The sequence below is a fragment of the Phacochoerus africanus genome, chromosome 6 (assembly GCF_016906955.1).
Source record: "Phacochoerus africanus isolate WHEZ1 chromosome 6, ROS_Pafr_v1, whole genome shotgun sequence".
Lineage (NCBI taxonomy): Eukaryota > Metazoa > Chordata > Mammalia > Artiodactyla > Suidae > Phacochoerus > Phacochoerus africanus.
Window position 1 is genome coordinate 46,146,762 of NC_062549.1, and position 72,089 is coordinate 46,218,850.

The 72,089-nt window shown below is 39.0% G+C and overlaps 1 pseudogene; it reads right to left on the reverse strand.

Moving 5' to 3' along the window:
- Positions 1–33,806: 33,806 nt before the first annotated feature.
- On the reverse strand, positions 33,807–41,603 carry LOC125128657 (protein-arginine deiminase type-6-like; annotated as a pseudogene).
- Positions 41,604–72,089: the final 30,486 nt, after the last annotated feature.

Below are 72,089 nucleotides of genomic sequence, written 5' to 3' on the forward strand. Positions count from 1 at the left end.
TCAAAGATGTGGTGTCAATAAAGTATTTTGAGGTGGGGTGCAACAGTGTCCCAGAGGAAGGCCTGGGGTTGCTCAAGGAAGGAGCATAAAGTCTGGTGACCTAGTGAAGTCATGAGATAAGTTTTATACATGGAAACTAGAAATAAACACACAGTGTATAATGGAAGCCACGTTTCTCACTGTAATAGGAAGGAGTTACAAATATGGAAAGCAGAAAAACTAGAATGAACCCTTTGGCATTGGATTAGCACTCAAGTCTAATCTATATGAAAATATAGATATAAACATATATTTATATATAAGTATGTATATATACATATACTGTATATGCATAGAGATCTTTTGTCTATCTCTGTTCACTGAGAGGGTCTGGGAGCAATGGTACTCCAATAACAATAACTAGTACCCAGATATTGGTTTCAAAATACCATTCTCTACTAGAAGGGACCAGAGTTCCTTGGACAAATGGATAATCCTAGCTGGGACAAGGAAAATACAACTGATCCAGGAGCTGTCTTTTTGTGCTAAAGAAAAGAAAGTCACCTCAAACAAACAAACGGACAAACAAACCAGGAGCCAGTTGAAAGGACTCCTGCTGGCCAAATCTGGGACAATTTGAGCACCAACATAAATAATGATGAAAAGCAAGTCATAACCCATTAATGAAATAGGAATATATGAATCAATTCTGAAAAAATTAATAAATGTGAAAAGAGAAAAAACTCAACTTCATAGCAGAATACCAACTAATAAATCTAGAAAATAGGATAGAAAATCACCATACAGCAATTGCCATACGTAAAGTGTAGAAATCTGGCTGACATAACCTTTAATCAAGTGCATGTCATAGAAATACACCCCCTATGTGGTGGCCATGGAAGTGCCCCCTGAGATCTTCAAGAGAACACGCTGGCTGACACTTTCAGCTACCATCTCTATGAGTGCTGAGACAGAAGATGAATGAATTCCTGTTTGTGTTCTTTGCTTAGTTTTCTAGTATGGTGCTTATCTTTTTGACATTGATATGTAATTTCAGTACCTTAACCCTTTGATATATGTATAAGAATTATTTTTCACAATGTATTTTCATTTTATTTTTCTTTGATTTATATATATATACAATTTTTATATGTAAGCCTCATATTAACCACAAAGCAAAAACCTATAGTAAGTACACAAAAGATAAAAAACAAAGGACTATAAGCATACCACCACAGAAAGTCACCAAAACACAAAGGAAGAGAGCAAAAGAAGAAGAAAGGAACAGAGAGGAACTACAAAAACAGCTAGAAAACAATAACAAAATGGAAATAAAAGCATATACCTATCAATAAATTAATTTAAATATAAATGTACTAAATTCTCCAGTCAAAAGATAGAGTGTGGCTGAATAGATTAAAAAAAGAGACCCACCTACATGCCACCTATAAGAGATACATTTTAGATATAAGGACATATACAGACTTGAGGTGAAGGAATAGAAAAAATTATTCCATAAAAATGGAAACAAAAAGAAATCTGTAATGGCTATATTTATATCAGATGAAATAGACTTTAGAACAAACACTGTAACAAGAGACAAAAGGAGGATAAAGGGGTTAATAAAGGCGTTAATCCAACAAGAAACTATAACATTTAAAATATTTATGCACCCAAATATGAGCATATAAATAAATAAAGCAAATATTAACAGACCTAAAAGGAGAAATAGACAGTAATACAATAATGGTATGAGACTTTAATACTCCTATTTACACCAATGCATAAATCATCCAACAGAAAATCAATAAGGAAACATCAGCCAAACAAATGACACATAAACCAATTGGGCTTAGCATACATTTACAAAAGATTCTATCCAAAAGCAAGTCTTCTCAAGTGCACATCTTCTCAAGTGCACAGTCTTCTCAAGTGCACCTGGAACATTTTCCAAGAAACATCATGTATCTTGGCTACAAAACAATCTTAATAAATTTAAGGGCATTGAAGTAATATCAGGCATCTTTTCTAACCATAATGGTAGAAACTAGGAAACTGGAGAATAAACACACTATGGAATAAAACAAATAGGTCAAAAAAGAAGTCAAAAGAGAAATCAAAAACTGCTTTGAGACAAATGAAAACGGAAGTGTAACATACCAAAATTTATGGGATGCAGCAAAAGCACTTCAAAGAATGACATTCATAGAGATAAATGCCTACCTCGAGAAGTTAAAAAGTCTCAAATAAACAACTAATTTTACACCTTATAGTGTAGAGAAAGAACAACAAAACCCAAAGTTAGTAGAAGGAAGGAAATAGTAGAAATTAGAGTCAAAATAAATGAAAGAAAATAAAACTAAGAACTGATTCTTTGAAAAAAATTAAGAAAATTGACAAATTTTTAGCTAGATTCACTAAGAATAAAAGGGGTTTCAAATAAAATCAGATATGAAAAAGGAGATATTATAACTGATACCACAGAAACAGGGACTAATAAGAGATTAATATGAACAATTATACACCCCAAACTGGACAACCTACAAAAAATAGATAAATTCCTAGAAATATACAACCAACAAAGACTGAATTGTGAAGAAACAAAAAATATAAACAGACTGAATTACTAGCAAGGGAATTTGATCAGTAATCTGAAACTTCCCAACAAGTAAAAGTGAAGGACCAGATGGCTTCACTGGTGAAATTCTACCATATATTCTAAGAAGAATTAATACCAATTCTCCTGAAACACTTCCAAAGAATAGAAGAGAGAGGAACTCTTCCAAACATATTTTACAAGGCCAGCATAACCTGATACCAAAACCAGACTAGTTTCACACACACACACACACACATACACACATACAAATTATAAACCATCCATGATGAACATAGATGTAAAAATACTCAACAGGGGAGTTCCCATTGTGGCACAGCGGAAACGAATCTGACTAGGAACCATGAGGTTGTGGGTTGGTCCCTGGCCTCACTCAGTGTTTAGGGATCCAGTGTGCCATGAACCATGGTGTAGGTCGCAGACACAGCTTGGATCTGGTGTTGCTGTAGCTCTGGCATAGGCCGGTGGCTACAGCTCAGATTAAACCCCTAGCCTGGGAACCTCCGTATGCCACAGGTGAGGCCCTATAAGAGGACAAAAGACCAAAAAAAAAAAAAATCAACAAAATATCAGCAAATCAAATTTAACAATACATTAAATGAAGCATACGCCATGATCAAGTGGAATTTATTCTAGGGATGCAAAGATGGTTCATCATCTGCAAATCAATCATTGTGATACACCACATTAATAAAGTGAAGGATAAAAATAATATGATCATCTTAATAGATGCAAAAAAAATTTGACAAAATTCAACATTAATGTATAAAAACTCTCAGCAAAGCAGGTATAGAGGAAATATACCTCAATTTGATAAAGGCCATTTATGCCCACAGATAACATCACACTCAACAGTAAAAAGCTGAAAGCTTTTTTTATAAGATCAAGTTAAGGATCTTGGAATCCTTAACTTACCATGTTTATCTAAAATAGTATTGAAAGTCCTAGCCAGAAGAATTAGGCAAGAAAAAAGAAAGGGGTTTTCCTAGGGCTTTTTATTTGTTTGTTTGTTTTTTGGCTACCCTCTGTAGCATGTGGAAGTTCCAGGGCAAGGGATCAAACCTGTGCTTCAGCAGCAACTCACTCCACTGCAGTGAAAACTCGGTATCCTTAACCCACTGCACCTCAAGGGAACTCTTCCTAGTTATTTTAAATAGCAGATACGCATTATTTATAATATCAAAAATGCATCTGTTCACAATTAAAATTTCCCAAGTTCTAAAATGTCTGAGGCATCTACAATAAAATGAAATTTATTTTTTAAAAAGTGGGGATTTATTTTAGTTGTATAGACACAGATATTTAGAAATGAAGGGGAAAGAAATCAATTATCCTGAAAATATCATTCCGTAAAACAGTGTTTTAACACTGCAAACATTCTTTATGGAACCAGGAATCCATATTAACTTAAAGAGTTCCAAACAATCAAAAGTATTATGTTTATCTAATGATTTCTGAGTAGGTATAAATGGGATGTATTAGTGATTTTCATAGATTATGTTAATGATTTTAATATAGTATATGTTTATAATAAAATAAAAATTATTTACCATCTTTTCCTCTGATATTTGATATTATGTAATTCTATAAAGAGATTCCTTCTAGCAAATTCTTCAGAGGTGGAAATATAGAGAACTCAAACTAATTCTCAACAGGTTTCAGATATGGATTATATATTCTAGTGGGAAATAAAGTACAAATTAAATATGCCTTCTGCCACAGAATACATCAATTGACTAAAAGAGATGCTAATTATGCAAATGAGAGAATCTGAAAATCAAATTCTATTTAACATCTCCTTTCATGGTAACTATTTAGTTTAATTCACATATTATGGCTCTTTTCAAGGTAAGAAAAATTGCTTCTTGACTTCATGAAGTTCACATTGAATTTAATAAAATTTTCTAGTAATAATACTTATGCAAAACCCATATTATCTTAAATTCTTATTTTGTTTTGTCTTTTTGCTATTTCTTGGGCCACTCCCGGCATATGAAGGTTCCCAGGCTAGGGGTTGAATCGGAGCTGTAGCCTCTAGCCTACGCCAGAGCCACAGCAATGCGGGATCTGAGCCGCATCTGCAATCTACATCACAGCTCACGGCAACTCTCGATCATTAACCCACTGAGCAAGGGCAGGGACCGAACCTGCAACCTCATGGTTCCTAGTCGGATTCGTTAACCACCGCGCCACGATGGGAACTCCCATATTATTTTAAATTCTTAATGTTCAAAATAAAAGTTTTAAATAATACTTATGCAAGACCCATATTATCTTAAATTCTTAATGGTCAAAATAAAAGTTTTAAATAATATTTTCTTTAAAGTAGAAAATAGGTTCATTTCAGAAGTGGGAATCTGTGTTTTAAATTCTGTCAGACCCTGTTTGCCCATTAAATTTGATTATATATCTGGAATTATTCTTTGTAAAAATGTAAGCCACAGTCTAGGTTAGCTGTGACATTACTCTTAGGAGTGGACCATGAAAATTTACATAGTAACAATGCAGTGTTTTCTTTAGTGACCCATCAATCTCCTGGAATTTTGTGTACCTCTTTATTCCATATGATCTGACTTACTCATATTCACATAGTCCCTGAGTTTCAGTACAAGGTAACAGCTAACTTTTTCGAGCACATACTGTGTGTCAAACATAATTCTAAGCATTTTCAGGACTGATGTAACCCTGTGGAGTAGAAATGATTAGCCCCCTTTGCAGAAGAGGAAACTGAAAGGCAGAGGACTCTTGTGGCTAGGGAGGGCTTGAGAACAATTGAATCCAGAGATGAGTTTAGGACCATTATGGTAAACTGACTTCTCATTTTCAAGAGTAGACCTTCTCAATCATGAATGAATTATGAATATGTTCAGATGTGGATCCTCTCAGCCCTTGAGATTGATGGACAGGACCTGGAGCCCAGAACACATGTCTGTTCCCATGTGTGTAAGCAGCCTAGTTTATTTACATCAGTGCACTACACAAAGATGGTTGTTTTCTACATGTGCCATAGTGTGAAAAAGTTTCACAGGCACACTTCCCTAGACCAAGGAAAGCATTTAGAGATAAACATATTAACATTTTTCCTAATTTGTAACTGACATTAAATTTTCGGAGTCAGGAATCCTCTGACAACGGATAACATATACCTTAAATAATTCTACACTATGTTGCTTTGCTATTAATTTCTTTTATTAACATTTTCTTATGCATCATATTAATTCTTAACTGTACATTAGGCAGCATTTATCCTGTCTAGTATTAACTATGAAGTCTTAATATCATTAAAATGGAATTTGAATTATTCTTGATAAATCATTTTTTACTGTTCGTATGGACTGCCTACTTCTTAATTTATCTGAATTGGCAAATATTTTCTCTTGAATGCTGAAGTAGCACAAAACAAATAAGGGTGAATAAAGTTAAAAAAGAGAATTTAAAAAAACAATTTAAGATGGGGGGCCAGCATGGCCAGACATTCCTTTCTTGCCCCACCCCCAGGCACAGGAATGCTTTTTAAAGGAATGATGCTTAGAGGTTAAATATATACATAACGAATAGGAATGTTGTCTTAATGAGTAGAGACTTGGGTTGTTTAGGAGCCCTTGCATACAATTGAAATGAATTGTGAGGCTTCATATCACTTCAATGCCAGGATGAAATAAAGACAGAATAGTTTAGAATCCCTGGGCACCTTAGCAACAGCACAGGGAAACCCTCCTGGCAATCCCAACTGGCTTAATACATAAGCATTTGCACTCAAGTGTTTTCATTATGTTTAAAATGATTTGTTCACAATGCATTAATCATGTAAACTCATCTGGAAGTGCGGTTTGTGGTTTTCCAGATTTTACCTCAATAGCCAGAGAATTATTGCCCAGTCACACCTGTTGGCTCTGGGTTACTACCTTGGTGAGGGACCTCCTTGGAGCTTTGACTATTTGTCATCTGATCTGGGTATGTGATTACACATGAAATAACAGGTTGGGGGAAGGAAAGGCAGCTGCAAAGTTGTAAGCCTCACTGGTTTAATAATAATGGGCCATTGTCAAGGAAAGAATTACCAAGAAGAGGAGCTGGTTGGGTGTGTTTCAGGTGGAGAGGACAGTGAATTCTTTGGGGAACATATAGGTCTGAAGGAACTGGGAGGAGATCCAAGTGGAGGTTTCATGAAAGTAATTGAAAATGCTTGCAAAATTGAGACTGAAGTTTTGATTTGGAAGTCATCTCACAACCCTAGGGAGTGAAAGAGACTTTCTCTCCAGGAAGAAAGGAAAAAGAGGAACTAAAGGGCCACATCACATTGCCTGGATAACCACCTTCACATAAGGAGAAAGGTGGGTAAAAAAGGACATAAGTTGCCTTGGTCTCCTTGACATCCCTGAACCCACCAAGCATAGCCCCCTGAGGGCAAGGGACAGAGAACGCTCTTCCCACAGGAGCAGAGATGTGTCCTTTGTGCCCCCATGAAAATTGTTTCCGATGCTGCATTTAGACATCTTTTTAGTATGTTGTCTCACCTGATGCATAATATACATTCAGTGAATGAATGAATGAGATGAAATCACGTTCAGGACCACATTTCTTGACCAAGAAATCAAGATCTTGGAGTTCTCCTAATTTGGTCAGACATGTTATTTCAAGGAAAATATAACCGAGTGCTCATTGTGTGCCAGGCATTCATAGAACAAAAGCCAGACATTTAAAATAGAGTCAAGATGACTCTCCATTTCTTGGCTTCTAAGTGCTGGTCTCATCTTTAGGCAGGTTTTTCTTAAGTGGCAGCAAAGTCAACACTCACTCCACTGAAATGATTCTCTCTTTGCTGGAGTCATTTGCTACCTCTGTGAAACTAGGGCAGCCAGGGCCCCTGATGGATTACCCAAGCCGGAGGGAGGGATAGTTTTGAGAGCAGAGTAGGAAATAAAGGCAAAAATTAAAAGTCCATTCTTGAAATCATAAGAGAGGCCATGAAGTGGCACAGTGATTTGAAACAACAGTTGGGGATGGAGGGGGAAAACATAAATTCACTCCCCCCCACATCTTATTGTTAAAATTACACTTTTCTATCAGAGGGAAGGATGGCTGCTGGTCCCTGAGATTGCCTTTGTTTTGTGTTTGAGATTCTGTACATAAAGGAGAGTTGAAAAGGCATCAGCTGACAAAAGAAAAAGCCACTTGTCAATGTTAGAACATTTGGCCCTTGTGTTTTTATTATTAAACCTTGCTTTCGGTTTGATATGAAAATGTTAATCTAATATAAAAGTTTTACGTTCACTTTAAAAACTCTCTAAAGTCCTATATATAAGGTTGTAAATAGAGCATGGATTTTGTAAATAAACTCAGGTTTAAAACCTGCTATACTCCCTTACTATTTGTGTGAAGCCCAGAGAGATGACTTAAGCTTTTGTGTCTCATTCTCTTCAATACCTACCTTAAGGGTGTGAACTGGAAATTGGCACTTGTCATCATTTCCCATCTGCTTCTACATAGGTTGAATCATGAGCCACTGTGTTTGCTGACCCTCAATACCCCTTGGAAAGAGCTCAGGGTGGAGATCAGGAATGAGGCACTCTGTGCTCTGGGAAAGCTGTCAAAACAGGTCTTCAGACAGATAATTTTAAGGGAAGATTTTATGAGCCCAATTCTTACATCTCCTCATATGTAGAAAAGCACTAAAATCTTTCATGGTGACATCTGCTCCTTGTGACTAGTAGTAACCTTCACCATGAAGATCAGCAGCAAACTTCTGTAAAAGGTGTGTGTGGCTGCCAGTGAGCCCTGAGGGAACTCAGGAAAGAAACAAAGAATGTCTGTCATCTAGCAGCCATCAGACTTCAGCCACTCCTCATAGTGAACCCTGAGGAAACTCAGGCTATAATAACACAGGATACTGGCCCTAAGATTGCTGAGGTGCATATCAAAAGAATGATTTCAGTGAGCCCAGAACTTTGCATCTTCCCATACACAAAAAATTGCTAAATTCCTTAACTTGAGATATCTTTTTTTTTAAATGTACATAAGTAATAATCTTTTGTTCCTACTACCTGCCCTTTTTTGCAAAACTCCTATATATCCTAGCTCCCCTCAGGCCTCCTTAGAGCAGTTTTCTCAGTGTTACCTAAACTCAGTGTTACCTCCTGGGCTTAAATTCTCATTTTGCCCCAAAGAAAACTCAACTCTCAACTTTTAGGTTGTGTGTTTTTTTAAAGGGGACAAGGTTAACTAAGAGAGTGCATGAAAAGAATTTAGCACATTGTCCAGTGCAACAGTCAGTACAGATAGGTATTATTGGAATTATTGTTGTGGCTTAAGAATTTTTTACTGTAGTAAAATATACAAAAAACATACAATTTGAAACACATGTTAAGTATGCAGTTAAGTGGCATGAAATGCATTCATGTTATTGTACAACCATTACCAAAACCTCTGGATTTTTTTCATTTTCCCAACCTGAAACTCTATACCCATTAAACAAAAATTCTCCATCTCTCTCTCTCAACCAAGATACTGATACTTACCATACTTTCTGTCTCTCCAAGTTTGCCTATTCTAGGTACCTCATGTTACTGGAATCATACATTTTTCTTGTGTCTGGCTTAAGATTTTTTAATAACAAAAACTAAATCCAGATTTTTAGTCATTAATTCCTGGGGCTTCTGCACTACATAGGCCCCAATAGATAAACCTAAATTACATCATCGTATTGATAGTGTCTCCTAATTATAGGTACAATATTAGCAGGCAAGACAATGTGGGATTTAGATCCCCAATCTGTTTTCATGGCATCACAGAAGTAGAATATTTTTAGTGACTATAGAATCTGAAAAAAATTTCTCAAAGGTAGCACCAGTAACGTGGGTGTTTTATCTGTGTATGAGGATACAAGTTTTCAGCTTGAATATCATAGCTATTTAATGATTGACCTCAGGATGCCTGTCTCAAAGTGACCGCAAATTGTGCAGTCAGTAAGTAAAATTGATGGCAATAAGGCGTAAGTATTTATTATTCAACAACTATGAAGACCTAAATAAGATTGTTCAGAAAAAGCCCTATTTAAAAAGTTATCTCTCAGTTATGTAGTAATTACACAAGCTGTTTCTTTTTATCACATGAACCCAATAGCTGTTTTGTGCCTGGCAAATCTACATCCCTTTGATTCTGCATAATCATGCCAATTCCTGGACAAAAAGCAAAAACTGTTCAACCTGTAGCCATAAATGACCAAGAAAGTTATCTCTGTAGCAATAAATCCCCTACATGAAAACTCTTAGGGTTTTTACTTCTTTACTTCAATGACTTTTCAATGCAGATACAGCCATTATCAGTCAAGTGGAATATTGATCAAGTGGAAATCTGGGAGCAGACTCTTTTTCAGTAGCTCACCTCTTTAGAACTTGTTCTTTCTAATGTTCATAATCCAGATTATGATAATCATCACTACAAACAACAAATGCTTCCTCTGACTGTAATTTCTACTCTCTTTGTATAATTTGGACAAGCAAATTTATAATCTCTAAACCCTGGTGTTTCATATATAAAATATGCAGATAAAGAAAGCTTGTGAAAATGCCCAGCATGGTATGTGATAGGTAGTAAGGAATACAGGCAAATCTTAGAATTAGGAAAGAATCATGTGATTATGTATTCTGTATTTTGTCAGCTCTCTTTTTCCTGGAAGTTATTTCTCATTTCTCTCCTAACAGCCATCTCACAGTATTTGGAACTGAAATTTTCACCTCCTTTGCCCTTCCACTGGCAGGGGCTGTCTGTCCTAACATAAGCTAAGACTACTAGCTGGAAATCACTGCCCTTGCAGTTGATTATGTTTATAACATCCATATTCTTTGTCTTTAGGCTTTGCAAAAAGCAAGTTTCATAATCTGTTTCTAGTTTTTAATTTAAATGAAATGACATTGATTCAGGCTTTAAAAGGACACTGTGATAAGCAAGAGAGATGAAATTTCTGAAAGAACAAAAGGAAAAAAAATGTTTGTATTTTATCCTAATGCTGGGTTCTTTGTCAGAAAACATAACGCTATATTCTTTGTATACTTCAGTTTCTTTGAATAGTTAGATTGGTATTCATCGAGTACTTACAGCAGCCCAGGCACTGTGTTAAGCACTTCACATATATTATTTCACTTAATTCATCCATCAATCCTAGGAGGAAGGTGTCACTCATAACCATTTTGTAGATATGAAAATAAAAGAAAGGTTAAGTAGCTTGCCTAATTTCACATGGAGCTGAGTCAAAACCAGGCTGACTTAAGAACCACATGGTCTGGGCACCATGCCAGGGTCTTCAGTGGTGTATTCAAATGCAAGTACTCAATCCAGAAATGACAGACTGTTTTATTCCCTTAAACTAGGAAAACTCTGGGGGGCTTTAAATGATGGTCTTTTCTATAGAACATTTTTTCCTCTTATCCTCTTTTTTTTCTCTTATTAAAGTCCTTATGCTTAATTTTTTAATACTAAAATCTATATGTTCTCTGTTGTAGTAAGAAACATAAGCCTTCAAGAGGGCCCTACAACTTTATAAATTTGGAACTTCTTGTCAAGTATGTGGCAACATAACACACTGAATCTATTCAAGAATAAATGGGAGTTTCAGAGTTCCCATCATGGCTCAGTGAAAATGAATCCAACTAGTATCCATGAGGATGCTGGTTCAATCCCTGGCCTTGTTCAGTGGGTTGGAGACCCATCATTGCTGTGACCTGTGGTGTAGGTTGCAGACACAGCTCAGATCTTGCATTGCTGTGGCTGTGGTATAGGCTGGCAGCTACAGCTCCAATTTGACCCCTAGCCTGGGAACCTCTATATGCCACTCATGTGGCCCTAAACACACACACACACACACACACACACACACACACACACACACACACACACACACAAGGAGTTCCTGCTGTGGTGCAATGGGATCAGTGGTGTTTTGGGTGCACTGGGATGCAGGTTTGATCTCTAACCTGGCACAGTGGGTTAAAGACTGGTGTTGCTGCAGCAGTGCCTTATGTCACACTGTGGCTGGAATCTGATCCCTGGCCCAGGAGCTCCATACACTGTGGGGTGGCCAAAAAAAAAAAAGAAAAAAAAAGTTGTAACCTCAGGGATTCTTGTGGTTGGAATTTTTATTTTGTAATCAAAATAGTAAGAACACAATTAATTTTCTACTAAAGTGTGACTGTAAATTAAGAATGCTCCCCATGCAATATTGTATTTCTTCAAGTATGAAATATACAGTCCCACATTCAGAATTTGATATGTATATGAAAAAAAATAAGGACTCAGAAGATTTTGTGTGTTATAACAATTGTCTCCAGAATGGGTCCATAATCGAGTCCTTTGGGAAAGCTCTAATCTCACTTTTGAATTTTGACTTAGAATTTTGACTTTTATTTTTAATTTCTATTTTGTATGTACTTAATATAATGTATATAAAGATTTTATGCATATAATGTGTATCTACATATAATTTATTTGAAATTATGTACTACTATTATATACATAACATGCAATACATTATATGTTTACATATATTCATTATTTTTATTCTGTATATTCATACACTTTTGCTCATATATATTTACAACATACATGCTAAAAACATATTTCCGATGAAATGAGTGATCAAAAAAAGTCTGGAGAGCATGGTATAGAGATCTTTTGAAATTATAAAATATTACTAAGTATAATAAAATAGACAGTTAAAATTCCTGCATTTCTGATATATAATATGTACTTATTTTTGTAATCCAATCAGAAACATTTTAAAAGATATAGTGTTTTCATCAGTGTTAAATTATAATTAAATATACCAAGTGATAAAGTTAAAAGGCCATTTGTAGGCTATGCCATGTTCATACAAAGTATGATGATGATTAAAATTTATAACAATATTCTTAGGCTTTGCAAAATTCTTCATTATCTTTTAGTGTAAATTGTCTTAGTTTTCTCTAGTCTAAAAGTAAAATTATGTAGTGCCAGTCATTGGTAAGCGATTTTTTTCAAGGTATTTTCTTATACTTTCAGTGACTCCAATGTCCTTGAAGTGACATACAAGATTTTCTAGTATCCTGAGATGTCAAGTTCTACCTCATTAATCAACATTACTCTTCTCCAAGTCTATGCCAAGTTCACTTCCCTTTACCAGTTTTCTTGCCTTTTGGCATTTGCAGAATCCATTCCTCCTTTATGAGAGAAACACTTCCCTACTCTTTGCCTGGCTAACTTCTTCCCATCATTTCAGTCTCAGCTAAGATAGTTTTCCTTCCCCCAAGTTGATATTACTTGCCTCTTCTATGTGTTCCATGGTGTCCTGTGCTCTTCTCTCCTTTAACATTTATCACATTGCATGTTTAGATGTCTGTCTTCCAATCCTAAATTTGTAATACTCACTTTACATTTATGGCAGATTAGACTATTTGGTCTCAATACCTTGGATCCAAGTCTAGATGGAGAAATAATGGCACGTGACTGAAACTCTCCTACTTGGGTGGTGCAGAAGTTTCTCTAGCCCTTAAGTGGCACTGCATACCTTCACTGGTCAGCTCATTTATACCTTGTGAACTATATATTAAATGCTTTGATATCTTACTTAAATCAGTCCCCCACTCTTTTTCCTTTTTTCCCTTGTCCTTTCTTCTTTTTGTTATACTGACATTTTAGTCCTGCTAATATTTCTGATTTTATTCCATATACCTACTGTCTATAGGAAATTAACCTTGCTCCTCTAGGCAGTGTCAACAAACTTTATGCACTGATCCACAATGGCCTGCTGAGAAATGCTGCTGGCAGGGGCAAGGGAAAGCACTAGCAGCATGGGAAAGGACCAAGCTGATTTTAGATGAGACAAAATTTAGTAGATATTTGACTCTTAATCAACAATCAGTCTTTTAATGCAAATTTTTCCTAACTTGGGAAAAAAGGAATAGGTTTTTCTTTCTCAGTCCCTAGTCTTTTCTTTTCTTTTTTAATCACAAATGCATTTTCTCTTTTACATCCACTTATTCTAAGTCAAGGGTATGAGATATTATGCTGTCAGCAAAATTATATTTGGTTATGAAGGCAAAAACATTGCTGAATTATTTGAAATTCAATCTCATTCATGCTATAATCCAAATTTGAACTTCCCTGACTTTGATTGCAATAGATTGTTTTATAATCACTCATCAGCCATTTTTTCTGGATTATGAACTCAGATCTGTATTGTTTGTGTTAGTTGATTTGGAAAGTACTTTTAAGTTTTCATTATGTTGAGTATTCATTGGATCGGAATTGTAGATTTACTCTTCTCCTCTCTCCCAGTGCTAACTTAAGCAAAATAGACAAATGGTCTTAAAGCAGGTGCCATTCTCAAGATTTATTTTTACAATAGCTTTCTTTTGCCTCTAGTAAAATTGTTGGCTTTAAGGATTGTGCCTTAAATCCCTTCTCATGAAGGGACAATGTAGTCAGTTAGATTTAAGTTTGAATAAGTCACTTTTTGGGGATTACTGATGGGAGGGGGAAGTAAGGCACTATTTTCTATTTTCCCTACCTTAGGGAAGTTTTTGCTGCCTGCCAGCCTCTCCCATGAGCAACTTACTGACTGAAGAGTACAGATCATTCAGGAAAATTAATTCCAATACAAATGGAAGGGGAAAAAAGTGCCTTACACAGCAGATTAATTTGTCGGTTTATTAGTGCCCAAAGCTTTCTTTTAGATTTTTGATAAATAGGCACAATTATTCTAACTAGCTGTAGTTAAAGTGTAAAGCTCCTGTTTAAGGATATTATTTGGCTTTTAATGGCTGAATACATGAAGAAGTAAATATTCTGAGGCTCACATTATTAGTTATCCCAGTCATAGTCAATAATTTACTATAATTAAGGGTAGAAATGATTGATCAAGAGACCATGGATATGTAGAATCATGTTTTGCAAATAATAATAAAGACTAGGCTGAGTTAGATTTGCATTTTAATGAGTCATTTTTTAACAACTACAGTGACTTATCTGGCTTGAGGAATGAATTTACATAAGTGACTTTTATTGGGTTTTTGTGTTTGTTTTTGCCCACACTCATACCATGTGAAAAATCCTGGGATAGAACCTGTGCCACAGCAGTGACAATGCTAGATCCTTAACCCTGTGAGTCACCAGGGAAAACCATAAGAGACTTAAAATGTTGAACTAGTTACTTAAAAATATATATACATATATATTTTAAAGGATATATACAAATATATATGTATACATATATCCCTAAAAATCTTTTTTTTCTTTTTGAAAGATATGGAGAATCCAGAAAATACAAATAAACAAAAAGAAGTTTTACCCAAAGTCTAATTACCCAGAGACAACTATGTTAATACTGTGTGTATAAAACTAAGCTTAGAAAAGTATACAAATATTGCATATAGAATACTTATTTGTGAAAAATGATAGAAAAAGGCAAAGTTTCCTGAGTTCTTGGTTGTTTTGTTATGATTTTGACTTTTGATTGTACATTTCCTGGCCTTTAATACAGAAATCTTACAGAAATATATATATATACATATATATATAAATTAAAGACTTTTTAATAGAGAAAAATACATATTTACACCACCCAAACTCAGTACAATTTTAACAAAACAGTGCTTAGGAAAGCCTCAAGTTATAGTGCAAACCCAATTGGTAGGTTAAGAATCAAGTGAGAAACAAACTTTAAAATATTTTGTTCGAGTTCTGTGAAAAATGTCCTTGGTAATTTGATAGGGATTGCATTGAATCTGTAGACTGCCTTAGGTAGTATAGTCATTTTGATAATATTAACACTTGCAATCCACGAGCATGGTATATCTTTCCATGTATTTGTGTCATCTTTGATTTCTTTCATCAGTGGCTTATACTTTTCAGAGTACAGGTCTTTTGTCTCCTTAGATAGGTTTACTCCTAGGTATTTTATTTTTTGGTTGCGATGGTAAACGGGATTGCTCCCTTAATTTCTCTTTCTGATCTTTCATTGTTAGTATATAGAAATGCTGTCAATTTCTGTGTATTAATTTTGTATCCTGCGACCTTGCCAAATTCGTGGATGAGCTCTAACAATTTTCTGGTAGAGTCTTTAGGATTCTCTAGGTATAGTATCATGTCATCTGTAAATAGTGATAGTTTTACTTCTTCCTTTCCAATTTGGATTCCTTTTATCTCTTTTACTTCTCTGATTGCTGTGGCTAGGACTTCCAAAACTATGTTGAAGAGTAGTGGCAAGAAGGGACATCCTTGTATTGTTCCTGATCTCAGCGGGTATTCTTTTGGCTTTTCACAATTGAGGATGATGTTTGCTGTGGGTTTGTCATATATGGCCTTTATTATGTTGAAGTAGGTTCCCTCTATGCCCACTTTCTGAAGGGTTTTTATGAGAAATGGGTGTTTCATTTTGTCAAAGGCTTTTTCTGTATCTATTGAGGGGATCATATGGTTTTTATTCTTCAGTTTGTTAATGTGGTGTATCACACTGATTTTTCACAGAACTCGAACAAAATATTTTAAAGTTTGTTTGGAAGCACTAAAGACCCAGAACAGCCAAAGAAGACATACTAAAAAAGAAAAATGGAGTGGGAAGAATCAGCCTCCTGGACTTCAGACTGTACTACAAAGCAACAATCATCAAAACCATATGGCACTGCCACAAAGACAGAAATATAGATCAGTGGAACGGGATAGAAAGTCCAGAATTAAACCCACGCACCTATAGCCAACTAATCTATGACAAAGGAGGCAAGAATATACAATAGAGAAAGGACAGCTTGCTCAATAAGTGGTGCTGGGAAAACTGGACAGCCACATGGAAAAGAATGAAATTAGAACACTCCCTAACGCCATACACAAAAATAAACTCCAAATGGATTAAAGACCTAGATATAGGACCAGACACTATCAAACTCCTAGAGGAAAACATAGGCCAAACACTCTCTGACATAAATGACAGCAACATCTTCTCAGATCCACCTATCAGAGTATTGACAATAAAAACAAAAATAAACAAATGGGACATAATCAAACTACAAAGTTTCTGCACAGCAAAGGAAACCCTAAACAAAATGAAAAGACAACCCACGGAATGGGAGAAAATCTTTGCAAGTGAATCAACTGACAAGGGATTAATCTCCAAAATTTATAAACACCTTCTTCAGCTCCATACCAAAAAAACAAACAACACCATCAAAAAATGGGCAGAAGATCTAAACAGACAGTTCTCCAAAGAAGACATGCAGATGGCCAAAAAACACATGAAAAGTTGTTCAACATCACTCAGTATTAGAGAAATGCAAATCAAAACCACTCTGAGGTACCACCTTACACCGGCCAGAATGGCCATCATCCAAAAGTCTACAAACAATAAGTGCTGGAAAGGGTGTGGAGAAAAAGGAACTCTAGTACACTGTTGGTGGGATTGTAAATTGGTGAAACCACTATGGAAAGCAGTATGGAGATTCCTCAGAACACTAAAAATAGAACTACCATTGATCCAGCAATCCCACTCCTGGGCATCTATCCAGAGAAAACCATGACTTGCAAAGACACATGTACTCCAGTGTTCATTGCAGCACTATTTTCAATAGCCAAGACATGGAAACAACCTAAATGTCCATCAACAGAGGAGTGGATCAAGAAGATGTGGTACCTATACAGAAGGGAATATCAGCCATTAAAATGAGATACCAGCATTTTTAGCAACATGGATGGACCTAGAAATTATCATGCTAAGTGAAGTCAGCCATACAATGAGACACCAACATCAAATGCTTTCACTGACATGTGGAGTCTGAAAAAAGGACACAGTGACCTTCTTTGCAGAACAAATGCTGACTCACAGACATTGAAAAACTTATGGTCTCCAGAGGAGACAGTTTGGTGGGTGGGGGCATGTGCTTGGGTTGTAGGATGGAAATCCTATGAAATTGGATTGTGATGATCATTATACAACTACAGATGTGATAAATTCATTTGAGTAATATAAAAAATTAAATTAAAAAAAAAGAATCAACTGAGAGTTCCCAATGTGACTCACCAGTAAGAAACTGGACTAATATCCATGAGGATGCAGGTTTAATCCCTGGCCTTGCTTAGTGGGTTAAGGATCCAGTGTTGCTGTCAGCTGTGGTGTAGATGAGGCCCTGTCTGGCGTTGCCGTGGCTGTGGTGTAGGCCAGTGGCTACATCTCCGATTTAATTCCTAGCCTGGAAACTTCCATTTGTTTCGAGTGTGGCCCTAAAATGACAAAAAGAAAAAAGAAAAAAGATTCAAGTTTTGGGGTGCTCACAAGTGTCAGGAAAAGTCGTCTGTTTCTCTGAGGTCAGTTCCTGAAGATGCCCTATTAGCAAATCTTTGGTGTTTAACAGCTGATGTTTGAGCAATTTATAACCTAATATAATAGTACATACATAACCATGTTTATGATGGTTTATACATGGCTTAGGAAATTGGGGGTTTGGGGGTTTACAAGACACATTATAAGATGCACTTGAATGATGAAATATAGGCACCTGCTTAATTTCTTTTGCAGATTTTCAGGACTGTATTATTAATGTTAGTAACATATTAACATTAATGAGCAGGTGTTAACATTAATTATATAGGTGTGTGAGGTGCCTTTGTATGTAATTGTGCATGCATAAACAATTTCGGGAAGCATGTACATAAAATTGTTATCATTGACTGTCTCTGGGAAAGGGACTATATCACTGGTACAGGAACGCCAGTTTTAAACCATGTGCATATGTTAGCTATCAAAAATGAATTTATATAAGTATAATCAAATGTAACGTGCCTTTAGGAATTCCTGTTGTGGCACAGTTGGTTATGAACTCAACTAGTGTCCATGAGGATGCAGGTTCAATCCCTGGCCTCACTCAGTAGATTGAGGATCCAGCATCTATGAGCTATGATGTATGTCACAGACATGGCTCGGATCCGGAGTTGCTGTGACTGTGGCTGTGGCTGGCAGCTGAAGCTCCTATTTGACCCCTAGCCTGGGAACTTCCATATTCCCCAGGTGCAGTCCTAAAAAGCAAATAAATAAATAAATAAATAAATAAATAAATAAATAAATACATAAAAATTCCTTCTTTAAATAATGACTAATTTAATTTATTTACAGTAAAAGTAACCATGATTTAAGACCAGTGATTCAAAGTCTCTATCAGAGTAATTGTGTAATTATTTACTGGGGCTACTGAGATACATGGAGATGTTCACATCTACAGTAGACTTAGACTGGTGGTCTTGAAATTCTAGTCAGGTATCCAGTGGTCCCTTTAAGAAGCCACTAGGCAAGACGTGGCATGTCTCCCGTAAGAGGACTTTGGGGAGAGATAGACAGAGAGAAAGCGAGGGAGAGAGAAAGAAAGAAAAAAAGAGGAAGGAGCAGAGAAGAAAAAAAAATTGATCTGAGCACTTCTCACATTTCTGTTTCTTTTTGTTGACTATTTCGTCTGAGTCACAATCCATTTACAGTCAGCCCTCTAAATCTTCAAAGTTCTGCATCCCTGGATTCAACCAACTGTGGTTAGAAAACATTCAGGGAAAAAAATTCTAGAAATTTACAAAAAGAAAAACTTGAATTTTCTGTGTGCTCGAAACTATTTACACAGCATTTGCATTGTACTGTTAAGTAATATAAGTAACCTAGAGATAAAATACATGGGAGGCTGTGCATAAATGCAAATGTTACATGCCATTATGTATAAGGGACTTAAGCATCCTTGGATTTTGGTATTAAGTGTTGTGAAACCAATCCGTGTGGTTATAGACAGACAATTGTACAACTTCTTTTTTGCTATTTCTTGGGCTGCTCCCACGGCACATGGAGGTTCCCACGCTAGGGGTCGAATCGGAGCTGTAGCCACCAGCCTACGCCAGAGCCACAGCAACGCAGGATCCGAACCGCGTCTGCAACCCACACCCAGCTCACGGCAACGATGGATCGTTAACCCACTGAGCAAGGGCAGGGACCGAACCCGCAACCTCATGGTTCCTAGTCGGATTCGTTAACCACTGCGCCACAACGGGAACTCCTAATTGTACAACTTTTGGTAACTTCTGATCAGCTCCAATTGTTTTTTCTTTCCTATCAATTTTATTAAGATATGGTTTTCATATAGCACTGTTTATGTTTAAGGTGTACAGCATAATAATTTGACTATATACATCATGATTATCACAATAACAGTGAACACCATCATTTTATACAGGTACAAAATAAAAGATTTTCCTTGTGGTGAGAACTCTTAGGATTTACTCGCAACACCTTTCATGTATAACATAGAGCAATGTTAATTATATCCATCATGTTGTACATTACATCTCCAGGACTTAGTTATCTTATAGCTGTAAGTTTGTACCTTTTGACTGTCTTCATTCAATTCCCCCTTCCCTCATTCCTCTCTTCTGGTAACTACAAATCTGATCTCTTATTCTATGGGTTTGTTTTTTGAAGTAAAATGGACCTATAATACTACATTAGTTCCTGGTGTACAATATAGCTATTCAATATTTCTATACATTACAAAATGATAAATATGATAAGTCTAGTTACCACCTGTCACCGTAATATATTATTAATATCATATTATTATCATTTAATAATATAAAGATGTTATTATTATTGACTATATTTCCCATGCTGTACATTTCATCACCATGGCTCATTTATTTTCTTACTAGAAGTTTGTACCTCTTAATCTCCCTGAACTATTTCTTTTCTCTTCACACCCCTCTCCCTGGCAACTACCTGTTTGTTCTCTGTATCTATGTGTCTATTTCTATTTTGTTATGTTTATTTATTTGATTTGTTTTCTAGATTACACAATAAGTGAAATCATATGGCATTTGTCTTTCTCTGACTTATTTTACTTAGCATAATATCCCCTAGATGCATTCACTTTGTTCCAAATGACAAGATTTCTTTCTGTTTTCATGAAAGGGTACTATTCCATTATACACACACACACACACACAGAGACAGACCCCACAACTTCTTTTTCCATTCTTCTATGGATGTGCACTTGGGCTGGTTCTATATTCTGGGTATTATAAATAATGGTACAGTGACCATAGGGGTGCATATATTTTTTGAACTAGTTTTTGTTTTATTTGGATAAATACCCAGGAGGGTAATTGCTGGATAATCTGGTAGTTCTATTTCTAATTTTTTGAGGAATCTCCATATTGTTTTCCATAGTGGCTGCACCAATTTACATTCCCATCAACAGTGCACAAGTGTTCCCTTTTCTCTACCCAGGCATTTCTTAATGATCTTCCAGATGCTACTTGAGCTGCCAAATGAAATCCTGCCTATAGGAACAAAGAGTGAATTTCCTTCCTATTCACCGATTTTTGGAATGACTCTGTGTAATCCTACTCCTAGATTTGTCTAGCTTTAGCTCAGTGTATAAACAATGTTAGGTTATGAGAGAAACTCTCAGTCCCTGCCCACCTGGAGATTTTTGTAGGCACTGTTCTAATTGCTCTGACTTATGCCAGAGAAGTCCAAAGCCAGGTTTCCTTTCCCATGTGCATTAATATCAAGATACAGGATTTTCCCATGTGGGAAAAGAATAATGAGTGAAATGATTCCTGGCGACCCTTCAGCATGTGCATTTTTTAAAATTTATTTTTATTTATTTTTTATTTTTTTCCCCACTGTACAGCAAGGGGATCAAGTTATCCTTACATGTATAAATTTTTCCCCCACCCTTTGTTCTATCGCAATATGAGTATCTAGACATAGTTCTCAATGCTACTCAGCAGGATCTCCTTGTAAATCTATTCTAAGTTGTGTCTGATAAGCCCAAGCTCCTGATCCCTCCCACGCCCTCCCCCTCCCATCAGGCAGCCACAAGTCTCTTCTCCAAGTCCATGATTTTCTTTTCTGTGGAGATGTTCATTTCTGCTGGATATTAGATTCCAGTTATATCATATGGTGTTTGTCTCTGTCTTTCTGACTCATTTCACTCAGTATGAGATTCTCTAGTTCCATCCATGTTGCTGCAAATGGCATTATGTCATTCTTTTTTATGGCTGAGTAGTATCCCATTGTGTATATATACCACTTCTTCCGAATCCAATCATCTGTTGATGGACATTTGGGTTGTTTCCATGTCCTGGCTATTGTGAATAGTGCTGCAATGAACATGCGGGTGCATGTGTCTCTTTTAAGTAGAGTTTTGTCCGGATAGATGCCCAAGAGTGGGATTGCGGGGTCATATGGAAGTTCTCTGTATAGATTTCTAAGGTATCTCCAAACTGTTCTCCATAGTGGCTGTACCAGTTTACATTCCCACCAACAGTGCAGGAGGGTTCCCTTTTCTCCACAGCCCCTCCAGCACTTGTTATTTGTGGACTTCTTAATGATGGCCATTCTGACTGGTGTGAGGTGGTATCCCATGGTTGTTTTGATTTGCCTTTCTCTAATAATCAGGGATGTTGAGCATTTTCTCATGTGTTTGCTGGCCATCTGTATATATTCCTTGGAGAATAGTCTCTTCAGGTCTTTTGCCCATTTTTCCATTGATTGATTGGCTTTTTTGCTGTTGAGTTATATAAATTGCTTATATATTCTAGAGATTAAGCTCTTGTCAGTTGCATCATTTGACACTATTTTCTCCCATTCTGTAAATTGTCTTTTTGTTTTCTTTTGGGTTTCCTTTGCTGTGCAAAAGCTTGTCAGTTTGATGAGGTCCCATGGGTTTATTTTTGCTCTTATTTCTATTGCTTTGGGAGACTGACCTGAGAAAATATTCATGAGGTTGATGTCAGAGAGTGTTTTGCCTATGTTCTCTTCGAGGAGTTTGATGGTGTCTTGTCTTAGATTTAAGTCTTTCAGCCATTTTGAGTTTATTTTTGTGCATGGTGTGAGGGTGTGTTCTAGTTTCATTGCTTTGCATGCAGCTGTCCAGGTTTCCCAGCAATGCTTGCTGAAAAGACTGTCTTTTCCCCATGTTATGTTCTTGCCTCCTTTTTCAAAGAGTAATTGACCGTAGGTGTCTGGGTTTATTTCTGGGTTCTCTATTCTGTTCCATTGGTCTGTCTGTCTGTTTTGGTACCAGTACCACACTGTCTTGTTGACTGTGGCTTTGTAGTATTGCCTCCTGCTTGGTTTCTGTTTCTCAGGATTGCTTTGGCGATTCTGGGTCTTTTGTGGTTCCATATAAATTTTTGGATTGTTTGTTCCAGTTCTGTGAACAATGTCCTGGGTCATTTGATAGGGATTGCATTGAATATGTGGATTGCTTTGGGTAGTATGGCCATTTTTACAATATTGATTTTTCCAATCCAGGGACATGAAATATCTTTCCATTTCTTTATATCTTCTTTGATTTCTTTGATTAAAGTTTTATAGTTCTCGGCATATAAGTCCTTTACCTCCTTGGTCAGGTGTATTCCAAGGTATTTGATTTTGTGAGGTGCAATTTTAAAAGGTATTGTATTTTTGTGTTCCTTTTATAATATTTCATTGCTGGTGTACAGAAATGCAACTGATTTCTGAATGTTCACTTTATATCCTGCTACTTTGCTGAATTTGTTGATCGGTTCAAGTAGTTTTGGGGTTGAGTCCTTAGGGTTTTCTATATATAGTATCACGTCATCTGCATATAGTGACAATTTTACCTCTTCTCTTCCTATTTGGATGCCTTTTATTTCTTTTGTTTGTCTAATTGCTTTGGCTAGGACTTCCAAAACTATGTTGAAGAGCAGTGGTGAGAGTGGGCATCCCTGTCTCGTTCCAGATTTGAGTGGGAAGGCTTTCAGTTTTTCCCCATTGAGTATTATATTTGCTGTGGGTTTATCATAAATGGCTTTGATTATGTTCAGGAATGTTCCCTCTATACCCACTTTGGCAAGAGTTTTTTATCATGAATGGATGTTGGGCTTTGTCAAATGCTTTTTCTGCATCTATTGAGATGATCATGTCATTTTTGAATTTTCCTTTGTTAATGTGGTGTATGACATTGATTGATTTGCGTATGTTGAACCATCCTTGTGAACCTGGGATGAACCCTACCTGGTCATGGTGTATGATTTTTTTGATATGTTGTTGGATTCGGTTGGCTAAGATTTTGTCGAGAATTTTTGCATCTATGTTCATCAAAGATATTGGCCGATAGTTTTCTTTTTTGGTGGTATCTCTGTCTGGTTTTGGAATGAGGGTGATGGTGGCATCATAGAATGTCTTTGGGAGTATTCCTTCTTCTTCGACATTTTGAAAGAGTTTAAGGAGGATGGACACCAGTTTCTCTTTATATGTTTGATAGAATTCGCCTATGAAGCCATCTGGTCCTGGACTTTTATTTGTAGGGAGTGTTTTTATGACCTCTTCAATTTCATTTCTAGTGATCGGTCTGTTCAGTTGGTCTGTTTCTACTTGATTCAGTTTTGGCAGGCTGTAAGAGTCTAGAAAATTGTCCGTTTCTTCCAGATTGTCAAACTTGTTGCCGTATAGTTGTTCATAGTATTCTCTTATGGTTTTTTGTATTTCTGCTGTATACATTGTGATGTCTCCTTTTTCATTTATAATTTTGGTTATTTGGGTTCTTTCTCTCCTCTTTTTAGTGAGTCTGGCCAGGGGTTTGTCAATTTTGTTCACCTTTTCAAAGAACCAGCTCTTGGTTTTATTAATTTTCTCTATTGTTTTTTGAGTCTCTATTTTATTGATTTCTTCTTTGATCTTTATAATTTCCTTCCTTCTGCTGACTTTAGGTCTTTTTTGTTCTTCTTTTTCTAATTCTTTTAGGTGGAGTGTTAAGTTGTCAATTTGAGATCTTTCTTATTTTTTGAGAAAGGCCTGTATCACTATAAATGTCCCTCTGAGCACTGCTTTTGCAGCATCCCATAGATTTTGAGAGGTTGTGTCTTCATTATCATTTGTTTCAAGGTAGTTTTTAATTTCCTTCTTGATTTCCTCATTGACCCATTGGTTTTTTAGTAGCATGTTGTTTAGTCTCCATGTAGTAGGATTTTGTCTCATTTCTTTTCCCATGGTTGATTTCTAATTTCATGGTGTTGTGGTCAGAGAAGATACCTGAGATAATTTCTATGCTCCTAAATTTGTTTAGGTTAGCTTTGTGTCCCAATATGTGGTCGATTCTTGAGAATGTTTGATGTGCATTTGAGAAGAATGTGTAGTCTTATTTTTTTGGATGTAGTGTCCTGAAGATATCAATGAAGTCTAACTTTTCTATTGTTTCCTTTAGGATCTCTGTTGCTTTATTGGTTTTCTGTCTAGAGGATCTGTCCATGGTGTGAGTGGGGTATTAAAGTCTCCTACTATGATTGTATTCCCATTGATTTCTCCCTTTATGTCTGTTAATATTTGTTGTATGTATTTGGGGCATATATGCTGACAATAGTAACATCCTCTCCTTGGATGGATCCCTTAATCATTAAATAGTGTCCTTCTTTGTCTTTCTTTATATGCTTTGTTTTAAAGTCTATTTTGTCTGATATGAGTGTTGCGACTCCTGCTTTTCTGTCATGTCTATTGGCGTGAAATATTTTTCCCCACACTTTCACTTTCAATCTATATGTATCCTTTGTCCTAAGGTGAATTTCTTGTAGGCAGCACATTGAAGGTTTTTGCCTTTTTATCCACTCAGCCACTATGTGTCTTTTGATTGGGGTGTTCAGTCCGTTGACATTTAAAGTGATAATTGATAGGTGATTATTTATTGCCATTTTGAACCTCGTGTTCCAGTTGATTCTATGGTTCTCCATTCTTCCTTTCTTTTTTTGGTTGGATGGCCTCTGGTTATTGTCTGCTTGAGTGTTTTTTTTTTCTTTCATTTTTTGCGAATGCAATGTTTGGTTTTGGCTTGTGGTTGCCCTGTTTTTTAAGTTTGCTAACCCCTTGCTATAATTGTGTGTTTTAGCCTGATGGTCCTGTAAGTTCAAACACTTCATTACTATATTAAAATTAAGAAGAGAAACAAACAAACAAACAAAAAAGCGGTCTATTTATTTCCTAACATCCTTGCCCACATTTTATGATTTTGATGACTCTTTTTTTTTCTTTTTAATTTTATTTTGTTTGAAACATGTTCATGATTAAATCTGTATTCTGGCTTATTTGAGTGACTGCTCTCTGATTGTGGTTTCCTCAATCCTCATTCTTCCTGTTCTTCTTCTTCTTCTTCTTCTTTTTTCCTTTTTCCTCCCTTTCTTTCCTTCCTTTCTTTTTGGTTTAGAGAAGCTATTTCAGTATTTCTTTTAGCCTGGGTTTTGTATTGCTGTATTCTTTTAGCTTTTGTTTGTTGGAAAAAAATTTTATTTCTCCTTCTATTTTAAATGATATTCTTGCTGGATAGAGTATTCTAGGTTGCATATTTTTTCCTTTTAGCACTTTAAATGTCTCTTGCCATTCCCTCCTGGCCTGTAATGTTTCTGTAGAGAAATCAGCTGATAACCTTATGGAGGTTCCCTTGTAGGTAACATTCTGCTTTTCTCCTGCTGCCTTTAGGATCCTCTTTATCACTAACTTTTGCCATTTTTATTATGATGTGTCTTGGTGTGGGTCTATTTGGGTTCAACTTGTATGAGGCCCTCTGTCCTTCCTGTATCCTGAACTCAGTATCCTTTAGATTTGGGAAGTTTCCATCGATAATTTCTTCAAATATATTTTCCATTCCCTTATCTCTTTCTACTCCTTCTGGAATTCCTATTATGCGTAGATTGGCCTGCTTTATATTATCCCATAGGTATTTTATATTGCTTTCATGTTTTTTGATTCGGTTTTCTGTCTGTTGACTGGATTGAGTGATTTCCATTATTCTATCTTCCATATCACTGATTCGTTCTTCTGCATTATTCATTCTGGTTTTTCCTGCCCTTAGTTAAGTTTGTATCTCTGCAAATGAATGTTATAGTTTTTCTTGGCTCCTCCTTATCTTTTCTAGTTCCTTTCTGAGGGTATCTGCATTACTGTTCATATCTTCTCTGAATTCCTTCAGTATTTTCACTATTTCTCTTTTGAACTCCAGGTCTGTCAGACTGCAGAGATCTGTTTCATTGTTGACTGTTTTAGTTGAATTCTCCTGTTGGTTTGATGGGGGATGGTTTCTCAGCTTCTTCATCTTGCTTGTTGTTTTCTTTCTCCTGGTGGAGTTGTACTCTCCGTGGCTGGGCAGTGTTTGCCTTGTCACTGCCGTGGAATGTTTCCTGAGGGCTGGTGTTGTTGGTCAATCTTTTTTGAAGCAGCGTGGCTTTTCTGGAGTGTTGGTGGGGCTAACAGGGTCTCTCTGAAGCAAAGGAGGACTTCCTGAGGGCAGACAGGACTGGGAGGTCCACACCACGATGGGAGCAGATTTCACTCTGCCGGGCAGAGCTTTCTCTGGTGTTTTTAGGCTGTGGGGCTCTTGCAGGGGGCTGGCAGTGATGGGCAGATATTCCACAGCAGTGCAGCACCCCCCAAGGGTTGGAGCAGCTATCTGGGTCACTGAGAACCCAAGAGGCTCTTCCCCAGGGCAGCCTGTCTCAGAAGGACTGTCTGAGAATGTAGGCAGATCTTCACACGGCCTGGCCAAGCTTGTTCTAGCTTTTCTGGGCTTCAGGGGCTCTTGCAGGGGGCTGGTGGTGCTGGGCAGCTGTTCTGTGGTAGTGCAGCACCCCCAGAGGGATGGAGCAGCTAGCTGGGCCACTGCAAACCCAAGAGGCCCTTCACCAGAGCAGCCCGACTTGGAAGGACTGTCCGAGAATTAGGCAAATCTTTTCACGGCCCGGCCAAGCTTGTTCTAGCTTTTCTGGGCTGCAGGCCTTTTCCCAGGGGCTGGCAGCATTTGGTGCTGCTCCACGGGGGTGTAGCCCCTCCAAAGGGCAAGCAGGTCAGGGCAGGGACAGCCCCTGCAGTGGTAGGCTTCAGGCGATTGTTGAGGCCAGCCCTCCCGGATAGCAGGCAGCCCCAGGTCTGGCGTGTAGGTAAGGGGTGGTGGAGGGGGGTGGGGTGGGGATGGGGGTGATGCACTGGGAAGCACAACTTTCTGATAGTTAGCAGGCTGGTAACCTCGCTGTGGCATGGGGAGCATTCTATGGGGGCCCACCCATTCTTCTCTCCTCTCCCCAACACAGGCACAGACCCCGGCTCTTCTCCCAGGTTCCCTCTGAAGTGGTTTACCACTTCCCCATCCTTAGTGTTTTGCTCCCTCCCCCTGTGATGCTCTGCTTTCTAGTCTCCCAGGAAGTCTCTGCCTGTCTAACTTGAGGGACTGGTTTCTAGACCTCCCAAGCAGTCTCCACTCCCCACCCCCCCAGCTCTTTCCGGGGGACTAATCTCCGGATCCGAGGTCTCAGTGCCCAGCCCCCACCCAGACATCTCAATTTTTGGTGACTGTGCCCATAGTTCAGATGATCTGTTCGGTTCTCGCTCTGCTTTTCAGAACTCCAACTTACTGCTACACTCTTCTCTGCATCTGGAGATTCCTCCAGTTTGGTTGATCTTTCTGTCGAGTAGGTGACTTTCCAGGGTGCAGGATCCCTTTCTCCTCCACAGTTCCCTTTAGGAAGCGCCCATCCAGCTCAGATTTCCCTTCTCTTGCTCTCCTCTTTTCTCTTGTTTTACCTAGTAATGTCATGAAATTCTTGCCATTATTGAAGTTTAGGTTCTTCTCCCAGCGATTGGTTGCTGTTTTGTGCTAGTCGTTTATCCTGTAGATGTGGCCTTTTTTGTTGTGTTTGTGGGAGAGGGCAAGTGTGTCCCCCTCCTCTTCCGCCATCTTGCCTCCTCTCTTGGGAACATAATTTTTTAAAGTATAGTTAATTATACACTGAAACTTTAAAAAAATTGAGATCTTGTTATGATTCTTCTAAAACCCTCACTTTTCCATCCCTTCCTTGCTCCATCCTTGTCATAGTATTTTTTCTTCAAATTCACCAGATCCATGGAGCTAATCCATTTATTCTAAGCCATCTTTATAAAACAAAGTGTTGAATAACAATTATGAAAAAAAAGAGCCTTTCAAATATGTCAAGTTGAGGAATAACATAGATAAAAAATACCTTATAGACTAACTTCAGGGTTCTCTTTTGTGGTGGCTACTGTCAAGCATCAATAATTTGAACTTTGAATAAAAAGAGTATATGACCTAAAAATTAGTCATCAAAGTAAAGTTAAAATTTTACCCTTTCTGTGAAGCTCTCAGAAAGTTTTACTTAAACAAGGGAAAGTCAATATATCACATATTGTATTCATCACTTCTTTCAGACTACATGCAAGGGTTTAACAGAGCATACTGTCAATCCAAATTGTAGCTGAATGAAAAACCTCTGTTTAAAGGGGTGACTGTGGTAAAGACAGGGAATATCACATTAAAATTTTTTCTTTTAAAACCAACCAACAACCCATGCATAGAGGGTCCTAACCAAAGTGATCTTTGTTTCATGCTTACCTAAATTTCTTATAAAATGGAGATTAATTGTCATACATCTCCAGCACCTCAGGAAAAATATTGTCAATGCAATAAATTTATTTAAGATACATAAAACATTCACAAATCTTTACATACAATACTCCAGCATCAGTTTAATTTTCTCACTTATTTCTGTAAATTGTTTATTGTTTACTTGGTTAACGAATAAGATATTACTGCAATGAGTCAGAACAGCATATTCCCTTGTTATCAATAGAGAATTCTCTAAAGGTTTGGTTTCTTAGCATTACTTTTTACTTGCTAATAAATGTTTAATAAAAAGACTCATGTTGCTTGAGTGTGAGTAATATTATCAATGTTCCATGAGTTTTAATTAAACATTAATTTTGATATGAAGACATAACCCATATAGTCTCTACCAATAAAATATGGCAAGTAGCCTCAATTACAGAGGTTTTCTTTATTTTAGAAAAGATGAAGTTGCTCAAAATAATAATACCTAAAATATATTGGGATTTTCTCTGTGCAGGAACTATGCTAAAAAAACTAACAGGATAAAAAATGGGTATTTACATCCTTTTTTCAGCTAAGAAACCTGAAGTTGTATAAGGTCACAAAACTAGTAAATGGTGGGGACAGAATTCAGTCCAAGTTTACTTAAACTAGACATACAGCTACAGAGAAGCACAGGGAATATCAGGGGAAGCACAGGGTTCCCCTGAATATATTCTTCAAAAAGTGCATATATATATTTTGTTTGTTTGTTTGGTTTGTTTTGTTTTGTCTTTTTGCTTTTTCTAGGGGCTGCTCCCATGGCATATGGAGGTTCCCAGGCAAGGGGTCCAATTGGAGCTGTAGCCACCGGCCTATGCCAGAGCCACAGCAACGCAGGATCTGAGCCGAGTCTGCAACCTACACCAAAGCTCATGGCAATGCCGGATCCTTTAACCCACTGAGCAAGGCCAGGGATTGAACCCACAACCTCATGGTTCCTAGTCGGATTCCTTAACCACTGAGCCACGATGGGAACTCCCTTTTTTTGTTTTGTTTTGTTTTGTTTTAAAAAGTGTATATTTTTAAGAAGAAAATTAGAAAATTATGTTGATGATGATGATTATTATAATGCCAGCTACATGAAAATAACAATGTCAGAATATGGCACCAATTCTGCTTTACATTACTCATTGTAGTGCTCTCCAGGGTACTGAGTACTTCATTAATATTTTTTTCTGCTTTATCTATTTACCCATTGCCTGATTATTATTTCCCAGTTACCTTGCCTTCTATTTTTAGAAATGATCCAAAGGTCAACTATAATTTTTTGGAAAACACTTCTCACTTTTGAAGAAGGAATTCCTGTAGAGACTAGATTATCTTTCTATTCCTACAATAATAATACTGTTCTCTTAATGAAGAAAATTCAGGAGGTCATAAAATAGTTACTCTTCTTGCTTGTGATACTAACTGCAGCCAGATGTAGTCTTACATTTTCACGTGCCCTAGTGACATACATTTTTAGAACATTTTACCAGATTTAGATTCAGTATGTTACAGAAACTTGCAAACAATCTTGGCGTATTTAGATATAGATTCAAGGAAAAGAGCATGAATGTATCCAGTGAATCATCACTATTGGAAAAAAAGATGACAGAGAATATCTCATAGTTAGACTTTCATTCATTATCTTTTCAATAGCAAAGACTTTCTCCATACAAGTGGATGATAGAGCTTGGTCAGCAATTAACTATGATCCTGGACTTCCCAAAGTTTGCTTATGACATTGGACAATGCTATGGTCTATTCAGTGAAATGCCCCAGGCCTGAATCTATGTTGGGACAGCTCATTTGCAACTACAATACTTATTCCGTGTCACCTGGGTCTATTATGGGTTGGGCAATGTCCCCTACAAATTTCTATGTAGGTTAACTCCGGTAACCTCAGAATGTGAGCTTATTTGGAAATAGAGTCATTGCAGATGTAATTAACTAAGTTAAAATGAAGTCATATTGCAGTAAGGTGGGCTTCTAATCCAACATGAACCGGTGTCCTTGTAAAAAGGGGAAATTTATACACAGAGATGTGCACTCAAGAACAATGCCATGTGAACTTGAAAACAGAGATGGAGGTGATACATCTACAAGTCAAGAAATGCCAGATTTCCTACAAACCAGTGGAAGCTAGGATAGACACAGGATGATTAGAAGGAAACAATCCTGCCAATACTTGAAAGCATACTTCTAACAATAAGTTTCCATTGTTTGAACAGCTTAGTTTGTGGTACTTTGTCATGGCAGCCATAGCAAAACTAATATATGGTCCTTCACAGAAAGATCTTCATTGATTTACAATTAAATATATGCCTCTATGCCTACAGAGAGTTGATATGAAAAATGTTCTGTTTAAATAATCCTTTATATTTTATAAAGCTGTTGCTAAGATACCAACATACTATGATAAATTCCTATGTAGATTTTATTGCAAGAAAATTTTTGCCTTAGAATGCTAATATATATGCTTTTCTTTTTAAAGGTGTTTCTCAATGCGCTTATCATTTTACTCTAGGTACAGAAAGCTTAGAAGCAAGTGTCTTGCCAAAAACTGAACACATATATCTGAAAACATCCACTGAAATGAAAACATTTGCCTCCTTTAGATGTTTTCTCTTGTTGTATCCTTTCTTATCTCATATGGATGTGATTGTAAGTAGTTTCAAAACTTTTGTAAGTGAAAGAAAAATAAATTTCAATTTTTAGACAAATATATGCCCTTTAGAGGTTAGTCGTAATTTGTGATAATCTCAGAAAAAAATAGAATTATTAGCTGGAGAATGGTGTTTAGGTAGCCTTGAGTGCTGAACAGTTATTAATTTGGAAAAATGTGTTGTGGTCAGAGCATAGACTTATGCCTTTCTGATCCAGGAAAACTCCTGTATAAACAATAGAAAGCATCAAAGACCCATAGATTTTGCCCATATGGTGTTTGGTCAGTTTATCAATAGTATTACTTTTTGTGATTAGTTCATGCTGTTTATAAGATGCTCATTTTGTGTGTGTGTGTGAACTCTGAAACAAATAAACCTAGTACTGATGTCCTAGGAAGAGACAAGAAACAAGAAAAGGAGAATTGATAGTGGCAAAAACCAAAGCAGGGAAGCTTAATGATAATTGTGGCAGCAGGGCTGCAGATAAGCAGGCATCTTGATGTCAAAATGAATGAAGTCGATGAGTCTATACTGAATAACAATGAGGTCTGCAGTCTGGTGACAAAAACTGCAACCTGCATCCTTGCACCAAAGCCCATTAAGCCAGAGTCAAAAGGAGTCCAGAAATATAGAGCATCAACAGTGATGCCACAGAACATGTGTGCAGTGAGGAGACCATGAAATTCAAGAATTCACCTGAACCTTAGTAACTCTCCAGATGATACACAGCAGTGTGCCAGGGCAAATCAACCAATATTTCCTAGTAACTCGCAGTGGAGGTAGATGTTCACAGTCACTGCCTATAGCTCAATGTTCATAAGCTACGTCATAGTTTCAAGTCATATTCCCTCTCTCTCAGCTACTATTGCATCTGCATTCAGGTCTACAAGAGAAGCTATGAAATCCAAGCACTCAGATAATTTATGATCTCGAGTAATCCTCAAAATAACCCTATGATATGTGTATAGTTGCATCCACAGCATATGGAAATTCCTGGGCCAGGGATTGAAACTGAGCCTCAGCTGTGACTTATGCCACAGCTGTGGCAACACCGGATGCTTTTTAACCTACTGTACCAGCTTGGGGGTTGAACTCTAGAAATAGAAAAGTCCAGGAGAGGGATTCTTCCCTCAGAGCCTCAAAAAGGGAGTTTCAGATATCTGACTTCCAGAATTATAAACAAATGTATGTTGTTTAAGAACCAGGTGTGTATTAATATAGTATAGCAGCCATAGGAAACCAATGAACACATATTTTAAACTTTAAGTGGAATGGGCCTCAAATATTTGAAATGTTACCATCTTCTTTATTAAATATCTTTCTAAAAACTCTCACAGAGAATCACACCCAGTTTTACTAATATGGGGCTGGAAATCCAGGGATGCAATTTCAAAAAAATATGCAACCATCATTTTCACAAAATGTTGGCCACAAACTAGAGGTCCTATGTTTGAAAGAAATAGTAGGAAGAGTTATTGCATGTTCTCAACTATTCCCCTACTTACCTTTTAGTGCCAAGGGTCAGGCTGAGGAAAGCAAATTTATTTTTGCAGATTACATCTTATTGTTTCCTGTGTAGCATGTCTGTACTAGCTGCTTATTTTTAGTATCTGGGTGAAATTATAAGTCTAGAAAATGCCAAATAGCTCTATACAAATGTGAAACTGATGAAAGATTATCAAAGATTGGCAAATAAATATGCATACTTATTATAGCCATTTTTGTGTTTACCATGTAAACAGCTACAATATTACTACACTTTCCCCTGTACATTTCTGTGGCTTATAGGAATTTATATTCAAAACTTCCTGTTTTAATTAGACATCATAAAAGACCTTTGGATTCAGCTATTTTCCTTTTCAAACTTAACATTTTTCTCCAGGCAGAACAGCTAGAGCTTGAATTGACATTTAGTAACTTCTCAGCTAAAGACTGTTTTCCATATTTTTTCCAAGGGGCTCAAGCAGCCAGTGTTGCCACCCAACTGAATACCATGGGATGGAGGTGAACAGGGTCAGGGAGGGGGAGTGGTGCCCTGGCTCTCAAGGTCCCTGATACTGGGTGGTGATGATAGTGGGCCTTTCATGCTGGGGCAGGACTTGTAGCACTAAGATGAGTCTAGGGCACCATACTCCACCATTTGAAGGCAATGGACACCTGATGGAAATTGGCAAAGGAGCAGAAGTTTTGAATTTCAGTTAGGTAACAAAATTGTTAATGAAGGTATATTGGAATCCCAGGGGCTCCAGCAGTTTGTAGATCTTTCCCTCCAGGCAGCAGGTGCCATTGATTTGGAGCCCCAAAGGTTTGATAATGCCCAGATTCTGGCCCATCACAATTATCTGCAGCAGGTCGGAAACTGAGTTTGCAAAGAGTTTCCTGGTCTGCTCGTTGGAGGAGCATTGTCAATTTGTTCCAAGCAGAAGAGCTGTGGGATGTTCATGATTTCCTTCTCCACCAGGCCCAGCTCCCTTTTCAGGATGGCGTGATTCATGTTGATGGACTTCTCATAGTCATTATGCTTCCTCAGGTTTTCATCAGCCAGAAGTTGATTGATAGTATTGGCCTCCCTCCTATTAGAAAGGAGTTGTTCTTTTCTAATCTTTCCAAACAGCGTACATCTCCATAGCCCTCCTCTGTTTCTCCTTAAAAAATATGTAGCAGGAGCTGGGCTGACCAGAAGCATCCAGAAGTCCTTTTTGCCCTCTACCTTGTACTATGTGGGGATCAAGCACATGAGTTCATGGGTGTGGCCAATCATCAACCAGTCCAAGAAGAGTTCCAAAGGATCCTGGATTTGCTGGGCATAGAGGAAATCCCCAGGGGTCTTACTCATGTCCCCCACCATTCTTGCTGGGGTAAAAGCTGTTGTCAGTGAGGATCCTGCCTAGAGGGTACTCTTTCCCTTTGTCCTTGATGAGTGGGGACACCACCAGGTTCCCAATGGAATCAATACTTGCCTCTCTATGGTCCTGGGTGTGTTGGGTCATGTAGCCAACCCAGGGCTCAGTATTTCATGGGGAAATTGTTTATCTTGGGGATGTAGAAGGTGTCAAGGACTAAGGAGATAGTCTTGTGGGAGCCTGGGTGAAGCAGAAGACCATCTTATCCTGCTGCCACTTGCCTGAGTGGTTAAGGTCCTCTAGGTGGATGCCAACCTAGCTGTTACTCCTCTCACTAAGCTCCACTAAGCTCACTAAGCTCTGTGTTCACAGAGCCCTGGACCTGCAGCTCTCTGCACACTGTACCTCTAAAGGCATCTAGGTGCTGGGGCTAAAGATGCAAGGAGTCACCCAGAATACCACCAAGTCTTTGTATGCCAGAATCTCTGGAATTGACAGGTCTTGAGACTTTTCCACCAGGGAGACTGATTAGGAAATCAGTCCCAAGAATCTGGTGGACAGGAACTCTAAGGCTTTGGCATAGAAGTTTTCCTACAAGTTGTCCTTAAGGGGGGCAAAGGTAAGGTGTGCTAGCCAGGCCCCAAGACCAATTTGAAGGTGCTGGAGTTGTCTTTTTGTGGTTGGCAGACTCTCACCTTCTCTGATTCTTCCCTGGGGATGTGGAGAATGAGCCAGGGTTTCTTTAAAATGCAGCTGGGCCCTGAACTTTCAGTGTTATCTGGGACAGATTATTTCCCCTGTAGAGAACACCTCTGTGAGCTGGCTCATGTCAATAGGGATGCGGTTCACAAACAGGATGGAACTCCAGAAAGTGAAACCAGTGATCGTGAATTGGCCCAGTGTATATTTTAGCGATTCTTAGGCTTATGCCCCAGTTCTGCTACTGCTCAGATTTCTACTCCTGCTTGGAGGTCAGCCAGAAGCACCTGGAAACCACTGCTCTACTTAGCCATGGTTATTTTAGGCTAAGTCCATGAAGCTTGAGCTTGTTCATCTTGGTAAGCTCACTGAACAACATTCTCAGAAAAAGGAAACTTAAAGGAGATTTCTTGCTTTATTTAAAATGACTTAAAGCAAGATGCTAGTTTACAGTACTTTAGGCAGTCTTCCAATTTTGACCAGGAGTTCCTTTGTGTAACTCAGAAATTAATAATTGAAAATTGTATAAATCCTTTGAAGTTTTTCCTCAATAATTCAAATAGGTGAAGATTTACTTTTACCTAAAACTTTCTAATAGGAATATTTTGAATCAAAGGGATTTTGGTCATATTTGAATCTATCAGTTAAAGAGCACTGTTTTATAGTTCTTATACAATTTGATGCTATTTTTATGTGCACAAATTGAAAAATAATTATTGACTTTAGAGAGGCAATTTCATGCCCTGGGTGAGTGTGGGTGGTGAATCCTTTTAATAATTCATCATACATATTCCAAATCTCAGTGGAAATCTAGAAGTACTATGGTGAAAAGGAAGACAAAAGGATTAGCTAGTGGGCAGAGAATTTGGGCAAACTTGGATTGCAGGGTCAAATGTTTGTGGGCTACAAGGAAGGGTGCAATTCAGGGAAGAAACTGAAAAAAAAAACAAAAACAAAAGAAAGGGGGTTAGAAGCACAAGGTCCTACGAGGCAAGAGGTCTCAAGGGGGGTTCAACTGTAACAGAGGAAGGGAAAGTTCATGGACTTAGAAAAGAGAAAAGTGGGACTAAATGCTAATTTTTTAAATATTGAAATGGAAATTGAATATATCAGATGTCACTACTCTTTTAGTGAGACTAGAGTTCAAAGAGAGGAAATATTCAGGATCATATTTGTGACTAATGTGATATAAAGTCAATTAATAATGAAAAAATTATTGAGCAGAATGAATTCTAGGGTGAGTCTGCATACCACAAGTCTAGAACAGAACCATCAGCTAAGCTATGCTTTGTAAATTCAGGTACCCTTGGGTCAATAAGCCATGCGCCAGAATGAACAAAGCTATAGGAATAAGAACACAACTTCCTCTAGTGTTAATTTTACTTGAAATATTTGGAATGAAATTTTAATTGCTTAACTGAGTGTTTTTAAATTATTTTAATATAGATAGAATGAAAATCAGGGCAAAAAATTTAAGATAAATGAGAAAATTAAAATAAAGTATGTGCTTATGGAAAGCTGCTCTTAGGACTGCTACATGTGTGTGTTCATTTTCTTCTACCCTTGGGGGAATGTCTATGGAAAAGTTTCAGATGGAAAGGGGCTGTAGATAATGTGAGCAGGAGTAGAGAAAGCAAGAGAGGTGGTTTCTCCCTGGGATTGGCAAGGACTAGAGGTGAGCGATCTTAAGGTGATTGTGTAAGACTATATAGGTGGCCTTTTACTCCATAGGATAAAGTGAGTCTCCCAATCTGTCTGACATAGATATTACTTTTATCCCTGCTTTACAGACTTGGAAACTAAATCTCAGAGTGGTAAACAATTTGCTTAAGACATACAGTTGATAAGTAACAAGGGAACTGAATGTGATCAGAAAGACTGATGGCTGAGAACAAAATGTAATAGAGGGGCAAGGCCAAAGAAAGGTAGAACGATATCAAAAGGAGACACTTATTTATTGGTTCTTTGCTACCAAAGTTATGGTATTATATTTAATAAAACTGTAAGCACCATTCAGAAAAGTCAAATCAACTTTATATCTCTCTCCAGCTATTCAGGGTGGCTGTTCCTCTGCCTCCTTATTTTTCTTTCCTAGAGGACAGAAACTGTAATAAGACTGAGATTTCCTTTTGTTGTGCAACGATGACAAATTAAGGAAATGGAGTAAGCTACTTTGGATTAGTACTAAGTAACTCAGTTTTTCTCCACACACTGTATTTGGGGAAAAGCACAAACTCTAGTAAATTGCATCTTCCTGCTTCTCCTTAATAGCATACATAGAGTATGCCAAAGATTTAGGACTTATGGAGAGCTTCTACTCCTCCCAGTTATACATCATTGTGTTGCCTGTGGTCTACGCTCAGGCTCAATTTTTTCATTACTTAAAAGCATTTTTTTTTCTCTGTTAACATTAAGAGCAACAATTTCAATCTTTTGGGAATTTTAAATTATTATTTTTGTTATTCATTTAATATGTATTTCTTGAACACAAGCTGCATTTTTGACATTGTGCTATTTTGTAGGGGTGGGGACACCAGGGGGAGGCACCAAGTGACTTATTTCCAACCCGAGAATAATATTTAACTTCTACCTAGTGTACCTACAAATCAGCCTTGAACCTATTTTCCAAATTAGTAATGTCAAATAAAGAAGAAGCTTGCAATAGACCTGGTTAGTCCATTTTGGAACCTGGTATTTCCAGAGAAGCAGATTCAGGAGAGGGTAAGAGTCAGGCAGAGAACTTGAGAACTTGAGGGTGTGAGGTAAAATCTTTGTGTGCAGCAGAGTTGCAAGGTTACAGTAAAATTTCCACAAATTAGGGAGGTCAAAGATATACTTGGTGTGCTGTAAAATGCCTCATGAGCTGTGTGCCAGACAGGTGAGAATCAGCCAGAGCAGCTCCTTCCTTACCTGAAATTTTCTTCCTCAGTTCAACCCATCAGTAGTAATAGCTACAGATTTAAAACAGTCGGAGCTCTGTGCTAACTAACCTTGCTCCAGAGAGGCCACTATGTCTATACATTAAATTATTTTATCAAAAACCGTCCCTTTGAAATGATGTAAGCTGGCAAAGAAAGTGGTGAATACTGGCTAGAAGACACTATCTTTCATGAACTCAGCTGAGTAGATTTCTATATTACAAACAAGGACCAGAGTTCTCTTGTGGAGCAGTGGGTTAAGTATCTGGCATTGTCACTGCTGAGGCACATGTTTGATCCCTGTCCTAGTGCAGTGGTTTAAGTATCAGAGTTGCTGCAGTTGTGGTTGTAGTTAGCAGCTGCGGGTTGGATTTGATCACTGGCCCAGGAACTTCCACATGCTGTGGCCAAAAACAAAACAAATAAAAAAATAAGGAAAATTTTAGTGATTTGTCTGGGAACCAATATTTCCAGATTCTTTTGATCTATTTGTTCAAACAGTAGAGGCTGATTGGAGAAACATTACTGATTTTCAGATTAGACAAGTTAAATGTCACCCTAATCCAAAATTTACTAACCTAGCAAGTATGCATCTGAGTTGACTAGAAGTACCTCAGACCATGCAAATCAGTTTCCCAAAATAATTTTTGATATGTTTTGTCAAAGGTAAATGGACTAACTTTTAATGTAATATACTGAAATCATAAGTAAGAGTAAGAAATGTGAATGATCCATAATGTACTTTAAATGCCAGGTAGGTTAAAAATATGAAAATTATTTAGTAATTCAAAAGAAGTAATGCAAAAATTTCATGAAGAGTATATATGTTTAATAAACAAAGTACAATCTGACAGATATTTCAGGGGAATGGTAGCAGTGAGTTCAATAACAGCACCACCAATAACAAATAATAAAACCTGGGTGGGGGGGCAATCAGTCCTTTCAATCAGTCATTTATATGACAAATCTGAAGATGTCTTTTCAATCAGACATTTATATGACAGGTCTGAAGGTGTCTTATTACACAATTTGGAGACTTTATAGGAATGACTTTCTCCTTCACAGATTCTAAGGAATAAGATATGTGCATGCTACTGGTGCAGATGCTGAGATTACTTTGAGAAATCAGAGTTCACTGGTGGCTCAGTGGGTTAACAATCTGGCATTATCACTGCTGTGGTTCGGATTGCTGCTATGACATGGGTTTGATCCCTAGCCCGGGAACAGCCTCATGCCACAGATGCCATCAAAGACAAAAACAAAACAAAATAATAAAAAAAAAACAATAAAAAAAAGAAACTCTGAAAAACCTACTTAACCATTTTTTAAGTCTTTAAGTAGAAAAAAGAAGTATGGGAAGAGAGTATGAGAAAGGAACATCCTAGGTTGCCTTTATGGCTGATCTGGGTGGGGAGGGGAGGGGAGTATTAGTAATGTTTCTTATGAATCTTCCTACTAGATTGCTATTGAAAAGCAATCAGGTCAGGAAAAGTTTACCTAGAGTTTCTGAAGGTTTTAGAGTTGGGGATGTGTGCTTCCATGACTAGGATTGGGGCTCTGTGCCCTCCTACCCTTGTGTCAACACTGGTGATTTTAGTGAGGATTAAACATAGCATGTGCATTCTACCTGGTATAAATAAGAGCCATTCTGATCACAAATGCCTTTTTTTAAATCGCTATTCATCAAGTGCTGGGATACATATGGGGACAACAGTGAAAACTTACATTTAAAGAAAGAACTTGGGTGTTCCCATTGTTGCTCAGTGTAAATGAACCTGACTAGTATCCATGAGAATGCTGGTTCAATCCCTGGCCTTGCTCAGTGGGTCAAGGATCCAGTGTTGCTGTGAGCTGTGGTGTGGTTTGCAGATGTGACTCAAATCCCAAGTTGCTGTGGCTGTGGCTATGTCTGGCAGCTATAGCTCCGATTCAGCCCCTAGCCTAGGAACTTCCATATGCTGCAGGTATGCACCTAAAAGGAACAAAAACAAAACAAAACAAAACAAAAAAAGATTAAAATGGAGACTTACAAAAACAATAAGACAAGAATGAACAGCTAACTCGCAAGAGCCCTGGGCCAGAGTCCAGTGATGAGTTGCAATGTGGGGAAGGGCTCCCAGTCTTGGACTCACCAGGGGGTTCCTGTCAGCAGGCAAGTTCAGTTTGGGGGAGATTAGACTAGAGTACTTTTTCAAGGGTGTCTGCTGCGTTCAGAAAAGCAGCCTCCTCCAAACCACTCCTCAGGCATCCTACTCAGGAGTGTGACAAGGCAGAAATGGGAAAAGAGCTAGAGTTAGCAGGGGAAACTCCTGGGGATTTCAGGACTTGCTGCTCCTGATCTTCTCAGCTTTGAAGATCTCTAAGTATTTAATTTAATTTTAGTTTAATTTCATTTCATTTTATTTATCTTGTTTAATTTTTAAGCAGCTGCTCCTATAGCACATGGAAGTTCCTGGGCTAGGGATTGAATTGGAGCTACTGCTGCTAACCTACACCACAGCCATGGCAACATTGGAACTGAGCCACACCTATGACCTATGCCACAGCTTGTGACAATGCTGTGATTAAGCAAGGCCAGGGATCAAACCTACATCCTCATGGAGACTACATCAGGAACTCCTCTAAAGCCTTTGAACCCCTTTGTGGCTCTGGTAGTATGAGAAAGCCTTTCCCAAAGGAAAGGCCACAAGGAATAATAAGTGCTTCTTCTCCATGGATTCCTAGGAGTATCCAATCTTCTGAAATTTTAAGGACAGATCCTCCTGCCCATCTTCACCCTCTGGTACAAGTCATGTCTATGGCAGAGGCCCCTGACCTGGGGGTGTCAGTACCTGGGAATATCACCCAAGCCTATGTCAAAAAGGCCTGGCAGGCCCTCCCTATCTCATCAACATGCAGGTCCATGAGATCAGTGGAACCATTGGAGGTTGTACCCGCCTTCATGAAGTTTGCTTTGCTAGGGTCTTATTCCTTTGGGAGGCAAAATGCCACTGCTCAATCCTTCTAAAGCCCAGTTCCACAGCTCCCACTGGGGGAGGTTTCTGGAGCTGCAGATTTCTGGACATGGCCCAGGCTGAGTGCTGGCTTAGATACTCCCTAGTCTATCACTGGGCCAAGGGACAGCATCTCGTGCCTGTGACCCAGCTCATATTATAAAGCTGGAGTCACAAAAAGCACCCAATGCCCAGAGCTCTGCTGACAATGACATAAATTCAATCAGGAAGAACTCTGCCTGGCACAAGAGCCAAGCCCTGTCACAGCCACTTGGCCTACTGCTACCACTCTGTCTCTTCACCCCACCCCATTGCTATCCTCATTGTGTCCTTGAATAATGAGGGATGACGAGACTTGAGGATCATTCTTACCTCAGCTAAGGGGCTTGGAATGCTGTTTCTCTGGAACACAGTGGACTTTGAGTCCTTGTTCAAATGTCGCCTTCTTAGGAAGGTGCCCATGGATGCTCCATCCAAAGTTTCCTCCCAGCATTCCTATTCTTATCCCTGTGAACTGGAGTTGTACACTTGCCATCTGCCTCTACATAACTTAAATCATGAGCCACCACAGCTGCTGATCCTCAGCACCCCCTGTAAGGAGCTCAGGGTGGAGATCAGGAGTGAGACACTCTGTGCTCTGAGAAAACTGTCAAAACAGGTCTTCAGACAGTTAGATGTTTTTGGGAGAAAATTTTATGAGTTCAATTCTTGCATCTCTTCATGTCTAAAAATGTACTAAAATCTTTCATGGTGATGTCTGCTCCTCATGACTAGTAGCCACCTTAATGAGACCAGAAACAAACTTCTGTAAAAATGTGTGCATTGCTGCTGGTGAGCCCTGAGGGAACCCAGGAAGGAAACAAAGAATACCTGCCATCTAGCAGCCATCAGACTGCAGCCATTCCTAACAGAGAACCCTAAGAAAACTTAGGTGGTGAAAACACAGGATACTGGTCCCAGAGAGCTGAGGTGCATATCAAAGGAATGATTTGTATATGTGTGTGCATGACTGGGTCACCTTGCTGTACAGTAGAAAATTGACAGAACACTGTGAACCAACTATAATGGAAAAAAATCATTAAAAGTGAAATTTTAAAAAAGGGATGATTTCAGTGAGGCTAGACTTTTGCTTTTTCCTATGCATATAAAAGCACTAAATTCCTTGACATCTGATTTTCTGTTACTAGCAGTAATCTTTTGTTCCTACGACATTCCAATTTTTGCAAAACTCCTATATATCCTAACTCCCCCTTCACCTCCTCAGTGCACTTTTCTCAGTGTTACTTGAAATGCTGCCTCCTGGGCTTCATTTCTCATTTTGCTCCAAAGAAAACTTAACTCTCAACTTTTAGGTTGTGCATTTTTTTAAGTTGACATCGTGGTTTTCTCTCTTTAGCACTGAAGAGCTTTATCTTCCTCACTGACAGCATAAAAGCAATGAGTTTTGTCTGTTTTATATATATATAATGATTTTTATTTTTTTCCATTATAGCTGATTTACAGTGTTCTGTCATTTTCTACTGTACAGCATGGTGACCCAGTTACACATACATGTACACCTTCTATTTTTGCATATTATCATGCTCTATCATAAGTGATGAGACATAGTTTCCAGTGTTACACAGCAGGGTCTCATTGCTAATCCATTCCAAAGGAGATAGTCTGCATCTATGAACCCCAAGCTCCCCAAACAACCCACTTCCTCCCCCTCCCCCTTGGCAACACAAGTCTATTCTGCAAGTCCATGATTTTCTTTTCTGTGGAAAGGTTCATTTGTGCCATATATTAGATTCCAGATATAAGTGGCATCATATTGGGTATTTGTCTTTATCTTTCTGACTTACTTCACAAAGGATGAGAGTCTCTAGTTCCATCCATGTTGCTGCAAACGGCATTATTTTTTTCTTTTTTATGGCTGAGTAGTATTCCATTGTGTACATATACCCCATCTTCCTAATGCAATCGTCTGTTGATGGACATCTGGCTTGTTTCCATGTCTTGGCTATTGTGAATAGAGCTGCAATGAACATGCCGGTGCATGTGCCTTTTTTTAAGGAAAGTTTTGTCTGGATATATGGCCAAGAGTGTGATTGCTGGGTCATATGGTAGTTCTGCATAGAGTTTTCTAAGGTACTTCCATAGTGTTCTCCCCAGTGGTTGTAGCAGCTTACATTCCCACCAACAGGGCAGGAGGGTTCCCTTTTCTCCACACTCTCTCCAGCATTTGTTATTTGTGGACTTATTAATGATGGCCATTCTGACTGGTGTGAGGTGGTATCTCATGGTAGTTTTGATTTGCCTTTCTCTAATAATCAGGGATGTTGAGCATTTTTTAATGTGCTTGTTGGCCATCTGTTTATCTCCCTGGGAGAATTGTCTATTCAGGTCTTTTTGCCCATTTTTTCAATTGGGTTGTTGGCTTTTTTGCTATTGAGTTGTGTAAGTTGCTTGTATATTTTAGAGATTAAGCCCTTGTCAGTTGCATCATTTGACACTATTTTTTCCCATTCTGTAAGTTGTCTTTTTGTTTTCTTTTTGGTTTCCTTTGCTGTGCAAAAGCTTGTCAGTTTGGTTAGGTCCCAGTGGTTTATTTTTGCTTTTATTTCTGTTGCTTTAGGAGATGGACCCAATAAAATATTTGTAAGGTTGATATCAGAGAATGTTTTGCCTATGTTCTCTTCGAGGAGTTTGTTGGTGTCTTGTCTTAGATTTAAGTCTTTCAGCCATTTTGAGTTTATTTTTGTGCATGGTGTGAGGGTGTGTTCTAGTTTCATTGCTTTGCATGCAGCTGTCCAGGTTTCCCAGCAATGCTTGCTGAAAAGACTGTCTTTTCCCCATGTTATGTTCTTGCCTCCTTTTTCAAAGAGTAATTGACCGTAGGTGTCTGGGTTTATTTCTGGGTTCTCTATTCTGTTCCATTGGTCTGTCTGTCTGTTTTGGTACCAGTACCACACTGTCTTGTTGACTGTGGCTTTGTAGTATTGCCTGAAGTCTGGGAGAGTTATGCCTCCTGCTTGGTTTTTGTTCCTCAGAATTGCTTTGGCAATTCTGGGTCTTTTGTGGTTCCCTGTATATTTTTGGATTGTTTATTGTAGTTCTGTGAACAATGTCATGGATAATTTAATGGGGATTGCATTGAGTCTGTAGATTGCTTTGGGTAGTATTACTTTTTCCAACCCAGGAGCATGGACTGTCTTTCCATTTCTTTACATGTCCTTTAATTTCCTTGATTAATGTTTTATACTTCTCAGCATATAAGTCCTTTACCTCCTTGGTCAGCTGTATTCCCAGGTGTATGATTTTTTTGGGGTGCAATTTTAAAAGGTATTGTATTTTTGTGTTCCTTTTCTAATATTTCATTGTTAGTATACAAAAATGCAACTGATTTCTGAATGTTCATCTTATATCCTGCTACTTTGCTGAATTTGTTGATCGGTTCAAGTAGTTTTGGGGTTGAGTCCTTAGGGTTTTCTATATATAGTATCACGTCATCTGCATATAGTGACAATTTTACCTCTTCTCTTCCTATTTGGATGCCTTTTATTTCTTTTGTTTGTGGCTAGGGCATCCAATACTATGTTCAATAACAGCAGTGAGAATGAACAATCTTGTCTTGTTCCAGATTTTAGTGGGAAGGCTTTCAGCTTTTCTCCATTGAGTATTATATTTGCTGTGCATTTGTCATAAATGGCTTTGATTATGTTCAGGTATGTTCCCTCTATACCCACTTTGGTAAGAGTTTTGATCATGAATGAATGTTGGACTTTGTCAAATGCTTTTTGTGTATCTGTTGAGATTATCATGTGGTTTTTGACTTTTCCTTTGTTAATATGGTGTATGAGGTCGATTGATTTACGTATGTGGAACTACCCTTGTGAACCTGGGATAAATTTCACTTGGTCGTGGTGTATGAGCTTTTTTATGTGTTGTTGGATTTGGTTGGCTAACATTTTGTTGAGAATTTTTTGCATCTATATTCATCAAGGATATTGGCCTATAGTTTTCTTTTTTGGTGGTATCTTTGTCTGGTTTGGAATTAGGGTGATGGTGGCACCATAGAATGTTTTTGGTAGTGTTCCTTCTTCTTCAACCTTTTGAGAAAGTTTAAGGAGGATGGGTATAAGTTCCTCTTTGTATGTTTAGTAGAATTTACCTGTGAAGCCATCTGGTCCTGGACTTTTATTTTTAGGGATTGTTTTTATGACTTATTCAATTTCATTTCTAGTGATAGTTCTGTTCAGTTGATCTATTTCTTCTTGATTTAGTTTCAGCAGGCTGTAAATCTCTAGAAAGATGTGCATTTCTTCTAGGTGTTTTTTGTTTGTTTGTTTCTTCTAGGTTTTTTTTTTGGTTGACATGTAATTGTTGATAGTATTCTCTTATGGTTTTTTGTCTTTCTGTAGTATCTGTTGTGACTTCTCCTTTTTCATTTCTGATTTGGTTTATATGGGTTTTTTTCTCTCCTCTTCTTGGTGAGTCTAGCCAGAGGTTTGTCAATTTTGTTTACCTTTTCAAAGAACCAGCTCTTGGTTTTGTTGATATCTTCTATTGTTTTTGGATTCTCTATTTTATTGATTTCCTCTTTGATTTCCTTCCTTCTGCTGAATTTAGGTTTTGCTTGTTCTTTTTCTAATGCATTTAGCTGTTGGGTAAAGTTGTCGATTTGAGATTTTTCTTCTTTTTTGAGAAAGGGCTGTATTGCTATGAATTTCCCTCTGAGCACTGCTTTTGCAGCATCCCATAGATTTTGCATGGATGTGTCTTCATTATCATTTGTCTCAAGGTTTTTTTTTTTTTTGTCTTTTGCCATTTTCTTGGGCCACTCCCATGGCATATGGAGGTTCCCGAGCTAGGGGTCGAATTGGAGCCGTAGCTACCAACCTATGCTAGAGGCACAGCAATGCAGGATCTGAGCCGTGTCTGTGACCCACACCGCAGCTCACAGCTATGCCGGATCCTTAACCCTCTGAGCAAGGCCAGGGATCAAACCCACAACCTCATGGTTCCTAGTCGGATTCATTAACCATTGAGCCACGACGGGAACTCCTGTCTTGAGGTAATTTTTAATTTCCTTCATGATTTCCTCATTGATCAATTGGTTTTTTAGTAGCACGTTTTTTAGTTTCCATGTAGTAATTTTTTCCTCATTTCTTTTCCTTTGGTTTATTTCTAATTTCATGCCATTGTGGTCAGAGAAGATACTTGAAATAATTTCTATATTCTTAAATTTGTTGAGGTTAGCTTTGTGCCCCACTATGTGATCAATTCTTGAGAATGTTCCATGTGCCCTTGAGAAGAATGTATATTCTGATTTTTTTGGATGTAATGTACCAAAAATCTCAATTAAGTCTAACTTTTCTATTGTATCCTTTAGGATCTCTGTGGCCCTATTGATCTTCTGTCTAGAGGATCTGTCCATTGATGTGAGTGGGGTGTTAAAGTCTCCTACCATGATTGTATTCCCATTGATTTCTCCTTTTATGTCTGTTAGTATTTGTTGTAGGTATCTGGGTGCTCCTGTATTAGGGGCATATATATTGATGATTATAATATCTTCTTTTTGAATGGATATTTTTACCATTAAATAGTGTCCTTCTTTTTCTTTCTTTATGGCCTTCATTTTAAAGTCTATTTTGTATGATATGAGTATTGCAACTCCTGCTTTCCTGTCTTGTCCATTGGCATGAAATATCTTTTCCGATCCCCTCACATTCAATCTGTATGTGCCCTTTGTCTTATGGTGAGTTTCTTGTAGGCAGCAGATTGAACGTTTTTACTTTTTTGTCTACACAGCCACTCTGTGTCTTTTCATTGGAGCATTCGGTCCACTGACATTTAAGGTGATTATTGATAGATATGTATTTATTTCCATTTTAAACTTTGTTTTCCATTTGATTCTGTTACTTTTTTTTTCTTTTTTGGGTTGTATGGTTTCCATTTATTTTATGCTTGCATACTTTACTTTTCAGTTTTTGTGAATGTAATTTTCAGTTTTGATTTGTGTTTGCCCCATTTTGTTTTGTTTTGTTTTTAAGTATGTTAAGCCCTTCCTATATCTACATTCTTTTGCCTGATAGTCATGTAGGATTGGACACATTCATTAAAATAAGAAAAAAGAATCTATATTTTCTTACTTTCCTTCTGCACATTGTATGATTTTGACATCATTTTTTTTTAACGTGTTCATGTTTAGATCTGTATCCTGGTTTATTTAAGGGATTGCTCTCCAATTGTGGTTTCCTCCATCCTAATTCTTCTTTTTCTCTTCTCTCTTTCTCTCTCTTTTTTAATTTAAATAAGCCCTTTCAGTGTTTGTTTTAGAATGGGTTTACTATTGCTGTACTCTTTTAGCTTTTGTTTGCTGGAGAAATTCTTTATTTCCACTTCTAATTTAAATGATATTCTTGATGGATAGAGTATTCTAGGTTGCAGGTTTTTTTTCCTTTCAGCACTTTAAATATATCTTGCCACTTCCTTCTGGCCTATAGTGTTTCTGTAGAGAAATCAGCTGATAGCCTTATGGGGGTTCCCTTATAATTAATTCTTTGTTTTTCTTCTGCTGCCTTTAGAATCCTCTCTTTAACTTTTGCCATTTTTATTATAATATGTCTTGGTGTGGGCCTGTTTGGGTTCAGCTTTTTTGGGACCCTCTGTGCTTCCTGTATCTTGATATCTGTTTCCTTTAGATTTGGAAAGTTTTCAGCCATAATGTCTTCAAATATATTTTCAATCCCCTTATCTTTTTCTTCTCCTTCTGGAATTCCTATTATGTGTAGATTGGCCTGCTTTATATTATCCCATAGGTATCTTATATTGCTTTCCTGTTTTTTCATTTGGTTTTCTGTCTGTTGTCCTGATTGGGTGATTTATATTACTACATCACTAATTCATTCCTCTGCATTATTTATTCTGGTCTTTAACTTGGTTTGTATCTCTGAAAATGTATTTTCTAGTTTTTCTTGGCTCCTCTTTATATTTTCTAGTTCCTTTCTGAGGGAATCTGCATTATTGTTCATATCTTCTCTTAATTCCTTCCGTATTTTCACTATCTCCCTTTTGAACTCAAAGTCTGTCAGACTGCAGAGGTCTGTTTCTTTATTGACTGCTTTAGGTGAATTCTCCTGTTCCTTTAACTGGGAATGGTTTCTGTGCTTCTTCATCTTGCTTGTGTTTTTCTTTTTCTGTGAGTTGTAGGAAGCCAAACTGTAGTCTTGTAAGACTACTTGTATGCAAGAGTAACCCTTTGTATTTTTTTGGGGGGGGTTACTATTTATTTTTGGTGTGGGTATTTGAATATTTGCTCTTTCTTTGTTGTGAGCATGCTATTTTCCCAGGATGCTCAGTGTGTTTTCAGGGAGATGGAGGCAATTGGTGGGGCCAGCATTCAGTGCCTGGTTATTGGGTTCTCAATAGCAGCAAGGACCTGCAGGAAGGTGGCACAGGCTACTCCTAGTTTCAGGGCCCTGGGAAGTGGTAATAAGCTCTAGGCAAATCTTTAAGGTGACCAGAGCATTTGGCAATAGACAGAGCAGGGTGCGTGAGCTCCCAGGAGAGTGAGGGCAACAACAGCTTGTGTTTGATTGCAATGCCATCCTCTGAGGTGACTGGAACTGAAGGTGGCATCTGTTCAGGGACCCCTATTGGGAGCAGGCCATGACCATCTCTAGAGTCAGCGATAAATGTGGTGGTTTGCCCCTGCCATCTGTAGACCATGCATGAAGCAACTCACCTCACTTAGCCCACATATGAGGTGTTGTGAAGGGTGCTTCTAGTTGAAGAATCCTGGGAAGTTACAGAGATCAGGCTTGTGGGTACTGCCTGGAAGGTTTGGAAATGGCAGCAGCAGGGTAGGTGTGTTCCCAGGGGTTCAAGAGCACCAATAGGTGGTGTTCAGTCACAATGCCCTCCTCTGTGGTGTCCTTTAGGTGAATGGGGCTGCAAGTGACTTTTGTTCAGGTATCTCCAATGGTAGTGGGCCATGCCCACCTCTGGAATCAGGGATAACTTCAGCGGTTTGCCCTTGCTGCCTGCAGATCACACAGGGGTCCCACTTAGCCCACACAGCAGGTGCTGCACCAGTTTCTCCTAGTTGTAGGGTCTTGGGAAGGGACAGTGACCATTTTGCAGCAGCAGCTGCAGGGTAAGTGTGTTCCCAGAGGAGTGAGAGCAACAGTATATGGTGCTTGGTTGCAATGCCCCCTTTTTTCATTTTTGCCAACTCTTGAGGTCACTGGGATGGCTGGTGGAGCCCACCCACAGGCCTCCAGTGATGGCAAGCCACATCTCCCCCTTGCCTCTGAGATGACTGCCACAGTCTGTTCCTGCCACCTGTAGATCATGCAAGAGGCACCTCATCACACTTAGCCCCCTTATGCCCTTAGCCCACACAATAGGTGCCTGGCCACCAGTAGCCTGTGCAAGAAGTGCCAAATGTCCCCTAAATGAGCAAGAGGCTTCTAGCCACACATATGGCCTCAGGAAGATAAAACTTAAGGATTAAGAGACTTGTTTCCCATAAATGCCTGCTTTATGTTGGGAGTGATCAAAATTGTCTTATACTAATAGGAGATGACACTAGTCAGATTGCTCTCACAAGGGGGGCTGAATTGAGCTTTGTTTGTGTGACTGGACTAATTTTGTCAGCTTGTAGCCAAGCAGGACACTGTGGAACTCTTGGGCATGAAAGCCTTTCTGTGTCCCCAACTTCTTCTTTGTAGATAAGAGGCTTCAGCCTCGATGAACTTCCTTGAGGGCAGGTTCAAACAGTTGCTAATTAGGGAAAGAAGGGGATGCAGAGACAAGGGAGGAAACATCAAGAGACAATAATGTGGCTTTGAAGTAGGGTCCTGGTTCCTCCTCAAGGGATACACTTAACAGTATCTTTTTTTTTAAATTTTATTAGTTTTATTGAGGTATAGTTTATTTACAAGGTCGTGATAACTTCTGCTGTACAACAAAGTGATTCAGTTATACATGTACACACATCCATTCTCATTCAGATTTTTTTCCCACATAGTTTACCATAGAATTTTGGATAGAGTTCTCTGTGCTATACAACAGTTCCCTACTGGCCAATTATTCCATATACTTCAGTGTGCATATGCCAGTCCCAACCCCCCAATTCATTTCTCCCCCCTCCCACCTGCCCCCTTTGGTATCTTAACAGTATCTTTGTGGCTTTTTCCAGAATTAAAACCCTCAACAAATGGAACGTGTTTACTACTTGATGAAGCATTCTTCATTCCAGAGAGAAGTTCATAGTTTGATAACTGGGAGAACCACAGAAGCTCATCAGAAGACTACCTGAGGCCAGATTAAGGGAATATAGGTCCTGCATACCCTGAGCCTTGTTGGAAATCCCACTCTAGAACCATTGCTATAAAACTCCTCACCAAATCCTCCAAGGTGAGACAGTTTTTGGATGTATTAGCCTGCTCTGTCCCCCCTTGCCTGGCAAAGCAATAAAGCTATTCTTTTCTCCTTCACCCAGAACTCTGTCTCCAAGATGCAACTTGCCATTGATGCACAGATCTGAGTTTCAACAACAACCTTACAAAATGTTCAAGGCTGATTACTATTCCTACATAAACTCATCAGGTATCTCCAATGGTCAGTAGATCTCCTAAACAACCAAAACTGCAAGAACTCCATGTAACTGGGTAGGACAGGAAGGAGAAGACATCAGGGTGAGGCCAGCACCTGTAAGGAAGAGAAGGTCTATAGAGGCGGACACTTAGCCTGGTGAGCCCCCTTGCCTGCTGAGAAATCCATTGATACAGAAGGGCCAGAGAAGCCCAAACTCTACTCATGAGGAGTACACACATATGCTGGCTCACTAACAATCAGGGCAGAGAGACTTAAACTGCTGACTACCACTTCACTGCACTTCTAATCCAAAGGAGGTAATGTCCTGGCCCTGCTCACTCCACAACACAGCCTGGCATAAGAACAGGGCAAAGATCTAGTCTAGATTCACAGAGACAGGTAGGGACACCTCAAGTGTTATCTGGACAGAACCACAGAGATCATCATCAATGTACATATGCGGGTGGTGGGTTGAACCTGGCAGATGTAGTCAGTGTGTCCACCAGTTGTGCTACAAGAACATCAGTAGCTAAGTGCTGAATATCAGGGTAGACAGGCCCTGGGAAAGGACCCAGTCTAGCTATGCAGAGATGGCCTGGAAGGTCTGAGGTAAAATCCAGGTAAAGTCACAGAACCCATCATCAGTGTATGCACAGTAGCAATGGCTCTAGCTACAGGGTCCATTGTCAGAAAGTGCATGATGGTGGTGGTCCCAGCTGTGGCAGACATTGCCAGTGTGCACACCAAGTGGTGCCATAAGAATGCCTGGGGGATGAATCTTAGGTTGTCAGTGATTTGTTTCCTGGAAGAAGCACCCCAACTCTACCCATTCCACACCACAGCTTAGTGCCAGGTCTGGGGTGGACAGGTCCCGGGAGAGGTCTGCCACAGAGGCAGTCCAGGTCCCAGACAGCAAAACAGCCACTTCAAATTCTGCAGCCACAACACCCCAACCTCAAGCCCCAGCCTACTCCACCCCATAGACTTGCACTAAATCTGAGATGAACACAATAGAGAAAGGGATAGGACTTGGGCTGTTTCTGAGCAAAACCATGGGTACCTACACAGGCAATACATAGGTTTGCTGAGACCACACAGACCTTACATGCTTCACCAATCCCCACCTTTGGGGAAGGGCATGTATGCAAGGTTGACAGAACCTGATGGAACCTGACTCTCAGGAGTAATATTCCATCAACTATGGAGCAGAGTCCACCCCAACAGGGCAGTGACAGCTATGGAGCAAAGAGGAGGCCCCCACCTCACATCCAGCACAGGCTCTGGAAACTACCACACCAATCATATCCTCTTTTAAGGGGATAACAGCCAGCACACTCTGAGGAAAACATGTTTGGCATCCATACTAAAACTTGTCCTCACTCAAAAAAATACTCGGCACAGTCTTCCTGAAAATGCTCCCACAAAAATCACCACTTCAAGGCCACAATACATAATTGTTTTTCCTAAATTTATAGAGACAGAGAAAGTTAAGGAAAATGATAAGGCAGAGGAACTAATCCCAATGAAAAGAACAAGAGAAATCCCATGAAAGAACAAATAATGAAACAGATCTCACCAGTCTATTGGATGCCAAGTTCAATAAGGAGGTAAATAAAAACAATGAAAGAATGAAGAGAGATTATAAAAAATGCAGATGACTATTACAAGTACCAAAGATGATCTGTCAAAATTAGACAAATCAAGTGCCAAGATAAAAAAAATCAGTCTAGAAGCAGTGAATAGCAGATTGACAGAAGAATGAATAAGTGATCTGGAAAATCTGAAATAAATGATCTGGAAGATCTAGAAGATGGAAACAGATATCCCGATAAAGGAAGCACAGAGGGTCCCAAAGAAGATGACCCCAGACATGTACAAAGACTTACCATAATTAAAACAGCAAAAGTTAAAGAGAGAGTTCTAAAGGCAATACTCAGAGAATACACTTTAAAACAAGGGGGGCTGTAAAGACAAAGGACATAATGATAAATGGATCAATACAAGAGAATATTACACTTGTTAACATATGTACAAAGTATAGGAAACCTAAATATATAAAACAAATGCTAACAAACATAAAGGGAGAGGCTGACAAGAATACAATGATAGTAGGAGATTTTAGTAGGAGATTTTAACTCTCCATTGACATCAATAAACAGATCATCCAGACAGAAAATCAATAAAGCAACAGAGGTTCTAAATGACACAATAGATCATTGGACTTAAGTGATATCTGCCACTTCCTATGCTGCAGGGCAACAGGAGATCCTGAAAGAGGGCAGCATGGTATAACAAAACACACAAGACCCAGGTTTTTTTTTTTTTTTTTTTTTTTTGCTTAATGAACATTACTTCATTTACAAGTGTACAACAATCATTACAACCAAACCCTATAGCATGTCCATCTCAAACCCTCAGTACATCTCCCCACCCCCAACCTGTCTCATTTGGAAACTGTAAGTTTTTCAAAGTCTGTGAGTCAGTATCTGTTCTGCAAAGAAGTTCATTCTGTCCTTTTTTTAGATTCCACATGCAAGTGATAACATTTGATGTTGGTATCTCATTGTCTGACTGACTTCACTTAGCATGATAATTTCTAGGTACATTTAGAAAGCAGGGGACCAGGAGGCACTCTCTTCTGCAGAACAAAGGCCCTAGGCATTAGCCCACTTGACTTTTATTAAGAAAAGTGACTAGATTAGTGAGATTAAGGAAGGTGATAAGTTTAGTGGATAAGACAAAGCTCTCTCTTAGTGATATCAAAGGGTCATACCCTTAGGACATAGTGCAGCTGTTTATAGAATAGCATGGTTAATGCATAAGTCCCTTATGTTGTCTTTGAAGAAGACCTGTACTTGAGAACTTTGCATGGCACACATGTTTTGCCACACACCATGTTGGCTTTCTGCAGAGTTCAGCATCTCAGTGGTCTCCAAAATCTACAGGACAATACATCCAAAAGAGCCAGAATACAAATTTTTTTCAAGCACACTGATCATAAATGTGTGAAACAAGAAATCAATCACAGAAAGAAAAATGGTAAAAGAAAATATGGAGACTAAAAAACCTGCTACTAAAAACTAATAGGTCAATGATGAAATCAAAGAAGGAAACAGAAAATACCCCTGAACAAATGAAAATTAAAAGGTAACCTTGGCAAAATCAATATGATGCAGCAAAAGCAGTTCTAAGATGGAAGTTCATAGTGATTCAGGCCTTCTTAGGAAATAAGAAAAATCTCAACTAAATAATCTAATCCACCACCCAAAAGAATTAGAAAAAGAACAAACAAAACCCAAAATCAGCAGAAGGAAATAATAAAGAATAGAGAGGAAATAAATAGAAATTTAAAAATAGAAAATAACAATAAAACGAAGAGCTGATATCAAAAAATAAACAACATTGACGAACTTCTAGCCAGCCAACTCACCAAGAAGAAAAGAGAGAGGACACAAATAATCAAGATAATAAATGAAAGGGAATTCCCAGTGGTTGATGAATCTGACTAGCAACCATGAGGATGCAGGTTCTATCCCTGGTCTCACTCGATGGGTTAAGGATCTGGCATTGTGGTGAGCTGTGGTGTAGGTCACAGATATGGCTCAGATCCTGGGTTGCTGTGGCTGTGGTGTAGCCCAGCAGCTACATCTCTGATTCGACTTCTAGCCTGGAAACCGCCATAGGCCATGGTTGTGGCACCCCACCCCTGAAAAAAAGGAAAAAAAAAAAAAGAAAGAGGAGAAATCATGACCAATAGAAATTGCAGAAATAAGTTAAAAACCCTAAGAGAATGCTATAAACAGTTATATGTCAACAACTTGGACAACCTAGAAGAAATGGATAAGTTTATGGAAGGATACAGGCTTCCAAGACTGAGTCAAGAAGAAACATAATTTGAACAGACAATTCACTAGAAAGAAGTGAAATAGAATTTGTGATAAACTCCCTGCAAAACAAAAGTTCAGAACGGATTACTGGGGAGTTCTACAAAACATACAAAGAATAAATTATATCACTTTAACACCCATTAGAATGGCTCTTATTAAAAACAAAGCAAGGGAGTTCCCATTGTGGCTCAGTGGTTAACAACTAGGAACCATGAGATTGTGGGTTTGATCCCTGGCCTTGCTCAGTTGGTTAAGGATCTGGCATTGCCGTGAGCTGTGGTGTAGGTTGCAGACATGGCTTGGATCCCGAGTGCTGTGGCTATGGTATAGGCTGGCGGCTACAGCTCCAATTAGACCCCTAGCCTGGCAACCTCCATATGCCACTGGAGTGGCCCTAGAAATGGAAAAAAGACAAAAAAATTAAATTAAATTAAATTAAATTAATAAAAAAACAAAGCAAAATAAAACCAAAATGCTCAGAAAATAACAAGTGTTGGAGGATGTGGCGATATTGGAACCTTTGTGTACTGTTGGTGTGCATGTCAAATTGTGCAGCAACTGTGGAATATAGAATGGAAGTTCCTCAAAAAATTAAATATGGTATTACCATATGATTCAGCAATTCCATTTCTGGGTATGATCCAAAAGATATGAAAACAGGGATTCAAACAGATATTCGTGTACCTGTGTTTTTAGAAATATTATTCAGGATAGCCAAAATATGGAAAATATTGAAGTGTCTACTGACAAAATTTGGCATATACAATTGATTACTACTTAGCTTTGTTAAGGAAAGAAATTTGAATACATGCTACAATGTGAGTAAACCTTGAAGACATTATGCTAAATGAAATATGCCAGTCACAAAGGGACAGATACTGTATGATTCCAACTGTATGAGGTACTTAGAATAGTCAAATTCATAGAGACAGAAAATAGAATAGCATTTGCTAGGAGATATGGGAGGAGGAAATGGAAAATTAGTGTTTGATGGGCACAAAATTTCAGTTTTGGAAGATGAAAATTTCAGGATATGGATGGTGGTGATAGTTATACAAAGATATGAATGTACTTAATGCCAATTAATGGTATATTTTAAAATTATTAAAACATTAAAATAAAAAATATTTTCTTTTCCCTTCTCCCTGCCAGAAGTACAGGGAGATTTTTTTTCCTGATATTTACTGTGAGTGCTTGGTTCATCTGGAAGCAAGTCTTGTGGGGGCTCCCCTACAACCATGTCCTCTTGGAGTTTTTAATTGTCAGATTTGTCCACACTGAGCATATAGCAATTTGCAAATTATAATTCAATTTTTCATATCTTGGCAATAATTCCTGCAGCAGTTTCTGCTCTTGAGTCTCTGCTCTCACAATTTATGGTTCCCTGTATTCGCCTGCCTGTGGCAAACTGTATTGGGGGCAGCAGTTTGCCTATATCCTCACCTCTTACAGATACTAGAAGAGTTGTTGATGTTTCAATATTTTAAGCTTTTTACATGTTAGGATGACTTTTAATTTTCTTACATGTAGAAACCAGAAAACCCAACTTTCTCAGCTTTATTGAGATGTAATCATATACCACACAGTTTACCCATTTAAAAAGTAGAATTCAGTGGGTTTTTGTATATTCATAGATGTGTACAACCACTACAACTTAGTGTGATATTTTCAAGGCTCACTCACATTGTAGCATGTATTAGTTCTTCATTTCTTTTTATTACTGAATAATATTGCATTGTATGGATGGATGAATTTTTTTGAATCCATTCATTAGCTGATGAACATTTGGGCTGTTTTCACCTCTTGGCTATTATGAATGAAATTACCCTCACCTTTGTCAGTAGGCAGACCCAGGACACCTTCTCAGAGCCTCCCTATTTGGGATAGTAATTGAGAAAAATTTTGTGTGATATGGGGCTGTTGGCGAGCCTAAAATGCTCTTCCTGAGTTTCTCTCTCTCTCTCTCTCTCTCTCTCTCTCTCTCTCTCTCTCTCTCTCTCTATTTATTTATTTTATTTTTTGCTTTTTAGGGCTGCACACTGGGCATATGGAAGTTCTCAGGCCATGGGTTGAATTGGAGCTACAGCTGCCAGCCTACACACAGCCATAACAACACAGGATCTGAGCCAAGTCTGCAATCTGTACCCCAGTTCATGGCAACACTGGATCTCTGACCCACTGAGCAAGGCCAAGGATCAAACCCATGTCCTCATGGTTACTGGTTGGATTTCTTTCTTTTTTTTAATCTTTTTTTTTGCCTTTTTCAGGGCTGCTCCCTTGGCACAGGGAGGTTCCCAGGCTAGGGGGTCTAATTGGAGCTGTAGATGCCAGCCTACACCAGAGCCACAGCAACGTGGGATCCGAGCTGCATCTGCAACCTATACCATAGCTCACGGCAATGCAAGATCCTTAACCCACTTAGAGAGGCCAGGGATCAAACCTGCAACCTCATGGTTCCTAGTTGGATTCGTTAACCACTGTGCCACTACGGGAACTCCTGGTTGGATTTATTTCTACTGCACTACAATGGGATCTTCCCGAGTTTCTCACATCAGAATTTTCTAGGAGATGCTCTGCATGTTCAGGTTCTATGCAGGACAATGGCTAGTCCTGGGACAACTTTCTCAGGTTTCTTTTTGCATACCTGGCTAGTCTCAGCCTCCAGTGAGAAACTTAGAAAATTTTAGGGGAAGCCTATCCAGCAATTAGGACTACACCAAGATCACCCTCCCAGGTTGTCACAGGCTGGCCTACAGTTGTTACTGTTACTGGATGGTGACTTAGAAATATTTGGAGGTAGCTCCTTTGACTACCAGGGTACATGTGGAATTGCAGATATGCCCAGGAGATTCTCATGAGTCTTTGAGTGTAACTATATGTTCATTTTCATAATTATAATTAGATTCATCTTCTTTGTTCTTATTTGATCTTAGTTTTGCATGACTGTGTGACTTTAATTTCCTTTCCATGAGCAATACATTGGTTCATCCTCATTTGTTCTAAGTCTCTAAGTCAAAATAAGATATTAGTTTATTAGACCTTTATAACTTTATTAGCATAAGTGATGGGTCAATATAGCTAGGCTATAGTACCCAGATGCTTGGTTAAAGACTAGTTTATTTTTTATAATTTTTTAAAATTTTAGTTGATTTACAATGTTGTGTTAATTTCTTCTGTACAGCAGAGTGGCTTAGTTATACATATATATTCTTTTTCATTATGGTTTATCACTAGATTTTGAATATTTTCCCCTATTCTATAGAATAGGACTTTGTTGTTTATCCATTCTATAGTAATAGTTTATCTCCACTAATCCAAAACTCCCAATCCTTCCCTCCCTCCACCCTTTATCAACCACATATCTATTGCTATATCTGTGAGTCTGTTTTTGTTTCATAGATATGTTGATTTGTGTTGTGCTTTAGATTCCACATATAAGTTATATCATATGGCATTTGTCTTTCTCTTTCTGACTTTCCTCCATCCATGTTGCCCCAAATGGCATTACTTCATTCTTTTTAATGGCTAACATTCCATTGTATGTATGCATATACCACATTCTTTATCCATTCATCTGTCAATGGACATTTAGATTGTTTCCATGTCTTAGTTATTGTAAATAGTGCTACAAAAAACATAGAGATGCGTATATCATTTAGAATTATAGTTTTGTCTCAAGCAGTATTTTAGATGTTGGTGTGGAAGTATTTTTTAGATGTGATAGACATTTAAATCAGTAAGCTTTGAGTAAAACAGATTATCCTCCATAATGTGGGTGGGCCTCATCCAATCAGTTGAAGGAAGACTGTTAAGGAAAAGATCAGTTAAGAGAAAAGGCTGACCTCCCACAAGGTCAGAAGGAATTCTGGCTCTAGACTGCCTTCAGACTCAAGCTTCAACATCAACTCTTCTTCTCTGAGTCTCCAGCCTGCTGGCCTGCCAGACAAATTTCATACTTAGCCTCCACGATCATTTAAGCCAATTCCTAAACATCAGTCAATCTTTCTATCTCTCTTTCCCTCTCCACTAGACAGACAGACAGATAGATAGATAAAGATATATAGATGATATGTAGATAGATATGGACCTATCTATCTATACATAGCATGGTCTTCTTTGTCTAGAGAAGTTTAACAGCACATTTTCTCAAATAATGCATTGATTGTTCTTCACTTTTTCTAGATTTAAATAAGATTGTGTTTTTATTGTACTGCGTGACTCTGAGCTTATTTCAATGCTGCTTAGCTGCATTGCGATGAATGAGTGCTTTGTTTGGAGAGCACTGTATAACTTGGCACATTTTTACAAATAATGCCTTGATTCATTTTCATGTGCTTAACTTTAAATGAGGCATTAGTATTCCGAGTATTACTGTGAACTAATTTATGCAAATTCTACTAAAATAAAGTGTGTGTTTTTTCTTCTTTAACCATCAACAGCATTTAAGCTCCCCTCTCCTCTTCTGCCTCATATAGGTGCATGCTGATCAGATAAAGTGGTATGGTTTAATATTACTTTGCCTTTAATGGGGAATGTAAAGGGCTGAATGGTGCCTTTCTCTCCCCCTGCCCCATTAAGAGATATGTCCAAGTCCTAATCCCTGAAACCTGTGAATATGATTTTATTTAGAAGAGGGGTCTGTGCAGATATAATTAAGCCAAAGATCTTGAGATGACATTATTTTGGATTTAAAGTGGGCCGTAAATATAATGACAGACATATAGAGGAGAGAAGAGAATGAGACAACATGAAGATGGAGGCAGAGTGATACATCCACAAAACAAAGAATACCAGCAAATATCAGAAACTGGAAGAAACAAGGAAGGATTTTCCCCCAGAGTCTGTGTAGGGAGCACAGCCCTGCTGACAAATTAACTTTAGACTTTTGGTCTCTAGAACTGTGAAAGACTACATTTCTGTTTTTTAAAGCCACCCAACTTGTGTTACTTTGGATGGCAATCATAATGAGTGGGAAGCCCAAATTAGCCCTGAGTAGGATCCTTTTGAACCAGACAGCATCACATGAGTTCTAAATATAGGACTGCATGGCTCCCTCTGAGAGCAGCCACCACTAAAGTGATACTAGATGGCTAAGAAGTGATAGCCATTCATGGATTATATACCAACACCCAGGGTTTTGCATTTCAAAGCAAGAAACACTGCTACTGAGATTGTCCAAATTTTTTAAAGCTACCCTCCTTCCCCAGTACCACAGGGATATTGTGGGGCCCAGTTGCTGGATGTGCCCCTGAAACATTTTCGGGTCTCTCCAATGGCTCTGAGAAGCCACAACAGGCTTGTCTACAGTCACATACCCATAGATTCTAGGCCACAGTTTGGGTGTCCTCTGGGGGTGATGGGGTTTCTGGCAGTTCCATTCCATCTTGAAGCTTTCAAGAAAGTCATTGCTCTATAATACAGGCCCTCTGATCAAAGCCTCTCATTGAGAACCTCTGATCAGTGCTTCTGATGGATGCCCTCTAGTTGATGCCTTCAATGGATTCTCTCCTGCTCAAGGCCCCAGATTAGACGGATATTAGAGCTGCTCTTCTTCTTTTTAGGGCTGCACCCTAGGCATATGGAGGTTCCCAGGCTAGGGGTTGAATCAGAGCTACAGCTGCCAGCTTATGCCAGAGCCATAGCAACTCCAGATCCGAGCCACATTTGTGACCTACACCACAGATCAGGGCAATGCTGGATCCTTAACACACTGAGTGAGGCCAGGGATCAAACTTACAACCTCATAGTTACTAGTTGGATTCATTTCCTCTGTGCCACAATGAGAACTTCTCTTCTTATGCCTGAGGGCTCCATGCACTTCCTCCTATTACCCTGGCCCTGCTTCTGCCCTGAGTTGTCTTAGGTGAGTCAAAGTCATCCCTGACCTTTTATGTCTCTTGTGCTCAGCCCTCTCTGGAGCAGGAGGATCATCCCATTGTTTTGGCACTGCCCTTCACAGTCCAGGGAGCTCCAGGCTTCTGTCAGGTGCCTTCACCAGTGTTTTTCTTGCTGTCAGCACCCCATCAATCCTTGCTGTGTAGCATGTGAAAGGAAGGGTTTTCCTTGGCAAATGGCAGCAGGATCTCAAGAGTGTATCCCATGGGGCTGAGGAGAGCACTGCGAAGTTTCTATCAGTCCAGACACTGGATGGTCCTGTTGGGCCGAGGCCAGAATGCTCACTGGCTTAGAGTCCTGATGATGCTTAGAGTGAATGTTTGCACTACAAATACCAAAGCGGGAATGTTTGTTGTTGTCCATGACATTTCTGCAGCTGCCACATAAGGTGACACCCCTAGCTCCAAGCCTGCATGCAGTGTGGGGGACATTGGCCTGGCTTGATGGATACACCAATTCAATGCACAATGTCAGGAATTGCCTGTCCTCCCCTCCCGCCTCTCTCCTACAGCCCCTCCTCCAGAATAAGGGCTTAGAAACATTTGGGAAGGGGGCATGCTTCCTACCACTAGGCCCCAAGCATCTGTGTCTGGGGCTAGAGATACCCTCATTCATTTCTCTCATTGGCCAGACCTGGCCCCCTCTATGGAAGGAGACAGAAAAATTTTGAAAGGTTTATCTGGTGATTGGGCTCCCATATGACACACATTTAGCTTTAGTGTCTGGCCTGGGCTGGTCCAGCTTTCAGGGGAGAGACTTAGAAAACTTTTCAGCAGATGCTCCCAAGGACTGGGACCCATGGGTAACCAAGGTACCCTTCCTGTGCTTCCTGACTGGTCCATGCCAATATGCTCACTCTAGGAGGCATGGAAATAAATAAAGACTACCCAGATGAGAACAACAGAGGCCGCTTATTCATAGCTTGTTAGAGTAAGCGGTTCAGCACTATCACTGCATTTGGCAGAGATTGACAGGTAATGGAGAGGGAGAAGGGAAGGCCCAGGTGTGTCCATTGGAATCTGTTGGAATGAGGAAGCCAGAGGCAACTTATGAGAAGCAGGTATCCTATGTGATTGGTTAGGGGAGCATACTTGGCTTTTGTAGGGCAAAAATTATGGAAGCTATGGTTACCAACCAAGTCTTAACTCTCTGGGCCAATTGATGCTGAGTTTGTGGGTAGAGATCCATTGTCATGTATGGTGTGGCCTTTGTCTTTTGAATATATTCCATCTCTTAAGGATGATTTGAAAACTTTTGGGAAGGCACATCCAACAATCAGGTCCTGCATGGGATTGCAGTCAGACCCAGGATCTTCTTTCCAGACCTCTGTGGCTGGTTGTTTGGTATCCACCATGGAAGTGGATTGAAAGGCATTTTAGGGAAGTAAATGTGAAGAATGGTGCTCACTTGGGACATTAGTTGAGCACAGGATGCTTCTCTGGATGTCTCTGGATAGTTGGATCCTCTGGAAGGAAACTTAGAAAAATTGAGGGGAGGCCTATTCAACAACTGGGCCCCAGATGGAATGCTGCCAGGCTCAGGGCACCTTCCAAGGGCAACCTACCCATCTCAAGCCAGTGCCCTTCCTCCGAAGGGAACTTGAAAATGCTTTAAATTTTTAAAAATTTATTCATATATATATTTATTTATTTAAAATTACCATAAAATACACATAACACAAAATTTACCATCTTAATAATTTTAAAACATAAATTCAGTAGTGTTAAGTATACTTATGTTGTTGTGCAAAATATTTTCAGAACTTTTTCATCATCCCAAACAGAAACTCTGTACCTATTAACTCTCTGTTTTCCTCTCTCTCTAGTCCTGGCAGCCACTAGTCCACTTTCTGTCCCTATAGATTTGCCTATTTCAGACATTACGTGTAAATGGAATTATACACTATGTAGCCTTTTGCATTTGGTTTCTTTCATTCAGCATAATGATTTCAAGTTTCATCCATGTTGAAGTACCTGTCAGAATTTCATTCCTTTAAAATGTTCTGTATATAACGAAATTTGTTTTAAGGAATTGGCTCACTTAATTATAAAGGCTGACAAATCCAAAAATCTAGAGTTGGCCAGTTGCTGATCCAGAGACAATGGTGTAATTTCAGTCTGAATGCCAAGAGAGGAGATCTAGGAAGGGCTGATGTTATAGACCAAAGACAGGAAAAACCCTCAATGTTCCAGCTGAAAGACAGTCAGGCAGAAGAGATCCTTTTTGCTTACTGAAGATTAGCCTTTTTGTTCTAGACAGGCTTTCAACTGATTGGATGAGACTCATTCATGTTAGGAAAGGAAATCTGCCTTACTTTGGTCTATAGACACACCAGAATAATGCTGATCAAGTATCTGGGCACCTTGTTGAGTTGACACATAAAATTAACAATCACACCAGACTTATACAATAGAGCAGTTGGTTGAAACTGGAAATCTATTAAACATGACTAGGATTTTACTAGTGGGGGAAATAGAGGCATTACATAAATAAAGCCTATTTGGAATCTCTGTCAATACAACATTATAATATGAAATAGGACAATAGCTCTGCCCACAGGAGACTTGGAATCAAAAATTAACTGAGGAATTCCTATTATGATTTACTGGGTTAAGGACCCAATGTTGTCTCTGTGAGGATGCATGTTCGATTCCTGGCCTTTCTCAGTGGGTTAAAGATCCGGCATTGCCACAAGCTGTGGCATATAGTTCACCGATGCCACTCAGATCTGGTGTTGCTGTGGCTGTAGCATAGGCCTGCAGCTGCAACTCCAATTGGACCCCTAGCCTGGGAACCTCCATATGCCACAGGTGTAGCCATTAAAAAAAAAAAGAAAAGATAAAAAAATTAACTGAGACCTGGCCTTGACTAGTGATTTATACTTCAATACATGAAAACATATGTACAAAGACTGATTTTGCTAAGAAGGCTAAGAAAATACTTCTCTAATTTGATTCATTTTGTAGGGATCTTAGACTGCTTATACTATAACTGGATTTTGATGTAATACTGGCATAATTAGTAAGATAATTTGATTTTACTATTATGCTGATATCAATGATTATAGCCCTCAGATATCAGCAATATATATATTATAGCCCTCACAAGTTCTTATTTTTATTTTATTAAAGTACAATTAATTTACAATGACGTGCCACTTTCTGCTGTACTGCAAAGGGACCCAGTCATATATATATGTACACATTCTTTTTCATTCATATATATATACATATACATACACACATATACATACATATACACATATACATACATACATATACACACACACATATACACACATATATACATACATATACATATATATACATACATACATTCTTTATCTCATATTATCTCATGTTCTTTCCCTATACAGTGGGATTTCAATGATTATGCATTTAAATATAATTGTTTGCATCTATTAACTCCCAAATCCCACTCCATCTCACACTTCCCACCTCCCCCTTTGCAACTGCAAGTCTGTTCTCTATGTCTGTGGGTATGTTTCTATTTTGTAGATAGGTTCATTTGTGCCGTATTTTAGATTGCAGGGAAGAACAGATTGAATCAACTGTTTAATTAAATCAGTCTATTGATAATTTTTGTAAAGCTCACACTAAATTGTGGAGGAGCTAAAAGAATTGTCAAGCTTGTATATAGTTATGAATGATTTGGAATATTTAGAATTTACCTTAAAGTATCTCTTTAAAGAAGTATCTATCCCTCAGTAGAAGATACAAATAATTAGTATTTTGGTGTATACCTTTCTATTTCTTTTGTTCTGTAAATGTTGAATGATGCAGAAGGAAGAATAATAGCAAATGGTTTGTAACTTAAAATGCTTGGACCATGTCAGTTCTGGACTATTCTCTGTTGCTATATTTCAACCCTGTGCTTATCTTTGAGACATTAGTGTCACAGTGCTTACTCTTGCCTAAACCAAAATGAAATGTAGCTAACTAGTGATTGATATAGATATAGGGTTTTCAAAACATGAGAGGGCAACCTTCTTAGTTTATAAACATTAGTTTTAGAAAATGTGCAAGATTGAGGGTTTGCACCTGGTTTCATTTATGTTCTTTACCTTCTACTATTGAGATTGGTCATGCAATGGTTTTGGCTATGTGATCAGAATATCTATGTACAACAAAGACTTCTCCAATGAACACTGAAATCACCAAGATCCTAGCACCAAGGTTTTTTCTCAGTGTTCTTTGGCCAAGAATACTTCTACCTGATATGGGATAGAAGGGGTCTTGGTTCAGCACATTAAGAACTTGTATTTCCCATTCTTTATATTTGCAGTACCTTAACTCTGCTGACTGCTATAGCCACGTCAGATTTTCCAGAGGGCAGGCCGAAGTGTGTAGCTTCTAGAAATAGAGAGCCAATGATTGTGAGGGGTAAAAAGTGCTGCCCAGCCACAGCATGGCTTGTGTGTGTGGAGCTCACCTAAGTAGTGTGAGGACTACACTGCATGGTTTGAGAGACCTGAAACACTGCCCTTCCAGGGGTACTTGTGGGAAGCTCCAAGTTCTGCCTCAAAAAAGAACAGGTGGAGTGAAGGCTTTTTACATTGTAGGAAACTGATGGTTTCCCCAAGGGATGGTTTCCCTCTGTTTACAACAAGCTAGAGGCACTAGGTTTTAGAACATTCTTCACCAGGAGTCCCGAACATTTCTTTACAAGTGTCTGATGCAAGTTCTCTCAAATTCACTTATGTTTAACACTAGTATTTTTTTAGGAGTTGCTTTCCATTTACCCACAGAAGAGATAACAACCAGGTATCAAATGTAAGTTTTCTGTAAATGGTGTAGGATAAGGTGTTTTCCACAGCAACCTGAGATGGCCTTACCCAGCACCAGGACTGGCTAACCAGGTTTAGCTGTGGGAAAAATTTCTACCCTGTTTGTGATATAAATAGAGAATAGTTCCAGATCCACTCCAATCTAGAATTTCCCATACCTATTGGAATTCTATTTAATGGGACTGTGCTCAGCACAATAGCAGTGCCAGAACTGCCATAGGATATGTTGAAATCTGTTGGGGCTGGAAACTTGTAGCCAATGATTTATAGGGTTACGAAGTGTTGCCAGACAGTACTTCACTTGACTTAGTCCAGGTCGCCTGAAAACTGTTAGCCCTGCACAGTGTGGTTTGAGAGAACTGAAATCCTGACCTCAGAGGTATTTCAAATGTGTTTCAGGTTCTGCACAAAGAAGAACTAGAGAGTGAAGTATTCCACAGTGTCAGAAAGGAATGTCTTTTCCAAGTAAAATTTACTGAATTTCCAATGAATTGCATGCACTCACTAAACAGATTTATAGTAACATTCATCCTTTAGGGTGTTGAAATTTTCATTTCAAAGAATGGAATTTAATTAACGTGTCTGAAGCAGGTCCTCTTAAATTCACTTACTGAAAACCCTACTTCTTATAGGGCTTGCATTGCGTGTACCTAGAGAAGAGCAAGCAACTAGAAAACAAAAGTCTTTTTTCTGTTACTTGTTTATAACAGCAGCTTTTCCATAGAGCACTGAGAATTTTTTACCAAGCTCCTAGGACCAAGGTTTTCCTCACAGTGTTTCTGATGCCAATAATACTTCTATCCAGTATGAGATAGAAGGGGAGTCTTGTTCCAGAACATTGTGGACTAGCATTTTCCCAATCCTATGTGTCTTTTTTCCATGAACACATTTTTGTTGTGCTGAAGGGTACCTGAACTCACTCAGAGAACATAGCAAGCACAGAGGCATTGGTGGCTGAACTAGACAAAAAAAAGTAGTTAAACGTGAGAGGTCTAGTAAACAAGTGGTCAAGTGTTGGTTTCCATGGGAACCACTACTAGGTCTGGTTTAGTTTCAGTGCCTGGAATGCATTGCAAGTAGGAAGCACAAAGCTTTCTGTTTGAGACAGCTGTAATAATGCTCTCATGAGAGGAACATCTTAGGTAAGCTATGCACTGTTTCCACGGTATTAGGAGAGACCTCACTCCACAGGAAATCAGCCTCTTTCACCATGGAGAACACATTTTTGCTGTGCTGCAGGCTTCATGAACTCACTTAGTGAACTTCCCCTGTAGGCTACTTGAGCTACTTGAGTCAAATCAATGACATTAGTGACCAGTTTTTTTTTTTATTTTTTTTTTTGGCTGCTGAGCCTGCCAGAAAGCATAGTTAAACCTCAGAGGCCTAGTAGTTAAGTGGGAAAGCATTGCTTTCTCCATAAGAAACCACCACTAGTCCTGGTTTGCATTCAATGCCTGGTACCAAATTGCAAATAGGAAGCATGAAGCCTCTTATTGGAGACATCTGTAAGAATGCCTAGGTAAGCTTATGCTCTGTGTTCTTGCTATAATGGGAGAAACAGCAATTCCATATGAAGTCAGAACATATTTTGTCCTGCTTCAGGCTACTTGAACCCACTCAATGAACTTAAAGAGGACAGAGCATCAAAAAGTACAGTCAAACACGAGAGGCCTTGTAGGATAATAGGCAATATTGCTTTCAATAGGAAACCACCATTGGGCCTGGTGTGCTTTCAATGCATGGCATACACAGTGCAAGTAAGAAGAAGCCTCTTGTTTGAGACATCTGTAAGAATGTTCTTATGAGAGGAGCAGCCATGATAAGCTATATGCTATGTACCCACTATAGAGGCATGACTACAATTCCAAACAAAATCAGGCTATTTCTTCAACAAGAACAAATTTTTTGCTGTGCTAAAGTTTATGTGAACACACTCAGTGAAATTAGTGAGCATGTAGTATTTGGTAGCTGAGCCACTCAGAAGGCACAGTTAAAGATGAGAAGCTTAGTGATAACTTGGGCAAGAATTACATTCCATGGGAAACCACCACTAGGCCTGATGTGCTTTCACTGCCTGACTTATACTATGAAAGTAGGAAGCACAAAGGCTCTTCTTTGAGACATCTGTCTAAGTATACCCATGCAAGGGGTGACCTAGGTAATCTATGTGCTGCATTTGCTCTATAATGGAATGATTGCAATTCTATACAAAGTCAGCCCTTCTCCTGAAATGAGAACAGGTTTTTATTGTGCTCCAGTCTACTTAAATCAATGCAGTGAATGAAGTTGGTGAGTACAGTGTTTTGTAGCTGAGCCTCTCCAAAAGCATAGTTAAAAACGAAAGGCCTGGAGTTCCCGTCATGGTGCAGTGGAAATGAATCTGACTAGGAACCATGGGGTTGTGTGTTCGATCCCTGGCCTTGCTCAGTGGGTTACAGATCTGGTGTTGCTGTGAGCTGTGGTGGAGGTTGCAGATGTCAGTCGGATCTGGTGGATCTGGCATTGTTGTGGCTGTGGTGTGGGCTGGCAGCTCTGATTGGACCCCTGGCCTGGGAAGCTCCATATGCCTTGGATGTAGCCCTAATAAGACAAAAAGACAAAAAAAAAATTTGAGAGGTCTAAAAGGGCAAGTGTTGCTTTCAGTAAGAAAGTTCCACTAGGTCTGGTATACTTTCAGTGCCTGGCATACACACTGCAAGTAGGAAGAAAAAGATTCAGCTTAGATATCTGTAAGAGTGCTCACATGAGAAGAGTGTCTTATTTAAGTTATGCCCATATTCCCACTAGAGTGGGAGAGCATTTTCCTTCATGGAGAACATGTTTTGCTGAGCAGCAGGCTACTTGAAGCCACTCATTTAACTTAGCCAGCAGAGAGTGTTTGGGGGTGAGCCTGTCAGGAAACATATTTAAATATGAGAGGCCTAGTAGGGAAGTGGGCAAGCCTTTTTTTTCCCTCTTTTTAGGCCCATACCCATGGGCTATGGAGGTTCTCAGTGTAGGGGTCAAATCAGAGGTGTAGCTGCCAATTACACCACAGCTCACAGAAAAAGCTTAACCCACTGAGTGAGGCCAAGGACTGTACCTGCATCCTCATGGGTACTAGTCAGATTCATTTCTGCTGAGCCAAGACAGGAACTCCAAGCCTTTTTTTTTTTTTTTTTTTGGAGGAAGCCACCACTGGGCCAGGTGTGCTCTCAGAGCTTGGTTTACACATTGCAAATGGGAAAAAGGAGGCATCTTGTTTAAGACATTTAGCTAGAGCAAAGCTTTTGGGATTTGGGCATGTAAGGAAGCATAGATAAATAAGAGAGACCTTGTAGGAAAGTGGGCAAGTGTGGCTTTCTCTAGGAAGCAACCACTAGGCTTGGTGTGCTCTTATTGCCTCGTTTACACATTGCAAGTGGGTAGCACAAAACCTCTTGTTAGCAACATTTGTAAGAGTGCTTGTATGAAAGGAGTGGACTAGGAAAGCTATGTTCTTTGTTCATCCATAGTGGGAGAGACTGGCAGTCCATAGGAATTGAGCAGGAAATTGAGCCTTTTCTTTCTTGGAGAATATGCTTTGCTGGCTGCAGGCTGCTTGAACCCATTTACTTAACTCTGCTAGCACAGAGTTGGGAGTTGAACCTGTCAGGAATTGTAGATAAGCAAGCATGAGATGCCTAGTAGGAAAGTGGGCAAGCCTTGCTTTTTCTAGGAAGCCACCACTAGGCCAGCTGTTCTCTCTGCCTGGTCTACACCTTGCAAGTGGGAAGCACAAATCTTGTTTGGGGCATTTGTCAGAGTGTTTACATCTAGATTGGCCTAGATAAGATAGGCCTGTATTCCCACTAGGGTGGAAGAGATTACCATTCCATACAGATTCAGCCTTTACCTTCATGGAGAACATTTGTTGTCTTGCTACAGGCAACTTGAACCCATGCACTCATCTTAACAAACACTGAGTTTTGGGATGTGAGGCTATCAGGCAGCATAGTTAAACATGAGAAACCCAGTAGGAAACTGGGCAAGTATAGCTTTCTCTAGGAAACCACCACTAGGCCAGGTGTTCCCTCAGTGCCTGATTTACACCTTGCAAATGGGAAGAAGGAAGCATATTGTATCAGACATTTGTAAGAGTGAAATGAAAGGAGTGGCTCAAGTAAGCTATGTCTGAGTTCCTGTGAGAGTAGAAGAGACTGGAATTCCATATGAATTCACATGTTTTGCTGTGCTGCCAGCTACCTGAACCCTTGTGAAAGTATAAGGGTTAGCTGAACTTAGCGAGCACAGAGTGTTTGAAAGTTTAGCTTTGCAGAAAGCATAGTCAAACAAGTTAGTTCCCTTTAAAAAGTGGGCATGTGTTTCTAGGCAAAGCAAAGAACTAGGCCTTGTGTTCTTTCAGTGAGTGAATATAGGTTTCATTAGGAAGAAGGTAGTCTTTTTTTTTTCTTTACATTTGTCATATTACTCAAAGCAGAGGAATGGATTAGTTAAGTGAAGCTCTGTATTTGCAATGTAAGTGAGGCTACATGAAGGCCCTTTTTTACCTGCACTATTCCTCCCTGGAAGGAGCTTCTAACTCAAGGCTCAAGCAAGCAGGATTTCTTTCTGCCAAGGCCAGCTCAGCGGGAGGGGGCTGAAGAACAGGTGCTGTGGAACTTAAGGAAAAAAGTTAACATAAAACAAGACACAGAGACATTTATCTTAAGCAAAGGTGGGAACCGGGGGACTCAAGGTCTCAGGGACAAAGAGCCCTGCCTCAAGAAACCACACTGTTTTTATTGTGCTCTTTAGGATGTGATAAGGTGAGGAGGGGCTACTGGCAGAGGATATAAGGTTTGTTTAATATTTTATAAATTCTTTTACTATTTTAAAAGCCACTTAGCTTGTAAAAGGTTAAGCTTTTACTCTGACCTTTAGGCACATACTAGCTTATGCCTTTAGGTCTTTGTTCTTAAGCTTAAGTCATTTATGCCTTTAGGCCTTTGTTCTTAAGCTTAAGTCATTTATGCCTTTAGGTCTTTGTTCTTTAGCTTAAGTCATTTACCAGCACTGTGACTGTTTTTCAAGTAGGAATATGGGATACAGTAAAGAAGGACAAGATGGAGCTGTCAGCAAAGAGGCTAAGAAAATATTGTAGAAACATGTCTCATGACATCTTTCTAAGGACCAACTCCAAAATCTTTGTGCTGGCATTGCCTTGATCTCCACTCTACACAATACCAATACCTAGCTAAGATTCAGAACCTGGACCTCTTTTTCCCATATAAAAATTGACCCTCCAAGAGTAAGCAAAAGCTCTTTCCATTGAGCCCCAGCGATTTTTCTAATAGTGTTCTTCTGTGCTATACCAGGTGCATAACATCTGGCATATTAGATGAGATCTAGCAAGCATGCTCATTTTTGTACGTGGTGTGTGATACTGAGCTAAACTTACAGTGCTGAGTGTTTGCACAGTTAGCTTTGTAGAGAGCTTAGTGGGGAATGGCAGCACATAGCATACTAGGGCAAACAGCCCCTGATTGTAATCTCTCAAACAACACAAAACAAGAGGCTGGGAGCTGCCCCCTTGAAAAGTAGATACTACTAATGAAAGAACACCAGCACCAAGCCTGTTTGCTGCAGAAAGAAACCCCTGCCTTTTCCCTACCTCAGCCTCAACTATACCATGGACCAAGGAGCCAATATGCTGCCAAATGCTCTGTGTGCATTGGTTGTTTTCAGGGGATTTTCCTGGCCTGAAACCCACTCCAAACATGTTCTCCATTGTGGAGAAGCATCATTTGGCCTGAAAATGGCTTCTTTTCACCCTGGGGGAAAAGCAGCACATAGAACAGTAGAGACATGTGCCTGATTGTAATCTCACAAACAACAGAAAACAAGAGCCTGGGAGCTCCCTCCTTTAAAAGTAGATACTACTTAGTGAAAGAATACCAGCACCAATTCATGTTTGTTCCAGAAAGCAACCCTTGCCTTTTTCCCATTTAGGCCTCAGCTATACCACGGGTGAAGGAGCTGTTGTGTACCCCAATACACTCTGTGAACTGGTTGTTTGCAGGGGGTTTCCCTAGCCTGAAACCCACTCCAAAGATGTTTTCCATTGTGGAGAAGCATCATTTGGCATGAAAATGCCTGCTTTTAGCCAGCAGGGGAAAATCAGCATGTAGCACTCTGGGGCGACCAGCAGCTGATTGTAATCTCACAATTGCCACAGAACAAGATGTTGGGAGCTTCCTCCATGAAAAGTAGATTCAATACAGTAAACTATCACCAGCCCCAATGCCCGTTTGCTCCAGATTGCAACCCTTGCCTTTTTTTCCACCTAGACCTCACCATTAACAAAGGAAAAGGAGCCACTGTGTTCCCCAAAGCACTCTGTGCTGTGGTTGTGTGCAGGGGGTTTTACTAGCCTGAAACCCACTCCAAACATATTCTCCATTGTGAAAAAGCCTGATTTGGCATGAATATGCCTACGTTTCATCACCAGGGAAAAGCAGCACATAGCACACTAGAGCAAGCAGTCCCTGTATTCTCACAAGAAACACAAAACAAGAGGCTGGGAAAAGTAGATTCTACTCAATGTAGGAACACCAGTGCCAATCCCATTTGCTCCAGAAAGCAGCCCTAGGATCTCTTCAAATTAGGCCCCACGTATTCCTGGTGGGAATGAGCCGCTGAGCTGCCCAAAGCTCTGTGTGCGCCGGTTACTTGCAAAGGGTTTCCCTAGCTTTAAACCAACTCTAAACATGTTCTCCACTGTGGAGAAGCCTGAGTTGGATGAAAATGCCTTCT